Source organism: Erinaceus europaeus, chromosome 2 (genome assembly GCF_950295315.1).
Source record: "Erinaceus europaeus chromosome 2, mEriEur2.1, whole genome shotgun sequence".
Taxonomy (NCBI): Eukaryota; Metazoa; Chordata; class Mammalia; order Eulipotyphla; family Erinaceidae; genus Erinaceus; species Erinaceus europaeus.
In genome coordinates, this window is record NC_080163.1 from 74,152,576 (window position 1) to 74,224,664 (window position 72,089).

Here is a 72,089-nt window from a genome sequence, read left to right on the forward strand (position 1 = left end):
ACTGCAACCCTAACAAATGGACTTTTCAAAGTTAACCCAATTACTAAATAATGTGATGATAACATTAAATATCCATTGTCTTTTGGAACCCTAAGACAGCAGGAACCTCACATCTCCACTATAGAGCCTCTATTTCCCCCAGTCCTGGAACCTTTGGATAGGGCCCTCTTTCCCGTATGCCTCTCCCAATCCATATCAAATAATATTGCATCTGCCGATCACAACCTAACCAACGCAACGATAGCCACCTCAACATGCTTCACTTCAGACTGTGTCCAGAGACTTCATGTGTGGAATGACAACCCTTCAGCTTCATTACTCGGGTGAGACCTTTCCTTTCATAGTATATTCTAATTCCATCTCAGGTGGTTCACTTTTTTTTTTTTTTAACCAGCTCTGGCTTATGGTGGTGTGGGGGATTGAACCTGGGACTTTGGAGCCTCAGGCATGAGAGTCTGTTTGCATAACCATTATGCTATCTACCCTCCGCATTATTTATTTATTTTTAATAGTAACCTTTAAAATTTTATTTTACTTAATTGGTAATCCCTCTTTGATAGAACAGAGAGAAATTGAAGGGGCTGGGCAGTGGCCCACCTGGTTGAGCACACATGTTACAATGTGCCAGGACCCAGGTTCGAGCCCCCAGTCCTCACCTTCAAGGGGACATCTTTGAAAGTGGTAAGGCAGTGTTGTAGGTGTCTTTCTCCCTCCCTTTCTTTTTTTTCACTTTCTAACAAAGTCCCAAAACCTAGATATACACCAGTTTCTGTGAGAGCATATGTTCACATGTATCCGTAAACTACTGCAAAATATATACCTGAAAGCAGAAGTGCACTAGTTTGCAGTGAGTACCCCCCTCCCACACTTCCTCTCCACTATTCCAACCTTTGGGTCCATGATTGCTCAACAATTTGTTTGGCTTTGTATGTTAACTCTCTTTTCAGTCACCAGGTTCCAGATGTCATCAGGATGCCGACCAGGCTTTTCTAGACTGAAGACCCCACCAATGTGTCCTGGAGTTCCGCTTCCCCAGAGACTCACCCTACTAGGGAAAGAGAGAGGCAGACTGGGAGTATGGACCAACCAGTCAACGCCCATGTTCAGCGGGGAAGCAATTACAGAAGCCAGACCTTCTACCTTCTGCAACCCACAATGACCCTGGGTCCATGCTCCCAGAGGGATAGAGAGTGGAAAGCTATCAGGGGAGGGGATGGGATATGGAGATTGGGTGGTGGGAATTGTGTGGAATTGTACTCCTCCTACCCTATGGTTTTGTTAATTAATCCTTTCTTAAATAAAAAAGAAAAAAAAATGCCACTGACTTTTGTACATTGATTTCGTAGCCCGACACCTTGCTATATTGCCTAATAACTTCCAGTAGTTTTTTGCTGGATTCATTAGGTTTTTATTTCTTTTTTTTATTTCTTTCTTGGGAATTAATGTTTACATTCAACAGTAAATAAAATAGTTTGAACATGGATAACATTTCTCAGTTTTCCACATAACAATACAACTTCCACTAGGTCCTCTGGCATCCTTTTTGTACTTGTACTATCCCCCCACACACACACCCTAGAGTATTTTACTTTGGTACAACATGCCAATTCCAGTATAATTTCTGCTTGTCATTTCTATGTATACTATCATGTCATCTACAAATAGTGAGAGCTTGACTTCTTCCCTTCCTATCTGTATTCCTTTGATTTCTTTGTCTTGCCTGATTGCTATGGCAAGTACTTCCAATACTACATTGAAGAGTAATGGTGATAATAGACAGCCCTTTCTCATCCCCAATCTGAGGGGGAATGCTTTCAGCTTCTGTCCATTGAGTATGCTGTTGGCTGTAGGTTTGCTATATATGGACTCCACTATCTTGAGGAATTTCCCATCTATTCTTATTTTTGTAGTGTTTTGAGCATGAATGGGTATTGGATTTTGTCAAAGGCTTTCTCTGCATCTGTTGAGATAATCATGAGGTTTTTGGTTTTGCTTTTATTGATGTGGTGAATGACACTGATTGACATACACATGTTGAACAAGCCTTGCATTCCTGGGATAAACCCCACTTGGTCGTGATGAACAATCTTTTTGATATACTCTGTATCCGGTTGACCAGGATCTTGTTAATATTTTGGCATCTATGTTCATCAAAGATACTGGTCTGTAGTTTTCCTTTTTTGTTGCATCTCTGCCTGCTTCTGGTATCAGGGTGATGTTGGCTTCATAGAAGGTGGAAAGGAGTATTCCTGTTTCTTCGATACTGTGGGAGAGCTTTAGAAGTTTAGCTATTAGCTGTTTCTTGAAGGTTTTGTAGAATTCGTTTGTGAAGCCATCTGGTCCAGGACTTTCGTTGTTGGTAAGATTCTTAATAACTGTTTCATTTTGTTTGTCTGTAATTGGTGCATTTAGGTTTTGTAGTTCTTCTAGGTTCAGTTTTGGAAGGGTATGTTTCCAGAAAATCATGCGAGACTTCTATGAAGAACTACACACCACCATGTAGAGAATCTGAAAGAAATGGAAGAATTTCTGGAAACATATGCCTACTAGCTATCTACAAAATGGAGAAAAACCCCCCAACTCTTCATCAGTACTATTCCATCCTTTAGGTCCATGATTGTTCAACAGTTTGTTTGGATTTGTATGTTAACTCTCTATTCAGCCACCAGGTTCCAGATGCTACCATGATGCCAATTGGACTTTCCTGGACAGCCAACCCCCACCAATGTGTCCTGGAGCTCCGCTTCCCCAGAGCGCTTCCCCACTAGGGAAAGGGAGAGACAGGCTGGGATCATGGATACACCTGTCAATATCCATGTTCAGTGGGGAAGTAATTACAGAAGCCAGAGCTTCTGCCTTCTGCATCCCACAGTGACCTTCGGTCCATACTCCCAGAGGGTTAAAGAATAGGAAAGCTATCAAGGGAGGTTATGGGATACGGAGATCTGGTGGTGTGAACTGTGCGAAGTTATACCCCTCTTATCCTATGGTTTTGTCAGTGTTTCCTTTTTATAAAAAAAAATTTAATAAACAAATAAATTAAATTAAAAATAGTGATTTATGAGATTATAAATTAATAGGATTATAATATCACACCTTTCTCACTACCAAAGGTCTGTGTTCCCCCCAGCCCCCACTTCCCTAGATAACCATATAGCTTTCCATAGTCTTGGATATGGGTTGACTTTTTGTTTATTTTCAAATTCAATTCTCTAAATCCCACATATGAGTGAAAACATCCTGTAGTTGTTCTTTATCATCTTACTTACTTCACTAAGAATAATTTTCTCCAACTACATACATTTTATCCCAAAGGACACAATATCATCTTTTTATTGCTGAGTAGTACTCCACTAAGTATATGCCACATAACTTTTTTATCTAGCCATCTGTTTAAAGATATTTTGGTTGCTCCCATATTTGGCAATTGTGAAAAACATGGGAGTACATATATCTCCTTGAATTATTGTTATTATATATTTTTTGATAAATGTTGGATCATAAGGTATTTCCATTTATAATTGATTAAGGATTCACCATACTCTTCTCCATAGTGGTTGCACTAGTTTGCATTCTCACCAGCAGTAAAATTTCCTTTCTTTCCACATCCATTCCAACACTTATCCTCTCCTGTTTTCTTGATGAAGGTCATTATCACTGGTGTGAACTATTATATTTTGTGGTTTTAATGTGCATTTCTCTGGTGCATTTCCAAATATGTCTGTAGGCCATGTGTAACTCCTCTTTAGAAAGTTGTCTATTTACATCTTCAGCCCACATTTTTACTGGGTTGTTCTTTTTCTTTTTGTTGACCTGTATGAGTTCTTTATAGATATTTGATATCAACTACTTGTCTGAAATATGGTGTGCAAATATGTTTTCCCAGTTGCTAAGTTTTCTGTTGTTTACTTGAGCTATTTGGTGCTTCTCTTGATTTTTAATTATATTATTTCTAAAACTGTATGATTCCAACCTGAAACCAAGCCTAAGAGTTTGCTGTTGGGCTGCAACTGTGTTCATAGAAGCAGGGCTCAATTTACTGGTTAGCCACCAGCAGCTGCCACGTTACCTTTAAGTTTTGGTGACAGACTGAACTTCTTTTGGTCACAAATGTTCCCTGCTTTTTCAGTGTGTCCTTGCCTATAATTCAGTAGACTAACACCCCTAAGGTTATAGATTACAAGATCATAAGTTCCATTCTCTCACAGCCAACATTGTGTGTTGCCTTGACTATTGCTGTGTGTATTGGGAAAATACACTGTGTTCTGCTGGAACTCTAAATTCTTTGTGTCTGGTGTCAGTCTCACACCCATTTCGCAGACCAACCATGCTCAGCACCCATCTGAGCCTGTGATATTTCTGCAGACATCTCAGATACAGTTGGTGAATTTTGTTAAGTTCAACAGTGGTAGATATTTGCTGTTTGGGGGGAGAGTGTGATCTGGTCACTGTTACTCCATGGCCATGTCATCTAGGAAATCCCTTTCCCCTCAATTTCTCTCTGTTCTATCAAAAAAAAAAATACTGGTAGCAGTAAATTCATCGTGTAGGCACTGAGCCCCATTAATAACCCTGGTGGCAATATAAAATAATAATAATAAATACTGACATAAAGTACTTGGACAGTCAGAAAATATTCAAGTGTATTACTGCTGTAGTGTATAGTCATGTGTTGTTTAAGCAATGTTTCAGTTAATGATAAGCTACACATAGGACAGCAGTGCTAGCAGGCTTCCTCACATAATTTAAAGGTGTAGCTGTATACGTGGTGGGCTATGGCATTTCGGTTTCTGTCAGTTTACTCTGTGACACTTGTATGAGGGCAAGTTGCCAATGATACATTTCTCAGCACTTACCCCTGTAATTAAGAGATGCATGACTATATACCACTGATTCCCACAACTTTTTATAGGAATAGAATGTTCTATGTATATGCTATCTACGACAAAACCAATAGTTACATATAACTATTACAAATCTGAAAAGTGGCTGGTACAATACAACTGAGGAAAATGATTTTTAATAGTTAATTTCAATAGCTACATGTAAAAGCTACTATACTAGACTCCGCAGACTCTAGTGGGCATCTGTTGTTTGGGCCTCCTTAGCATCTCTGTCACATTTTTCTAGTGATAGAATTTGATGATTAATTCACTTACCACATGATTATCAGAACCTCATTTTATGTAATGCCAGTGATGAAACTCTGAGCCCCACACATGCAAAATATGAGTTATACTACTGAGTCATCTCCCTGACCCCAGTGATAGTTAATACATGTATCAATATAATTGGATGAAGGGGTAGCCAAATTACTCCTGGGTTTGTCTGTAAGAGTGTTTCTAGGAAAGACAAACATTTAAATTGGTGAAATGAGTAAAACAGATGACTGTCTGCATTGCGGGTGGGCATTGGTGAATCCACTCAGATCAGATCCCAGATCAAATTTTAAAATACCAAATAACATAAATTTTGCCTCTCTCTCAACAACTCCCCTCACCCATTTTCTCTCTCTGCTCAAGCTGATACATCTGTCTTTTCCTGCCCTAATATAGCATCACTCCTAGTTCTCAGATTTTCAAACTCAGGCCAGGACTAATATCTGATTCCTTCAAACAGTCTGAATAACATTACCAGCTTCCCCAGTTCTTCAGTTTGCAGATGAAAGTTCCTGGGAATTCTTAGCCTCCATAGAGATTATGAGCCAATTTCAATAACATATCCTAATCTCTTTGTGCATATATCTACCTACACCTGTTTCTACAACTAGATATCCTGTTTGGCTCCATTTCTTTAGAAAACCCTGATTTATTTGGGTTTCCTTTGGAAGAATTGCCTGCCTCTCTTTCTTTGTGTGCAGTATTCATGGGACTATCAATCACTGTGCCTTGCTCTAGCCCACTGCACATTGACCAAGTGAAGTCAGATCAACTGTCAGATCTTTGAATTTTGATGGGTATTTTTAAAGGATGAAAGTGAATGAAGCTGAACTGACTGAATCCAGTAGTGCTTTGCCTCTAAAATTCCTACTCATTTCTACCACATAGTTCTCTTGGAATTCTCTGGTTCCTGACCCTTTTAAAGGCCAGTTCTCCGTCTAGTACTTATCTATGACTCACCCTCTATAGTGCTTACTAAGCTAACACCTATTGCTTTCAATTAAAAAAAAAAAAACCTGGCCAATTGGTAAAATAACACAGCTTCAAATAACATCAATTCCTAAATAAAGTTCTAGTGATTTCAAAGGACACAAAGATCTTCCAAGATTCTCAGAGAGTGAAAAATAACTATATTCATTCTACTATGAACAAATAGAAATTGATGGTGTTTATTTTGTCGTTTGACCTAAAATAACACCTTTAAATTGAAAATGTTTAGTAAAACAAGAGGGGAGAACTCATGCTCAGGCAACTCTGGAAATTCCAGCTGAGGAGGAAGCTCTGATGTCAGGCTCAGGCAAAAACTAATAAAGACATGGGGCCTTTGGAATATACCTAAAAGAGACCTACTAGCTATTTCCAGAACAGAGACACCAAATCTTCATCTGCAATATTCCAGCCTTTAGGGTCATGATTGTTCAACAATTTGTATGGCTTTCTATGTTAACTCCTCTTTAAGCCACCAGGTTCCAGATGCTAACATGATGCCAACTGGACTTCCCTGGGCAGACAACTCCACCAATATGTCCTGGAGCTCCTCTTCCTAAAAGCCCTGCCCCACTATGGAAAGAGACAGGCAGGCTGGGAGTATGGACAGACCTGCCATCACCCATGTTCAGTGGGGAAGCAATTACAGAAGCCAGACCTTCCACCTTCTGTACCCCATAATGGCCCTAGGTCCATACTCCCAGAGGGATAAAAAGTAGGAAAGCTATCAGGGGATGGGATGGGATACGGAGCTCTTGTGGTGGGAATTGTACCCCTCTTGTCCTATGGTCTTGTCAGTGTTTCCATTTTATAAATAAATACATATAAATAAAATTTAAAGTGTTCCTTTTATGAAGAATGGTGTCAAGTTCCCAAGATAGGAGGTATTCATAAATGTTCCCCTATGGTCACATAATCTTTAATCATTTCCCTGTCAAGTCCACTGATTTCTGCCTCTTTAGACAAACTCTGTTGTCTAAAGATATTACCTCATCTAGCCTTCCAATACTCCATTCATTTTTCCTAATGTATCATTTATTCTCTCATAAGTGGCTTACACCCACCCATCTTCTGTCCCTATCAAACAATATTTATATTTGAGTGTGTGTGTGTGTGTGTGTGTGTGTGTGTGTGTGTGTGTGTGTTGTGTCAGAAATCAAACCCAGAGCCTCCTCTATATGACACATTTGCTCATCACTGAGCCTACATCCTTAGCCTAGCCTAACTTTTGAAGTCACCACTTCGAATTTAGCATTTTTCTTAGATTCTGCTTGTTTTTCCATAGTTATCTGTGCATTAGATTATCAATCAAGAGCTCAGGATGGTAAAGGGATAGTCATTATTCTTCCCCACGCAGGCAATGTTCCTCCCTGGAGATTCTCTTCCTTTGTCTAGAAAGAGCACAGGCAACTTTTATTTTTGTTTTTATTTTTGTTTTTTTCTACCCAAGGCTATTTCAATATTTATAACATCATTCAAGGGCCATACACAATTATCAATTTAAAAATTTGCACTTAATTTTGTTTAAAAAAAAACACTCCTAGATTAACTGAATTTTGAGTCCTGTCTATGGTTGCCTTAGCAGGAGCAGACCAAATAAATATAGCACACCAGCTAGACATTCGCCACCTTTTGACTGACCCCTTGGATACCATTGGATTCCTCATTCATTTACTCAACTTCTTAGTGAGATCTTTCTTACTCAAACTATTTAAAATTAGAACATTATCACACCCCTACTACATTCCTTTTCTGCTGTATCTTTCTGCATAGCACTCTTGATCACCAAGTGAAAGAACACACATGTTTATTAACAACTCCCTGCCATTAGAAGATAAACTTCAACACAATGGAATACTACTCAGCTATTAAAAATAATGAACCCTGGATGTGAGGGTGATCTGGCTGCAACATCTGTCAACCCATTGATAGCCAGGGTTGATTTGGCTGATCTGGCTGGCTAGGCGGGTGTTCCCTTCCTCCCTCACCACTCCATGTGCATCCCTCCCAAAGCTGCGTGCTTGGTCAAAGAGGACGGCCTTCCCCGAATAGAGATGACAGGTCTTCGGTTGAGGGTATATGAGTAGCTGTGCTCCCCTGCTAGAACCTCCAAACAAGCTCTCAAGAATAATGAACCCAGGTTCTCCAACTCATCTTGGATGGAGCTAGAAGGAATTATGTTGAGATAAGTCAGAAAGAGAATGGTGAGCATGGGATGATCCCACATATGTTAACAGAGTGGCCATCACATCCCACTACAGCCTTCCAACCATCTCCTCCTCCACATTTTCATCTCTTTTCTTTCTCTTATCTCCTTTCCTTCTCCTCTCACTTGAACCTTTGCTCTAGAAAAGTGGGATAAGAGAGATAGAGAGACTATGTCCACCTTGCTATGGATATAGAGGATTCTGACCCCTAAATCAGTCACTAACTTAGTCATAATTTGGTGCCTATGATTGAATACACATCATCTTAGCAAAGAGAACAACCAAATTATTAAAAGCACATCTGAGCAGAGTTTGCCAGAAATGACATAATCACAGTATGAGGTCATGCCCAGTACCTAGATCTGCAGCTTCTCATATGTATCCTGACTTACTAAAAGATACAGTATTTGTTGGCAATTTCAGTTTTGGTAAATTGTCCCACTCCATTCTATACACAATGCCTGGACTCAGCACACTGCTTCCCTATATGAGAGATAAAGGAAAGAATTCTCTTTATTCCCACCCCTGATAATTGCATGATGGCATGTGTTACTCTAATTAAAAGCAAAGTTTCCAATACTCAAGAGTTTCTGAAACTCAGAAGAACACAGACTTACACACTTGGATATAGAAATTAACACACCCACATTTCATTTTCCCTACTATAAAAACAAAGCTTGGTTTATGTAACAATGTCACAGAGCATTTATAATGTACAGTAGAAGTAATATCTGCATGGCATATGCTTCTTAAATTTACGTTAAAGATAATAAACCTGTAAGTCAAACTTCATAATTGCTATGCTTTATTTCTGAAGTATAAAAGAGAAACAAATTTTCTTGCATAGATTTTCTACTAATGAAGGGTTTGGGGAGTGGTGCTATTGTTAGAGCATAAACAGTTACTATGTGTAAGGAATCTGGTTCAGCCCCCTCATCCCCACCTGCACTGGGAGGAGCTTCATAAGTAATGGAGTAGTGCTGAAAGTATCTCCTTTTACATCTCTCTTTCTTTCTTTATCTCACCTTTTATTTAAAATAATTGTATGGAATTGTACCCCTCTTATCCTATGGTTTTGTCAGTGTTTCGTTTTTATAAATAAAATAAAAAGAACTATAAAAAAAAGAATGTTATCTAATGTAAAATTTTTAAAAATGACATCAAATGGGAATTCTGTACATGCTTTGTTTTTTTAGTACCACAAACTTCCATTTGGAACAGGATTTGTGTGGTTCTCTGAACATTCTCAAAGCTTTTCTACGATGACAAGATAATCTCAAAACGACTTTCTTGCCTAAAAAGCACATTGAATGGTAAATATTTTTCACTAGTGAGTTTGACCATATTGTCTCAACTTGGGGGGGGGGGGAAGCTACTAGCAGAGAAATGAATTATCACACTAGCCAGGATAACTTATGCTGCACTAGCGTAACAAAATCCAAAATATCAGTCACTTGTCATAGCAAAGGTTTATTTCTCACAGTTCTGATATAGGGTAAGTAACTCTCCAGGGAAGCTGTCCTAGCCTCTTTCAAGAAAGACTTGTCAAGTCCTTGAAGCCAAGTAGGACCATGTGATCCAAAATTCTTATAATTCTCCTCCGAAATTTTTCATTACTTAAATGAGTCTGATCAGCATACCAGCTGCTATAGTGCTATTGTTTTATATTATTTATGAGTGGTGGGGATAGGTAGTATAATGATTATGCAAAGAGACTCTTGCCTGAGGCTCTGAGGTCCCAGGTTCAATCTATCATACCATCATAAGCCAGAGCTCATCAATGCTTTGGTAAAAGAGAGAGAAAGAGTCCAAATGTCACTCTGACACTTTGATACCAGGAATCAAACTCAAGGACACATTTATAAATGTTATTGTTTTATCAAAATTTATAGCAGTCATTAGTCAATAAGCACCAGAAACTCTCAGCCAGCAATATGTCATTCTTAGCTAAAGGGAGCAGAAAGGCCATGAACAGCTATTAGGCACCCAAGGCTCTCAGTAGTGTTATTGTAAGGATGATGCAATCCTTCTCCCGCAAAGAGAGAGAGAGAGTAAAGAAAGAGGAGCAAGAGGAAACAAAGGAGAACCAGGATTTTGTCAGAACTCTAGAAGTCAAAGCATCAGATACGAAAGGGGGATAGTCACAGCAGAGGCAAATAATTGAGAGGTGGCTCACAACCTGAGCAGTCATTAAGAGTGTCTTTATTTACAATGAAAAACAAAAAACAAACAAACAAAAAGATCAGACAGAAAAGATTTTTATTTTTTGCCCAAGGCCAGAAGCAACTCCAGCTTCTGGATCCTGATTAAGCATTCACAATATGATACCCATGCTTGTCCTGTGAGTCATAAAGTAATAAAAGGAAGACCTCAACTGGTCAAGAACATAACTGCAGAGAGCCAAAAGCTATCTGTGTCAAACACCATAATTAACTTCACAGGTTAATTTTAATCACTATCAGTTAATGGGAAGGATTCTTTAAGAATACAAATGTTCTTTGTTTTTGTTTTTGTTTTTTCCTCCTCTAGGGTTATTGCTGGGCTCGGTGCCTGCACCATGAATCCACAGCTCCTGGAGGCCATTTTTCCCCCCTTTTGTTGCCCTTGTTGTATCTTCGTTGTGGTTATTATTATTGCCCTTGTTGACGCAATTCGTTGTTGGATAGGACAGAGAGAAATGGAGAGAGGAGGGGAAGACAGAGAAGGGGAGAGAAAGATAGACACCTGCAGACCTGCTTCACCGCCTGTGAAGCGACTCCCCTGCAGGTGGGGAGCCCGGGGCTCGAACCGGGGTCCTTACGCCGGTCCCTGCGCTTTGCGCCACATGCGCTTAACCCACTGCGCCACCGCCCGATCCCCAAGAATACAAATGTTCTTATATTAACCGAAGGTATTCTTTGTAGTTCAAATACCAGTGAATAAAAAATATAGTATATTCATTGCCATTCTGAACTTGTGGTCACTGCAATATCAATATGAGTACTATTTCTTACATTTGAAGAGTGGTTTTTCTATCTTTTCAAAATTCTTACAATCACCATATTTGATTTTCATGAGAATATACTACACTGGGACATTATGTTCCACTTCAGGATCGTTATCCCAGAGAAGGATAATCTTGTATGGCCCACCAATCTCCAACCCTTGTACAGTGAGTGACACAAAGTAAGCCTTCAAAGACTATATACAGAAAGTACAAATAAAGAAATAAATCAATAAGTGAGAGCTATTCCTCTCTGAAGATCAAAGAATGTGTCACTTATTTAGGATCATTATGCTTCTTGGTTGTAGTGGATGCAGGTATGGTGTCTCCTAGCTTTGCATTCTTTCCATCAAGGAAATCACAGTGTAAAAATAGTGTTTTTTTGTATATAACTTCAAATAAGAAAAGCTGATTCAAACTGCATACAGCAGAGAAAAATTCATTGCCTATTGTTAAGATATCATTCTATGGTTTTAGTCCTATTTTCCATTGTCTCACAGTATAAGGGTTAATAACCTGCCACCTTTATTTTTCTGGTCATGCTACATAGCCAATGATTTATTTCTTTCACACTGCCTTCATTCATAGTATTTATTCCCCTTAGACATTCTCTATTCATTATTTCTACCTATCCAAATAACATGTGATCTCAACAGTCAGTACTCAACTTCCATCTTCATTCTGCATGTTTCCTTTGACACTTTATTCCTTATGGGTCCATGAACTATCATAGTTTATAATACTAAGCTTGACATTTAGTTATATATTATCTTGAACTGTTCCTATTCATTTGAGCAGATGAATCTCATTCCTTCGCAACATTACGCATTATGCGTCCTAGAGTGCGTATTTTAAATTAATGCTTGTTATCTTCCATTTGTCTAGCAAAAGAGAGAACACACAGTAGAACAAATACATACGGAGAATTTCACTTCCAAAATGGCGACGTGAGCCCATGGAGTAGCATTCAGAAAAACAGCGATTGACAAAATACTGATTTAAAAAAAAAAACTGCTAATTGTTTTAAGGGCATATAGCAACATCTGTTGGAGAAAATCTACTTTAAAACTCTGCTAAAGTTCAGTAAGCACAGTGAGAGTTTGAGACACTTAAGCAGCTCCAACCCTCAACACATGTCAGCCAGCTGAGGGTAGCAGAAGCTTAATAATGAATCAGTTCAGGAAAAAATAAAATAAAATAAAATAGAGATTCTTGTCCCCTCAGTTACCAATCAAATTATACAATACCCCACTGTGAGGAGCAGTAATTTCTCATCAACTTTGGTCTCAAGTTGGCAGTGGTTAAATTATTGATCAGCACAGCCAAGGGGGCAGGAGCCTGCGCTTTGTTACACAGTCTCCACTTCCTCTCACAGACTTAGTTGGTCAGTAATTCTGATTCCTCAATAATCTTTACACCAACTCATTCATACAGCAGAGATCATAAAGGAGAATAGAAGCTACTGTCCCAACCAGCAAGCTGCTCATAGGGCAGGTGTAGTGCCAAGGATAGTGAGCCTCTGTCTCTACTCTCAACACTGGAGAAGTGACTCCAAAATTTTCAAGAAACAGAGGCAGGCAACAAGAACAAAAGCTTCTGGGGGCCAAGTGGTTGTGTGCACATACTTCGGTGCACAAGGACCTGGATTCAAGCCCCTGGTCTGCCCCTGCAGGGGAAAAGCTTTGTAAATGATGAAGCAGAGCTGCAGGTGCCTGTCTCTCTTCTTATCTCCCCCTTCCTTCTTGATTTCCGACTCCCTTTATCCAATAAATAAAAAAAGGTAACTAAAAATATTTTTAAAATTTTTATTTATAAAAAGGAAACACTGACAGAAACCATTCCCACCACCAGAACTCCATATCCCATCTCCTCCCCTGATAGCTTTCCTATTCTTTATCCCTCTGGCAGTATGGACCCAGGGTCATTATGGGGTACAGAAGGTGGAAGGTCTGGTTTCTGTAATTGCTTCCCGGCTGAACATGGGTGTTGACAGGTCAATCCATACTCCCAGCCTGTCTCTCTCTTTCCCTAGTGAGGCAGGGTTCTGGGGAAACGGGGCTCCAGGACTCATTGGTGAGGTCCTCTGCCGAGGGAAGTCTGGTTGGTGTCATGTTAGCATCTGGAACCTGGTGGCTGAAAAAAGAGTTAATATATAAAGCCAAACAAATTGTTGACTAATCATGAACCTAAAAAAACCTCCACAGCCTTTTCCAAGTAACCAACTATATTTAAAGCAAAATATGAAGAGGTTTGGGACTTAGTACCTAAATGACAAATCTATCACTCAGCTCCAGGCAATTAATTTTTCCTTTTTTCTTTAAATTTTCTTTGTTTGTTTATTTTTATTGTTATTATTACTAGTTTATAAGACAGAGTGAAATTGAGAGGGGAGGGAGAAATAAGGAGGGAAAGATAGAAGCCTGAAGCACTCTTTCTTCACTCCTAGAGCATCTCCTCTAAAGGCAAGGACCAGACACTTGAACCTAGGTCCTTGTGTTTAGTAATGTGTGCTCTTACTCAGGTGCACCACCATTCAGTCCCAGATTTTTTAATTTTTATTTGTTAATTAGAGAGAATTTTACGGCTGCTAGAGAAAAAGCAATCTCTTGTAAGGGAAATCTCATAAAATGATCAGCTGATTTCTCTACAGAAACTCTGAACACTAGAAATAGCTATCAGCATACATTCAATGCTATGAATGGAAAAGATCTCCCACCCAAGATTTTTATAAATCTAGTAGAATAAAGTATTGTTTGAAGAAAAGGCAGGAGATTTTCAGACAAGCAGCCTCTGAAGGAAAAATTCTCACTAAACCCTACCTATAAGTACTAACTAATGTGAAATGAAAATACAACATGACCTCACCTACAGGGGAAAAGAATCATGGAAAATAATCAAAGTCCACTGTATACTATGGTTTGGGACTGCAGAACTGAAATTCAACAAGGGTTGGGAAAGAGAAAGCTGCAGATGGGAAGATGGTAGAACAGATTTTGATGGAGGGATATTGGTGCTTTGGCAGGATTAGGATGGGCAATACATTCTGAGGTTACACATTGTACTTCTAAAACATGCGTTGGCATGTAAACCAAGGTTACATAAAAACTAAAAATTATTAAAATTTAAATATGTACTGAACAACTATTTAGAACTTTTAAAAAAAATTTTTTTGTGTCAGTTTAGATTGCTGTTAGTAAGAAAACAAAGTTGTAAAAAAAATTGGAAAGTGGATTTGAAATGCCAAAGTACAAAAAAGTTATTTCATTCATAGGCAGTCAAGAGCATAGAAATTAGTCAAGCAAAATTTGCAAGAGTATTAATCAGGCATTTGAAATTACACCAAGCCAGTAATACTGAGGATGTGTTGAAGTAAACAAAAAAATGTGTGATTATGGACAATTGTAGTAAGAAAACCTAAAGAAAATGAAAATGTTTTGGATAAGATTATAACAGTAGGACTGGTGAAGAAGAGAAAGATATTTTTAAAAGAGTAGAAACATTCAAGGGGAAACATTTTTAATCAGAGGAGGACAAGAAAGAAAATGCCTGTTGGTAGGGAAGTAAACTGGTGCATCCCCTATAGAAAACAGTACAGAGAATCCTTAAACAAATAAAAATGAAAATATGATAGAGCAGTAATACTCTTAGGCATATATCCAAAAGACATAAAAATGCTAATTCAAAGGGATATGTGCACCCCTGTGCTCCTAGCTGCACTGTTTACAATAACTAAATCATGGAAGTAATTTAAATGCCCAATGGCAGATAACAAAATAAAGAAGTTATAAGATAGGATGTAAGTGCGATCTGGCTGCGACATCTGTCAACCCATTGATCATCAGGGTTGATTGGGCTGATCTGGCTGGTTAGGTGGGTGTCCCATTCCTTCCTCAATGCCCCATGGGTGTCCCTCCCAAGGGTGGATGCTAGGTTGGCCTTCCCCAAATAGAGACAGACTGGTCTTCAGTCAAGGGTATTCAAGTAGCTGTGCTCCCTTGCTAGAACCCTCCAAATAAGCTCTCAAGAAGTTGTAGGATATATAAATTCACTGGACTACAACTCTTAAATTAAGAGAAAAAATGATATTATAGCCTTTAAAACTAAGTGATTGGAATATGAGGTGGATATGCTAAGGAAAATAAGTAAAGAAATAAAAGGCAACTACAACATGGTTTCACTCAAATGTGGAGAGTAGATAACAAAATCAAATAAACTTGAAAACCAAGACAAAAATTAAGCTAATAACCAAATATCTTGGACAGTATGAGAACTATGTTGCTTGAGAGCTAGGACTACAAAAATTTGGTTCTCGCTTTGTTGATTTACACACACACATACACACACACACACACACACACACACACACAATACCCTTGAAAATGTTCAGTTTTGAAAATCATATTAAATGATGTCCACCAGCAGAGAGAGGCAGAGAGAGAGAAATATGAGGTCAGAGCACTAAAGCTTCCATCATCATAATGGTGGTTGAACTCAAACTTGGGTCAACCACTTGGCAAAGCAGCACACAATACAAGTGGGCTGTTTCACACTATCCATATGTGAACTGCTCAGCTCTGCCTTATGATGATGATAGGCATTAAACCTGACACCTCAGATCTTCAAGCATTAAAGTCTTTTTAACTATCATGCTGTCTCCCTGGACCTTGGAAACCACTATTTTATCATTAATAAAACTTTTTAAAATATATTTTACTTATTTACTTTCCCTTTTGTTGCCCTTGTTTTTTTTTTCCTATGGTATTGTTGTTGTTATTGTGTTTTGTTCTTTAAAAATATTTATCTCATTTCAGATCACACTTCTGATAAACCAGAAAAAGCAGTGAAATATCACCTGAAAATTCAATAAATTTTCAAAAAAAAAAATTCAACCACCAGAAACTTTCCAGAAACTCACTAAGCCACAGGTGTTTACAGACACGTATGGTCTGTGGGTGGAAAAGGGGTGAGGAAAAAATTCTGCTAGCTCAAAAAAAATTCTGCTATGCATGGCTTCAAACTGGAAACGCAGCAGTTAAGCACATTACCTGGGGCAGGAGACTATTAAGAATAGCACCCTGGTTCCTCATCAGAGCTTATCTCTCCAAGACCACTGGCTATAATTCTAATTATTGGCAGAATATAGCTAGAAGAAAATAGGGGAGAAAATTTGGGGTGCACACCCAATTTGTCTCTTCCTGTTCTGTAACCAAAATATTTTCCTTTCTAAGTCATTGTTTTCTCTCTTAATTTTCATTTATCTTATCTTCTTTTTCTTATCTTACCTCTGTTATCTTAATCACAAGTGAGTGATTAAGTGAAAAATCTACATATAGTTAAAAAGCCCTCAAGGCCTGATGGGACTTTAAATCACAGCAAATTCCCCACAGTATAACACAGAAGAACAAACAGCCTGCTTCACCTCAAAGATAAAAGTGAAAAAAATAAAAAACTCTTAAAATTTAAAACTGGAAACTCTGTTTGTTTGTTTGTTTTTTAAATTTAATAATGATCAACAAGACCACAGGATAAGAGTTCTTCTTCTAGCATTTGCCCTTCTTCTGTAGCCAGTCAACAGCGTCAGGTTGAGCCTGATGTAAAGTTTCGAGACCTCCTTTGAATCTGGAGAGGTGGCAGTCGTTGACTATGTGGGTCATAGTCTGTCTGTAGCCGCAGGGGCAGTTCCGGTCATCTCTGGCTCCCCAGCGATGGAACATAGCGGCGCACTGGCCATGGCCTGTTCGATAGCGATTGAGGAGGGCCCAATCATAACGTGCTAGGTCAAAGCCGGGTTGACGCTTGCAGGGGCCTGTGATGAGGTGTTTGTTCTTTACCTCAGCTGACTGCCAACTCTGTTTCCAAGAGTCTGGAACAGAGAAGTTCAGTGTAGGCATAGGGGACCAGATTGGGTGACGAGGCATCAAGCGTTGGACAGGGTGGGAGAAGATATCCCCGTATATTGGCAGGTCCGGTCGAGCGTAGATGTGGGAAATGAACTTAGATGATGCCACATCCCGACGAATATCTGGCGGGGCGATGTTGCTAAGAACTGGCAGCCATGGAACCGGGGTGGAACAGATGGTTCCAGAAATTATCCTCATGGAGGAATATAATTTGGAATCGACCAAGTGGACATGGGGGCTACGGAACTATACTGGGGCACAGTATTCTGCAGTGGAATAGCATAATGCCAGAGATGATGATCTTAGTGTGCAAGCGCTCGTGCCCCATGAGGAGCTGGCCAGTCTTGCAATGATGTTATTCCTCGCGCCCACCTTTGCTGCAGTTTTTATGAGATGTTTGTGAAATGACAGAGTGCGATCGAGAGTAACGCCAAGATAGACTGGCTGGGCTTCATGCCGGATTCTCGTACCGCCAAGCTGCACATTAAGCTCACGCGAGGCCGAGGCATGGTGTAGATGGAAAACAGATGATACCGTTTTTGCAGTGCTAGGGATTAGTTGCCATTTTTTACAGTAATCAGATATCAGAGACATGTCTTTCGTGAGTGTTTCCTCGAGGATGTCAAACTTGGATGCCTGAGTTGCACAGCAGATGTCATCGGCGTAGATGAACTTCCTTGAAGAAGTTTCTGGGAGGTCATTGATGTAAATATTAAATAGCGTAGGAGCCAGAACAGAGCCCTGGGGGAGGCCACTTGAGACAGGTCTCCATCTGCTAGACCTGTCACCCAGATGCACCCGGAATCTTCTGTTTTGGAGAAGAAACGATATAATGTTGGCCACCCATGGAGGCAGGCATCTTGAGATCTTAACTAGGAGACCACAGTGCCAAACCGTGTCATAGGCTGCTGTGAGATCAATAAAGACAGCACCCGTCTTTAAATTCTTCTGGAATCCATTTTCAATGTAAGTTGAGAGGGCCAGGGCTTGTTCGCAGGTAGATCTTCCTGGGCGGAAACCAGCTTGGGCAGGTGATAGGAATTTCTCTGTAAGATGAGAAATACGTGACAGAAGCAGCCTCTCAAGGAGTTTGTAACACACGGAGAGGAGAGAAATTGGTCTATAGCTGGCGGCCAGTGTTGGGTCTTTCTTTGGTTTCAAAACTGCTATAATCTTCGCACGACGCCAAACTTTGGGCATAGACTCAGATTCCAAGATGTGGGACAGGAATGAAGCAAGCCACTTCTTTGCCTCAGGACCCAGGTTAAGAATGAGTTCTGGGGTGATGTTATCATAGCCAGCAGCTGTTCCTGGTTTAACCCTCTTCAAAGCGTCTTCCAGTTCAGACAGTGTAAAGGGAGAGTTTTGGAGATGGACAAGATAACCGGAAGTGGGATGACCACTCATGGGAAATTTCTCTTTTCCAGACTGGGTCGATCTTAGCACGTCCAACTTGAGTTAGCTGACTGGCCACTGAGTTTGGAGATACGGGAGGATGGAAGACGGGAGGGGGTTGGCTACCGGCACCTAGTCTATGAAGAAGTTTCCAGGCCTTCCTACTTGAGTGGGTGAAGTTCAGACTTTCCATGAGTTGTTGCCAGCGGGCTTGGCGTGCTGCATCCAGGGAGGCAATGAGATAGTCAGCCACATCTGGGTCGCCCAACTCATCATACTGCTTTAGTAGTTGCTCGCATTCAGCATCAAGACAAGGCGTATAGTTAGCACGTCTCCCACGAGGAATGGCTTGGGAAGCTGCTTTGAAGATGGCTTGGCGGAAGCGCCTGTAGGAATCTTCAGAGGGGATAGAGTTAATTGGAATTGCAGGAAGAGATTTGTTGGTAAGATCACTGAACAGACGCCAGTTTGCTTTCCGAAAGTTCCATCTTAGTTTCTCCGAGCACAGAATCAGTGGGAGCTGGAGACCAATGTGGATGATAGCTGGGCGGTGATGACTGTGCGGGAAGATCTTGAGAACTTGTCTCATAGTGGGAAAGGCTTGGCCGTTGACTGTGCTAATCCAGCACAGGTCGGGTGACGAGTCTTTATTCCATCTAGCACTGTGAAAAGAGCCTGGCTGTTTGGGATCGTATAATAGGGAGAGGCCATTCGCTGAAGCCCAGTCGGCTAAGATAGAGCCGTCAGCATGAGTGGAGGAATATCCCCAGTCTTGGTGATGACTATTAAAGTCTCCAACGTAAACAGCTGGGTGATTCGGGCAAGGCAGGACCTCATTATCCCATGAGGCACTGGGAGGCTTATATACGTTGATGAGCTGAATAGTTCCAATAGTAATGGAGTCGTAGAAGGTCGAAGAGGCCGTGTGGTAAACATCCACAAGACACGATTTGGCGTAGATGGCTCGGCTGTGTTTAGGATGGAGATAATAGCATATTAAATCGAATCCACTGATGGTGAATCGAGCAGCTTCATCGACTGCTATATGTGTTTCTTGTAGGCAGATAACATCTGCCTGATGTTGTATCACCAGTTGACCAATAAGAACGCGTTTGGCAAAGGACAGCCCCTCAACATTAACTTGGAGGACTCAAAGAGCAGGACCAGCAGCTTGAAAGCTGTCAGGAGCTGCTTGTTGCTGGCTTTGGAAGTGACTGGGATCCATGTGGATTCAGTTGGCTAGGAAGGATCGTCAGTTTCCCCAATTAATGGGTACTCACGGGATGCACCACGGGAAGGTCGATCCAATGCAACCCGGGATAAGAGTGATGCAGTTCCAAACAATTCCCACCACCAGAGTTCTGTATCCCATCCCCTCCATTGGAAGATTTCCTATTCTTTATCCCTCTAAGAGTATGAACCCAGGATCATTATGGGGTGAAGAATGTGGAAGGTCTGGCTTCTGTAATTGCTTCTCCGCAGAACATGGACATTGGCAGGTCAATCCATACTCCCAGCCTGTCTCTTTCCCTAGTGGGGAAGAGCCCTAGAGAGTTGGGGTTCCAGGGTACATTGGTAAGGTTATCTGCCCAGGGAAATCAATAGTATCCGCAACTTGGTGGCTAAAAAAGCATTAAGATATAAATCAGAACAAATTGTTTAATAATCAGGAATCAAAAGGTAAGAATATAGCAGATGAGATTTGGGTTCTCCATTTTGGAAAAAGCTAGGAAGTCTATTTTAGGTATATTCCAAGGGCCCATAACTTTAGTAATTTTTGCCTGAGCCCAACAGCTAATATGCAGGTGGGCTAAAGGTATTGTCTGTGGAGATAGTATCAGAGTTGGAAATAGGACTAGAAAGCTGGACCTGAGCAAATAATAGTTCCCAAATATGTGAAAAGTATATAAATATTGATAACTGTAAACCCCTTCTGTTGTATGCTTTACATTGGGTTCTAGTTCTCCCCCGTCAAGAGAATTGGATCAGTCCTGTTAATTTTGCGGGCCCGCTTGGCCCCGCCCCTAGGAAACCCGCCAGAGTTCCAGAGTGACAGAGTTCAGAGGTTTCCTGAGTTCGAGAGTTCGAGAGAGTGCTTGCGCTGCCGCAAAGAGACAGCAGAGTTCTGTTTGGTGATTAGTTTGTCTTAGTTTATGAATCGTTGTTCCTGAATAAAGAAATACAGCTTCCCTGCCCAGCTGTTGTCTCCGCGTCTCTGTTACCCGCCGTGAAGCTAGCCCGGCCAGCTAGAGCCGTCCGAATTTTAACAACATCATCAATTTGATCTGGGGCCCATCTTCAGCCCAGAATCCTACAGGGTTTGAGCTCACATTCTGTAGTCATAGCTAGGAACATTCTAGGTTGCACTCACTTCAGGATCAGTTTTTCTTGAGTGGCAGAGTATGTTGACCCAACTTCCCTTTGGAGAATGGGGTGGTTCCTACCATTGTTGATCCTTATTGAAGGCAAGTTCCTATAGAGGCCCACAAGAGGATCCACTATGTTGTTCCTGATGGAAGTGACCAGTGGCAGTGGAGAGAGGGATTTGTTAGAGGTCTAGACCCACCATGTCTATGTGGGAACCCCAGGATTCCCTGACTAGGGTCCCAGATGATGGGGTGGCCTGGTAGTGACCAAAAGAGACATCATTAAAGTATAGTGATTGATCTCTTGTTCTTACCCAGCTTTTGTAGTCCTTAACCTTGTCTGACAAGGTTAGCCTTGGGGTGAAGCAGGCAGCTTCACTCCAGAGATAAAAGTGAAGCAAAAACAAACAAACAAATGTTAAAATTTGCAACTGAGAACTCTTAAGTAATTCCCTAATAAATCCAAGCCATACATCAGGCAAAAGACCAAAATATACAGAGCTCACCAAACTCAGCCACAAAAAAAATGATCCAGTCCAAAAATAGAGATAGGATATGAACAGAATATTCACCAAAAAAGAGATCCAAAAGGCCGACAGACACATGAAAATGCTCCAAGTTATTGATTGTCAGAGAAATGTAAACAAAAACAACAATGAGATACCACTTCACTCCTGTGAGAATGCCATATATCAGGAAGGATAGTAACAGCAAATGTTGAAGAGATTGTGGGAGTAAAATAACCCTCATGCACTACTGGTGGGAATGTAAATTGGAGAACTCTCACAAGGCTAGAAGTGGACCTAGCCTAGGACCTAGCAATCCTTCTCCTAAAATTGTATCCTAAGGAACCAAACACATCCACCCAAAAAGATCTGTGCATATCTATGTCCATAGCAGCACAATTTGTAATATCCAAACAACAAATGACTGAGATAGTTGTGGTATATATACACAGTAGAACACTACTCAGCAATTAAGAATAATGAATTCACCTTCTTCACTTCATCTTGAATGGAGCTTAAAGGAATATTAGGAGAGATAAGCCAGAAAGAAAAGGATGAATGTGGGATGATCTCACTCACAGACAGAAACTAAGAAATAAGAACAAAATGGGGAAACACTTAGACTGGGTTTGGTGTATTACACCCAAGTAAAGTACTCAGGGGGTTGAAGTGGGGAACAGTCCTTAGATGGTGGGAATGGTGGGTGTGAAAACTGTATTCTCATTAACTTATAATTTTATAAATCACTATTAATTTAATAAGTCAGGGAAAATAAATTAAATATTTCAAGTTCTATAACTGCCTACTGCCTACATTTTAATCAAAGCATATATTTCTTTAGTCTAAATGTTTAATGTATCAAATTTGTAAATTGATTGAATTCAGTCCTTGGTTATAATAATTACATATGAGCCTTGAATCAGGTGGATGGGGTAAACAGTTAATTTTATTCATATTTTTTCAAAAATGGGAGTTATTCTAGGCCCTAGTCCAGCTTTCTAGCCATTTTCTCTAATCTGACACCAGCTTCTCAGACAATATTTTTGTCCAACTCCATGTTAGAGATCAAACTCAGGCAAAAAACTACAATAGTCGCAGACCTCTAGGAACATGCCTAGAATGGACTTCCTAGTTTCTTTCCACCCTAAGTTCCCTTTCTTATTTGCTCTGTTCCTACTTTTTTGTTTCCCACTTTATATCTCACTGCCTTTCAGTCACTAAGTTACAGATGCTATCATGATTGACATTGGCCCATGTGTAGTGAAGAAGCAATTATAGAAGCCAAAACTACCACTTTCTGCACCTAATAATAATTTTGATCTATACTCCCAATGGGGAAGAAATCATAGGGGGAAGATGACCAGAACTGAACTCCAACTCCATCACAAATAAGAGAGAGAGGAGGAAAAAGGAAGGGACATTTGGATGTACTAATAAGTGTATGTCTGATTTGGAAAAGAAGATAAGATGAAACCTTAAGAAAAACTGGCAAATATATGCAAACATAGATAGATGGTTACAGAAATAATAGTTAACCCATATATGCAACCTTACAAGAACTGCTGTAGCTTACAATGGAAGGATTGGGGATTCAGAACTCGGGTAGTGGGAATGGTGCAGAGTTGTACCCCTGCTTGTAATTTTATAGATCAATATTAACTTATGAAAAATATATATATATATATTGTTCCATAGCCCCACAGGGGTCAATGTTATGGGGAGATGACCAAAGGACTCTTAATTACAATTCCATAGGACCCAGAAAAAGAAGAGGAAAAAAGCAACCTTGACATTAATAAAAGTAGATTTATAGGAGTCCAGGTGGTAGTGCAATGGGTTAAGTGCACATGACATGAAGTACAGGACCTGAATAAGGATCCTGGCTAGAGGCCCTGGCTCCCCACTTGCAGGGGGTAGGGTGGTTTCACAAGCAGGTCTGCAGGTATCTTTCCCCCTGTCTATCTTCCCCTGCTCTCTCAATTTCTCTCTGTCCTATACAACAACAATAATAGAAATAACAACAATAACAAGGGCAACAAAATGGAAAAATAATGTCCTCCAGGAGCAGTGGATTCGTAGTGCAGTTACCAAGCCCCAGTGATAGCCCTGGAGGGAAAGAAGAAGAAGGAGGAGGAGGAGGAGGAGGAGGAGGAGGAGGAGGAGGAGGAGGAGGAGGAGGAGGAGAGGAAGAAGAAGAAGAAGAAGAAGAAGAAGAAGAAGGAGAAGGAGAAGGAGAAGGAGAAGGAGAAGGAGAAGAAGAAGATGGAGGAGAAGCAGGAGGAGAAGGAGGAGGAGAAGGAGAAGAAGGAGGAGGAGAGGGAGGAGAAGTAGAAGGAGGAGAAGGAGGAGAAGGAGAAGGAGGAGAGGGGAGGGAGAAGAAGAAGGAGAAGGAGAAAGAAGAAGAAGAAGAAGAAGAAGAAGAAGAAGAAGAAGAAGAAGAAGAAGAAGAGGAGGAGGAGGAGGAGGAGGAGGAGGAGGAGGAGGAGGAGGAGGAAGAGGAGGAGGAGGAGGAGGAGAAGGAGGAGAAGGAAGAGGAAGAGGAGGAGGAGGAGGGAGAATTATCTACAATTTTTTTTAAATTATCTCTTTGGGGGTCAGGTGGTAGCCAATGGGCTAAGCACACACACCAATTGCAAGGACTGCTGTAAGGATCCCGGTTTGAGCCCCCAGCTCCTCACCAGCAGGGGGTTTGCTTCACAAGTGGTGAAGCAGGTCTGCAGGTGTCTTTTTCTCCCCCTCTCTGTCTTCCCTCCCTCTCAGTTTCTCTCTATCCTATCCAACAACAGCTTTAACAAAAAAATAACAACAACAAGGACAACAAAATGGGAAAAATGGCCTCCAGAAGCAGTGGATACGTAGTGCAGGCACCCAGTCCCAGAAATAACCTTGCAATAACCTTCAAGGCAAAAAAAGAAAAAAAGATATCTTTATTCACATTGGAATCTTTTAAGAAGAACATAGAAAACAGGGATCTTAAAAATATAGTGAGAGATATGACAACTATGAATTTCACTCATTTCTTAGGATTTAGAAATAAAATACTTAGTGAGCTAAAAGTGGTCAATGAAGATAATGCAATTTGAATTGGTCAATTAGAAGTGCAGGCAGCATGTTTCACCTTCAAAAGAAGAAAAGAGTCTCAATAGCCCTGCCAATGCCTGAGTGTGTCACAATTATCTAATTATTAAGTCCATTATTTCTGTACTTGATTAGATAGCCAGGCAGTGTCTGTGGAAGAGAATATTAGTCTCAAAAATCCAAATCCAAAACTTCCTGAAGTTACAGTTTTCATGTTCAAGTAAAGAAAAAAACATGATGTTGAGGAAAGCTTTATATTTCAAGTTGCCAAACACACTTATAAAAATGTTTTAGTTGGAAACAAATGTCAGAGTTTATCTGGCACTGGTATAGTGGTAAGCATAAGCGGCCTTCCAAAAGTCAGAGATTTTGCAGTAGTCCTTAATTCAAGTATTCTTCATTCATTAACCACCAAAACTGTTGTACATTTTAAATTCTGTTTACCCAACTTTTTCTCAGACCCAAAAGGAGTCAAAAGTATTAAAAAAAAAAAAAAGTAACACTAAATATTATTCAAACTGAAAGAAATAATGACATAATAGGAGGAAGTTATTCCAGATCTACTAAAAAAAAATCCTTTAATAAAACCTGATACTTCTTAGAACTATAGTGTTCTCTGATTCTCCTTTTCTTTTTTTGGTTATCTGAAGGGGTTTCCGGGCCAAGTTTTTCAGATCAAGAGAAATAAAGGGAAAGAGGGAAATATAGCACAAATATCAAAGCTTCCCCCAGTGCAGTGGAGGCCAGGTTTGAACCTGGATTGGAAGGATGGCAAAGTATGCCCCCTTCCAGTTGACCTTTCTTGCCAACCCTAGTGCTCCCAATCTTATGACAGATCAGTGTTTACTTTTTTTTTTTAAAGAATTTAAAAAAAATTTTCCCCTTTTGTTGCCCTTCTTGTTTATCATTGCTGTTATTATTGTTGTTGTTGTTGCTGTCATTGTTGTTGGATAGGATAGAGAGAAATTGAGAGAGGAGGGGAAGACAGAGAGGGAGAGAGAAAGACAGACACTTGCAGACCTGCTTCACTGCCTGTGAAGTGACCCCCCCTGCAGGTGGGGAGCCGGGGGCTCAAACCGGGATCCTTATACCCATCTGTGTGCTTTCCACCATGTGTGCTTAACCTGCTGCGCCACCACCCAGCTCCCCAGTGTTTCCTTTTCATAAATAAATTTTTTTTAAAAAAAAAAAGTACCAGATTTTGAAAGACTGGCTTCAGAAGTAGTTTGTGACCTTTCCATGTAAGCCACAGAATATAACTCCCAGTTGTACTATCAGAACTAATCACACCTAAGACCCATAGCATACAGTAATGGAAATATTAATTTCAAAATTAATTCTGTTGATTTTAAAAATAAATCTAAGTATTCAACTTTTGGAGTTATAATCTTCTCATCATAAGATAAAGTAATGACTCTTAGTAGTGTAAACTATGTTCAAACTATGGTGCTTCCATAAATGAAGGTTTACTTTTGGGTTGTCAGAAAAGTCAAGATAGTTTTTTACTGCTTTTTAAATGCAAAAATGAGAAATGACTCTTCCAACAACCCAATATATTAAATTTTATGGGTAGATATGTATGCCTCACATCCTACAACATTTTAGGATACTAGCTACTTTGCTGTTTAGATAAAATGACTTGAATTTGTTTTTTATTAGTGATTTAATAATGGTTAACAAGATTATAAGATAACAGGGGTACAATTACATACAGTTCCCTCCTGTAGAGTTCTGTGTTCCATCCCCTCCACTAGAAACATCCCTATTTATCCCTCTGGGAGTTTGGACCAAAATTCTTTATGGCATGCAGAAGGTGGAAGAGCTGGCTTCTATAATTGCTCCTTCACTGGAAAAATAAAATATGACTCCTGGTCTTATTTAGGAGGAATTTCAGTGACTAAAACCATTGAAAAATAGAGCTAGAAAGAATCTTGGAGATCATATTGTAAGAACCCCTTACTTAACCAAGGAAACCCACAAAAATAAAATAAATTTAAAACTACATTTGTGTGTTGAAATCCACACAATTTGGTCAGCTGCTGGGATATTGTGCAGATGCAGTCACATCTGCCATGTTGTCCCCTCAGGCTACTGCTAGTTCCCCGCGAGAGTTGGGACATTCTCAGAGTGCCTGTTTTGCCATGTTGTGCCCTCAGGGCATTGTCTATTTCCCCACGATATTTGGAGTGCTTTGGTCACTCCTCCCCCTTCCCATTCTCACAAGAGTTATTATCCTATCCTGGAGTGCTATGGTTACTCCTCCCCCTTCCCATTCTCGTGAAAGCTGCTCCTATAAAAGCCCTTCTTCTTCCACACCTCGTTCTCTTGCCAGCGCTTCACTTCGGTGTTCAAACGCAGGAAAGGTTACTGCATGAGGCGGCCATTTTCGCTACCTCCACGTAGCCCAACCTGCTTCTCTAGCACCCAACTCTGAGGTGCCAGTGCAAATAAAGATTTGTGTTCCCTCTTCACTCCGGACCTCCTCTCTCTCTTCTCCGTTGCACACAACAGTCAGCCTTCATTATAAAGAACTTACTCTCATTTTTGATGTTATACAATTATGTTTATATGACCTCTGAGTTTCACAGAGATCTCCCTAGGACACTTTCATGCATTGACTTGGAACATGAACCTAAAAATCCTGCATTAGTACTTAAGTAATAATAGTAGACTACTAAAAGTAATAGTAGTACAAAAGCAGCATAAAGTATCAAAATAGACAGGCATGCATTAAAATTGCTATGTCCTGAGTTCTTTTATTGCATTAACTGATTCAATCATCACAATTCTTTACTGTAGATATCATTACTATTCCCACTTATTGTTGAGGTCATTTGCCAAGATGGCTCAAAGACAGTAACTCTCAGAGCTTACATTCAAACCTATTCAGATCTTACAAAACCAACACTGTAAGACCTACAACAGCTACTATACCAAATATTAGTTGACAAAAGTATCATTAGGCTTCTGGTGAGCATACAGAAAATGTGCAGTATAACCTGGAATAAAAAATGTAACAGAAGGGGCCAGGAGGTGGAGCACCTGGTTAAGCGCACACATTACAATACACAAGGACCTGGGTTCAAGCCCCTGGTCCCCACCTGCAAGGGGAAAGCTTCACAAGTGGTGAAGCAGGGCTGCAGGTGTCTCTCTGTCACTCTCTCCTTCTCTGTCCCCCCCTCCGTACTCAATTTCTCTATGTCGCTATCTAGTAAACAAACTAAATAAAATAAAAATTTTAAATATGTAAATATATATATATATATATATATATATATATATATATACAGAAGACAAGGTAGAAGCAGCTGTGCAACAAATTCTTTGTTAAAAACTGTGACATCTTTTTTTTTTTACTAATTAACATGTTGTTAGACTAGCTGAATAAATGTAGATTTCAGTGTTTATTTTAATGTTGCAGAATGAGTTCAAATTCTACACTAGTTCTCTACAAGTAATGGTTCACTCATTCTATAAATTTTTATTGACTGCATTCCATCCATTAGTCAGTGCTTGTCGTGCTTGAAATACAACAGTGAAAAAAGATCAACATGATCCTTGTTTACATAAGTACATTTCAGCAGGAAGTTAATTATTTCTCTTTGCAGTCGAATCCTGTTGCCTCTTTCTCTTCAATCTATAGACTCTACAAAAGACCACTCTTCCTCCCTTAACCTTTCACCACCCACAAAAACTATTTCCCTTGATATCTCTTTCTTCTAGCTTCTTCCCACTTCCACTTCCAAACACTCTCCTGAAGTTCTTCTCTCAATGTCCCTTTGATTAATAGAATAAATCAAGCAAAGGAAATTATGGAAGGCTGACAAAAAGCCCCAATGTCCAGGCTCTAATCCCAGAAAGCAAGGGAAAAGAATATGCTAGAGGCATTTTGCAAGCATCTGTTTTCTAGAATAACATTTTCTAATCTCCTGTGCAACTAGACATGATCATGAAACCAAATTCTATGTAATTTACTGAAGAAAAATATGAATGCAAGAGGAATGTGAAATTTTTAGGCCAAAGTCCTTAAAAAGAGGTATATCTTTATGTTAGATAAATGTGTTTGTTTTAAATACACAGACCTTGTTGAAGGAATCTAGAATACACTATTTTGTCTTAAGGATAATTTTGAACTTTACCCAGGTCCACAAAGATTAAAGAAATAGTGGCATTGGGATAAGAAAACATCTAACAAAACAATTGTCACAAAACTTTAGTATCTCCCCCCTATTTTCTTAAAGTCCCATTTATCTTTCCTAAACATCTTCTATTTTACTCATAAGTATCATTTCTTTTCCCCTAGTAGCAATGTTATGTTAATTCTCTATTTATTTATTTATTGGATAGAGACAGAGAAATCAAAAGGGGAGAGGGAGATAGAAAGGGAGAGAAAGAGAGAGACCTTCATTACTGTTCCACTCCTTCCTGTAGGTGGGAACTGAAGGCCTGAACTCAGGTCTTTGCATATTGCAATGTGTGTACTTAACCAGGTGTACCACCACCCACCACCAAATTCTTTTTTTTTAACACTACTTCCACCACCAAAAGACTGTGTCCCATCCCCACCTCCACCCTCCTCCCCCCTGCCAAATTCTAAACACATGTTTGAGTGACATGTTCTATGAGCTTCCATTTTGTGCATGTGAAAAATAATTTTCTTCTAATCTGTCTTTTGCCAGTTAATCCATAAGCCCTCACTAAATCTGATGCCAGAGAAAGATTTCTTTTTCCTCCTTGACACTATCAAAAAAATTTTTTTTAATATTTATTTTCCCTTTTGTTGCCCTTGTTTTTTTATTGTTATTGTAGTTATTATTGTTGTTATTGATGTCGTCATTGTTGGATAGGACAGAGAGAAATCAAGAGAGGAGGGGGAAACAGAGAGGGGGAGAGAAAGACAGACGCCTATAGACTTGCTTCACCACTTATGAAGGGACTCCCCTGCAGGTGGGCAGCCAAGGGTTCAAACTGGGATCTTTAAGCTGATCCTTGCACTTTGTGCCACGTACGTTTAACCCGCTGCGCTACTGCCAGACTCCAACACTATCAAAATTTTTAACATAGTTTGCTATTGAATTTATCATACTTGTGCATTAAATTTCACCAGGTATATTTTCCACATCTATGAGATGATCACAAGTAGTTCATATTAATTAAAAATAATTAACATATTTTGCTACTTGGATCATTTATTTAATATATATTTATCTTTGTATTCACAGAACAAATTTATTCTCCTCTACATCCATTTAATTGAATTACAACTGGAAATATGACTGAAGTACAGATAGTAGAGTACTGAGCTCTTAGGCTAGATCAGTCTTGATTTGTAGCATTTGCCAATTTCCATACTTATTTATACTATGTCTAGTTTCATAGTATCAGTGTGATTCCATAACTACAGAATCAGAAGAGAATTTCCCAGTATCCTCTCTAGAGATCAAATTCTCCAGACTAATTTTGCAGTCTGTACCAGGATTATAGTAATCATACATATTCCACATTCTCTTTTCCTCTTTTCATTCACTTGGAACCCAGGGTGAACTATTTTTACTATGTAAATGATAATGATGGTCTATTAAAAGGGTGGTCCCAGGTCACTAGCATCATCATCTGGGATTTTTTTAAGGAAAATTCTCAGCCTCTGCTTAAAAATATACTAAATGAGGAAGTTAGAAGATGGGACTCAATATATCCCATCAGGGAAAGGCTAAGGTTATGGATTGACCTGCCAACGTCCATGTTCAGTGGAGAAACAATTACAGAAGCCAGGCCTTGCACCTTCTGCACCCCATAAACAATTTTGGTCCTTTCTCTCAGAGGGATAAAGAATAAGGAACTCTCCAATGGTGGGAATGGCATATGGAACTCTGCTGACGGGAACTGTATGCAATTGTACCCCTGTTACCTTATAATCTTTTCAATCATTATTAAATCATTAAGAATAAAAATAAAAAAGAAGAAGAAGGTGGAATTCAGCAGCCCGGACTGTTAAAAGCTATCTGACTGACTCTGATATGCACTGAAGTTTTTAAACCACTTTCATGAAATATAATGATGTAATACAACTGGAGGAACTCAGGCTTTTTGGACAAACACATGGAACAGTTAAATACAACTTATAACATTAACATGAAAAAGATGTCTACTTGGGTTTTTGTTTGTTTTGTTTTTGTTTGTATTATTTTCTAGCAGCTTAGATCTGTAGTTATGTAGCTTTGACAGTTTTATGAGTGCTAAATTTAATAACAGTTTATATAGGATTGAATTTTCTTATATTTCATTTAGGGGTTTTGTAATTACATTTACAGTTGTAATTACAGTAGATGTATATTTTCCTTTTTTCTGCCTTAGAGCATTTCCCTTTCTTCTTTTTCTTTTTAGATAGAGACAGATAAGGAGGGGGGAGAGAGAGAGAGAGATTAGAGAAGAGACCAGAACACTGGAACATCCTTCAGTGTACTGTGTGGGGACCAAATTCAAACCTGGGTCATACACGGCAAAGCAGCATACCAACCAAATGAGCTGTTTCATTGGTGCATGGAGTGTATTCATATGAAGTTTATACTTTGTAAAATGATTTTATTTGTATATTTTCTTGCTTGCTCTTTCAATATGCCATTCTCTATGCAGAGTCTCTTGTGATCATCCCTACCTCTATGTTTTACAGGTGTGATTTTTTTTTCATGTCATCCTGATCACCCCTTGCTCTCCCTTACCACTGATGGTCATAAATCCTTCCCTTTCCCAGGTTGAAAGCTGCTTTTTTTCCAGAGCTCACACTGGGTGTTGGCTCCAAGTCGCCATCTTGGCTCCCCCAACGTCATCATTTTTAAAAGCTGAATAGCATTCCACTGTGTAAATATACCATGACTTTTTTTTAAAAAAAGTTCTATTTATAAAATAGAAATACTGACAATACTATAGAATAAGAAGGGTACACTTCCATACAATTTCCACCTCCAGAACTCTGTATCCAATGATAGCTTTCTTATTCTTTATCCCTCTGAGAGTATGGACCCAGCCAGGATCATTATGGGATGCAGAAGGTGGAATGTATGGCTTGTGTAATTGCTTCCCCTATGAACATAGGCATTGGTGGGTTGATCCATACTCCCAGCCTGTCTCTCTTTCTCTAGTAGGGTAGGGATCTGGGGAGGCAAAGCTACATATTGGTGGGGTTGTCTGCCCAGGGAAGCCATGTTGGCATCCGGGTATCATCTGAAACTTGGTGGCTGAAAAAGAGTTTCTTAACCACTTATCTGTTATTGCACACTTGAAGAATTCTCAGAATGCTAATAATGGACTTTTCCTATGGCCTGGAAATTCCTGTCCTGCGTATATATCCTAAGGAAACAACCAAACCCATCCAAAGAGTTGATATACACGTATGTTCATAGCAGCACAATTTGTAAGAGCCCAAACATTTTGTTGTTTTTAACCTAGGTCAATTCTCAGGCTCAAGCCTCTTATTGAAGGAGAGTTTGGGGATATGTTAAGAAGGACTTTGTTATACCAGTCTACATCCAGTCAGTAGTAATTCTCTACATCTTTCTTTAAATGGATCTTTTGAAAATTAATAGGATAGCTTGGATTGGGAATTCCATTTCCCCACTCCTGGAATTGTTGAGAATTGTTGGTCACAGAATCTGATTTTCATTGGTACTTGGAAACTCAATATGGAACCATGATCTCCAGTGAGTGATAAATGAAGTTATTGTTTAGGTACAGCTCACTGTGAGTCCACCTAGTTCATATATGGGCCTACCTGGATGTTATCTCCTGACTGATCAATTTTTAGTTAGAAGGGACAGTTTTGGCAAGTTCAATTTCTGTACTTCATGTAGTGCTTTTTTAAATATTTATTGTATTTATTTATTCCCTTTTGTTGCCCTTGTTGTTTTATTGTTGTAGTTATTATTGTTGTTGTCGTTGTTGGATAGGACAGAGAGAAATGGAGAGAGGAGGGGAAGACAGAGAGGAGGAGAGAAAGACAGACACCTGCAGACCTGCTTCACCGCCTGTGAAGTGACTCCCCTGCAGGTGGGGAGCCAGGGTTCGAACCGGGATCCTTATGCCGGTCCTTGTGCTTTGCGCCACCTGCGCTTAACCCGCTGCGCTACAGCCCGACTCCCCAATTTCTGTACTTATGAGATATGAGATCTTATTGAGAGGAAGCCAATAGGATGTCTTTGAATCTGGATCCACCCCAAATCCCTTATGACTTTTCTAGATGTAAATAAAAATAAATATCATATTCTGTGGGGGTAGATTAATGCCGTTATTTACTGTCAAGTTCTTAAAGAGTGCAGGGATAGTATTGCCTGTTTAATCTCCGCTTAATTCACTAGTCTGGTCCCTACTGACTAGGTGGTTCACACTGAATGGCAGTCATAAGTAGTAATTTCAGTTGGAACTACTCTGTTAGATGCAGTATTTTTTGTTGAAGCAGATTAACAGAGCCTCTGGAATGTGTTATGCTACCATTTATTGAGCAAGTGCATTATTTTGTATCTCTGTGAGAAAAGGGGCTGAGAATTTTTTATTTCCTTGGAATAGTATATATTTAGGATCTCTCCTTAGGACACTGTTAACTCTTTCAACTTCAGTCGTGTTATATCAACTGTCAGACTAGATTTCATTTTTCCCCATTTTTTATTAGATTTTATTTTTATTAGAATTAATAATGATTTAAAAATTATGAGATTATAGGGTATAGTTACACACTGAAACCACCACTAAAGTTCTGTGAACACACCTCACCTCCCTCAAATGATAAAATAGTTTTCACAAAGTCTTAGAGACAGTTTTGGTATTTTTTCTAGAAAGTTTCAATTTTCTATATTCCACATATTAGAAAAACCATCTGAGAGTTGTTTTTCAACTCCTTACATCACTAAGCATAGTCACTTTGTTCATTTTGTTCTGAAGGATGTTGGAGAATGGGACCCATTGTCCCAGAAAGTCCAGGCCATTGTTTCCATGAAGTCCAAGCAGGTTGACCCCCAGCTCTCCCTTCAGGTCGAGAGAAGGGCAGGTTCCCCTCACCTCCTGAACTAATGATGGATGGCTTCTCCAGAATGGGGGATACTTTTTTGCACATGCCACTCCTATCCCCTTAAAACAAAGGCCATGAATTACTGTACATTGTGTTTGGCCTGATTTGAAAGCCACCACATATATTTTTGCTCAATTGCAACCTCCTCCTCCACCTTCCTCTGAGGTGCCTGTAATTTACCCTGAGGTGCCTGTGATTTATCTCTGGGAAAATATGAATTATGAAGCTTGTGATCAAACTTTGTATGGTAATTCTTCATTTGTGATCAGTTTATAGGTCAATATGTGGCTATGCATTGTGTTGCTCTGTGCTTGGGTTAATGATTACCTTGACCTTCTACCTGAGCAATGGGTGTATATACTTGCTTTCTCTCTCAATAAACAAATTGCCCTCTGAGGCTTTTCCCAGAGCTGACTGTCCTGTCTCTCAGATCATGTCACCCTAGACACGCTGAACTGCTCCAGGAACCCCAGGGCTGCTTTTGACCTCTGTCTCCCAGTGGTCGGGGAGACAGGCAGACTCAGAGCGAGCCTGCAGAAGGATACAACATCATCTTTTTAATTGTGGAGTAGTAAGTAGTATATTGAATATGTGTCCCATAACTTCTTTATCCAGTCATTTGCTGATGATCATTTAGGTTGTTTCTACTCCTTGGCAACTGTGAACAAATCAGATAAGAACATAGTAGTTGCATATTGTCAGACTAGATTTCTAATTCCACTAAGCAGTTATTTATAGCCAGGTGGTAGAGTTCTGTGTGATAGACTATACTATGCTGCTATACCCTGTGAAATTGTATATACAGTTTCCAGGCCAAATTTATAACATTCTCTACAATGATTTTTCATATTTCTACTCCAACTTCCAAGACAGTTTTGGAAGCTGTCAAATTTTATAGGACATGGCAATGTTTCTGCCTATGTGGATCCCTGTATGAGCACATGGAATAGAATTCTTTCTTAGCATCAAGTGGAATTTATGTGAATAAGAATTAAGATTCTGTGGGGTCAGGCATTAGCAAACCAAGTCAAGTGTACATAGTACTAAGTTCAAGGACCTACACAATGATCCTGGTTTGAGCCCCAGGCTCACCAACTGTGGGGAAGTTTCTTCACAAGAGGTGAAGCAGGTCTGCAGGTATCTGTCTATCTCTCTTCCTCTTTATCTCCCTCTTCCATCTCAATTTCTCTCTGTCCTATCCAATAAAATGAAAAATGGCCACTAGAAGCAGTGAATTTGGAGTACTGGCACTGAGCCAACTCCATAAATAACCCTGGAGGCAAAAATGAATTAATAAATTAATTGAAGGTTCTATTGTGAAATTTTGGAATTTATGTGTTAGAAAAATCTAGTGTTGGTTTTGAGGTATGTTGTCTTTTTGACATTTCACTAAGGGAATAATGATGGACAAGGCAATTATTGTTGCAAGAGCACATTTTTTTCTCCCTGTGAAAGTGTCAGCACACCACTCACACCACCAACTCAAGTATTCCTGCACCACCATACATTAAGTCTCCAACATCTTTTCAACCCCCATGACCTCCCCCTTCTTCCTCCATCCCTAATGGGCTTGCATTGTGGGAGAGAGACCAGGAACTCATGGTGGCATGGTAATACAATTCTTTATTCATGCAGGAGTCCCAGAGTCAGGTGTGAGCACAGTGGGTTAAGACACCTGGCGCCAAACTGCAATGGCCGGCGTCCACCTCCCTGTCTACATGTCTGCCCTCCTCCAGGTTGGGACACAGAAAGAGAGGAAGAGAAAGAAACCAGAAACAGAAGTAGCTTTGTAGGATAGAACTGGAAGTGGCAAGTCAGAAATGGAAATGGCTAGGAAAGGGGTTGCAGAAAGGAAAAAGTCATGCTGGGAAGGTGGAAACTTCCTTAGCAACTGTTGTGATGATTTTAGTCAGTGGGATTAATGTTACCCTGCAGGCATGGTGGGTCTTGAGGTAGAAAGAAGATAGATCAGGCAAAACAATGATTATGTAAATAGGCCATACTCTCAGCAATGCAGGATGGGGGGCTGGCTTAATGCCTAACATATCCCCCTTTCTGTTTATCTAATGGCCATAGTATCAGGAATTCGGGGTGCTCTGTGAGACAGGGAGTCTGATAGGAACAGGCACACCCTTGGGGTTACTACTGTCCCTCCTTGCTCAATCTTTCAGTAGAGAGAGAGACTAACAGGATAGACACCCCCCTCAGATTAAAGCCCTGAAAAGCTCAACCTCATCCTCACTATTTCCTGACATCTCCCTCTTTCTTAATGGCCATAAATGAGTCAATGTCTATAAAAGACTCCATTTATATCAGGTGAATAGCAGTGTAGGGGTGAATAGAAACCTTTTGGGCAGAAACCTGAATGATACAGTGCAAGTGTTTTCAAAAGAACTGGAATAAGACAGGGAGTGATAAGTAAGAGTAGCAAGGGACAGCATGACACTGAAGAGAGGCCTGGTAGGCAGAGAGAGGCTGCCTGAGGGGCAGAGAGTGTGGGGCCTAATGGCAAAGGGGTGTCTCCTGATGACAAAGGGCAGGGCCTAACAGCGAGGGGGAGTTTCCTGCTTCTGAGGGGCAGGGCCTGGCAGCAAGGGGACGTTTCCTGCCTCTGAGGGAAGGGTGTACAGGTGAGAGGGTGTTTCCTGCCTCCAAGGGGCAGGGCCTGGCAGCGAGGGGACGTGTGGCCTGCCAGGTGAAGGGATGTGTGGCCTGCCAGGCGAAGGGGCTATTCGGTGCTGTAGAGTCCCAAGACAGCTGGATGTAAAGTCCATGGACTGCTGCAGTCAGACCTTGAGAAGCCTAGCAGTGTAAAGGGAGTGTCCAAGAGGTATGCCAGGAAGTCCGATAAAAGCATCAGTCCAATGCCAATGACCAGGGGAAGAAATGCCACATGTCTATCTTGATGGGGTAGGACAGCCACTAAAATTTTGCTTTTCTATAGAGAGTGAGCTGAAACCACCAAAAGGTGACAGGTGAAGCAGAAGCAGGAAGGGCAGACAGTGATGGGAGAGAGAAAGGCAGTAAGAAAGTTCTGTCCTTGGAGTCTGCAAATCAGGTTCTCCAGATAGTGTCAGGTTACATCATGGGTTTTGGGGAGGGGCACTGTAGTTGTGTCATCTTGTGGGCGAAGTCAGAGGGCAGGGGTCCAAATGGATTTCCGGGGATTCCTGAGAAAGAAACACATACAAATCTGCTTCCCATGGTTAGCAGGGTGTCTGGTCAGAATTTTTCTAGATATTAAAGGGGGTTTAATGTAGTTAGTGCCTTAGCCAACTGAATATTGGGGGAATGTATCCCCCTTTTTTTCTTTATTTAATTGGGCGTAGGTGTTCCTTCTCAACAACAGTTTGTCTTTGGGGTTTGTAAGGGATGTCTGTAGTATGGGTGATGTTATAAAGGGAAAAAAGCCTTTAATTTGTTGGCTGGCAAAAACAGTCCTATAGTGGCAAAACGAGATACACCAGTTAAGTGTAGAAAAGTATGTGAATGCAGTTGTTAGTTTACATAAGTTATATATGGCAGGACTTTTATATAGTTTAATATCTTACCATATGAGCAGATGCTTCTTCATGTGAAGGCTTGACATAGCTATAAACATCTATTTGTGAAGAAAAAACTTGCAACAAATTAGAAGTTTACTATAATTGATAACTCAATGACTATAATTGGTTTAAGTACCTTTATAATTTTGGAATGTCTTTCAGTATGATTTTAAGGTTGTTTAAATGGTTTAAGCTCAATAAAATGTGGAAAGGTAAAGGTAAGAACCATTGTTAGAAGCCTCAAGCATGAGAATCGCTAGCATAACCATTGTGTGATCTATCACTCACCCAGGCTGGTTCTACTTCTTTAGTTGAGAAGGTATATGAGAGCTTTACATATCAATAGCATCTTTTCTACCTTGTGTTACACCCATTTAAGATGGAGACACACCCCAGGTGTGCAGTACCTATTTTGAAAGACTCTGTTTGAATTTTAAAGAAAATAAATTTAAAGACTAGCTCATTTAGTATCATGTAGGAATCTCTGTGCAGCAGCATCTTCAGACCAAATTTAGTTAAAATATATTGATTTTTAACTGATTTTTACCTTAGACTTTAAACAAACTCAGGTTACTTAGATAGTTAACACATGTTAATGACAATGTTTCTTAGAACATTTACAATATCAGATTTATGCCAGATTTGTTGTGTATTAATTTCCACAAGATTAGTTCACAGGATATTTTTGGGGGCTCTCCAAAAGTGTTCTGTATAGAGAATTTGTATTTTAATTTCAGAGATGATGAATTGTCATGTTAATATTTAGACTTTTACCTTAAATTCTCAGTTACTTTAGCAAGTTAATTTTACCTTTGTGAGAATCGTGTTGAAAACTCCCTCACTTAACTCTGCCTAGTAAGAATGTAGCTTCAAAGTTACAGCTTTAACCTTAAAGTAATGTTTACCAAACTTGAAACACACGCATAAACATGTAGTCTTTAACACACAAGAGGAGAAAAACTTTTGTCATGAAGACATATCATTTCAAACACAAATTTAGATCTGTACTGTCTTAATTGGACCATTTCCACTCACACAGTTTAAGACTAAACGTTTCACATACATACCAAGATTTTAAAAAATCAAGAGAATTTTTTTTCTTTAGGATTGTCTCTGGACATCTGCAGAAATCATGGCTGGCATTTTTATATAAATTCAATTAAGTTTCAGAGTGCTCTGAACAAAATGGGTGGTACAAAAAAATTCAGTCATTCACATCACTCTCTTACAAAACACAACTGAAAGCAGAGGAGGTAGACAGAAAGCTTAAGATATTCAGAGAGGGGAGTCAGGCTGTAGCACAGCGGGTTAAGTGCAGGTGGCGCAAAGCACAAGGACCGGCATAAGGATCCCAGTTCGAGCCCCGGCTCCCCACCTGCAGGGGAGTCGCTTCACAGGCAGTGAAGCAGGTCTGCAGGTGTCTATCTTTCTCTCCTCCTCTCTGTCTTCCCCTCCTCTCTCCATTTCTCTCTGTCCAATCCAACAATGACAACAACAATAATAACTACAACAATAAAACAACAAGGGAAACAAAGGGAATAAATAAATAAAATAAATATTAAAATAAATAAATTAGTTAAATATTCAGAGAGAATGAGGGAGAAAGAGAGAAGTGGTAGAGAGGTTTTGTTTTGGGGCTCTGTAAACCAGATTTTTCAGATCCTGCTATATCGTATTATGAGTCCCAGAGGACATCCTACTCCAAAAAGGGCCTCAATATCCCAGTTAGGCTGGTTCTGACTGGTCCTGCAGGATTGCTGCAGGCACCCATTCCCAAAAATGGCTTCCCATAGAAGGAAGAATCAAGTCAGGAGGGTAGAACTAACCATGTGTCTCCAGTCTTGGGGAGTGCCAAGAGTCTGGATAAGGCTCTGCAAGTTAGAGTCACCCTTCTCCACAGGAGATATGGGAGGGGGGGTCCCATGCATCTCCTAAGTGCTATGATCACTGTCAAGAGGAACCAATGTGTGGCCCAGAGCAAAATGTCCCAGAGATAGAAAACCTGTTTAGCGAAAAAACAGTAGAGGATTTAGGAATCCTCTTGTTCAGGAGTGAGGTTGCCCATGACAGAGGGGTCTCAAGAAAATAAGAAGAGGGAAAAAACGAACCAGAGTGCCTTTGTAAAACACGAGGCTGCAGAGAGACAAACGTCTGTATACTTATCTGGGGGCTTAGGTGGGGAGGCCCCACATTGGGTGCCAAAATTTTAGGATCTTCTAGGTTGGGAGGCGGAAGAGAGGAAGAGAGAGAAAGCAGAAACAGATGTGACTTTTATAGGATAAAACCGGAAGTGCCAAGTCCGAAACGGAAATGGCTAGGAAAAGGGGGTGGAGAAAGGAAAAAGGCACGCTGGGAACTTCCTTACCAACTGTTGCGATGGCTTTAATTGGTGGGATTAATGTTACCCTGCAGGCAGAGCAGGTCTCAAGGTAGAAAGAAGATAGAACAAGGAATGGGTGGGGAATCTTCAAGCAAAACAATGATTATGTAAATAGACCATAGTGTCAGCAATGGAGGATGGAGCAGGGGGGCTGCTCGACACATTCCATTCCTTATTTTTATTGTAGCAGACCATAAATATGTAGACTATAAATAAATAATAAATAAATAAATAAAAATACTTCTCGGTAGAGAAGTATTGGCTAACTACTGCCAGTTTAGGGCAATCCCCCATTGGGAGGGAAAAAAATCACAGAAATGACCCCATAAAACTGAACCAAGTTGATCACAGGCTGGTTGTAATACTAGCAATTACAATATCATGATAGAACAGTTGGCAATCACTCTGATTTTGTCACAGACTGTGAAATACACACATGCATATATATCTTCTAATCATTAATATTATACCTGAATGTTGTTTCAGATTTTATCATCCCCAGTTATATAACAGCAACCCATACTATAATCCTGGTCTACAGAACTTCTGAATTTCTCTGAAATTCTAGTGACTTTTTCCTCCAGCACATTCACTAATGCTTGAGAAAGCTGAGAACTCCTTTGACTTATCCAAAGAATTCTGATATTGAGAATTCTGGCTTTAAGGGGGTATACCCAACATCACATTTCTGAAATTTTCTTTTTATTCTTTGGACCAGAGCACTGATCAGCTCTGTCTTTTGGTAGTATGAAGCATTAAACCTGGAGCCTCCAATGCCTCAAGCACTAAAGTGTTGCATAAATTGCTATGCCAATTTCCAGCCTCTATAAATATTTTGACCCTTTCCCTCCACCATGTGCCTATTAAATTTAACATTTTACTAATCATTGAACAAAATAATCAGTCTTCCATTGCTCATAATTTCAATATAAACTTAGAAAGCTGAAGAGAAAAATAAATGTGAATGCTTTAAGTGATAAATTGATAGAATAGATAAATGCAATTAAAACAAATTTCCCAAGAGAATTTAGCTTCTATTTCAAATTAAAGTGTATGCCTCTGTAACTATAATTTGAGAATGATGAAATCTTCAAGTTCTCAGAGAGCAAGAATATAACTGTCTTGGGAAATTTACCAGATGGGTCTTTTTTATTGAGAAATTATGTCATTACTTATTGATGTCATACTAATAACTTCAGAAATTCATCTGCATATAAAGAACTCCCTTCCAATAATCAGAGATATTCTACACAAATAATATTAGAAATTTGCTAAGGGCGAGGTGGTGGCATACCTGGTTAAACACACAGACTATAAAATGCACAAAGACCTAGGTTTAAGCCACAGGTTCCCATCTCCAGGGGGAAAGCTTCATGAGTGGTGTTTCTATTTCTTTCTCTATTTCCCCCTCCTTTCTCAATTTCTCTTTGTCTTTATCCAGTAATAACTAACTAAATAAATAAATAAATATTTTTTAAAAAAGAAATTTGGGGACTGGATGGTGGCATGACTGGTTGACTACACATGTTACAATGTCCAAGGACCCAGGTTTGAGCCTCTATTCCCTACCTGCAAGGGTAAAGCTCTACAAGTGGTGAAGCAGTGCGGCAGTTGTCTCTCTGCCTCTCTCCTTCTCTATTTCCCCCTTAACTCTCAATTCTGGCAATCTATATCCAATAAATAAATAAACATTAAATTTTTAAAAATAAAAAAAATGTATTGTAGAAACTAAAAAAAATGGAATTGTACTCTACAGAAATAGATGAAACACATGTTTACTTTAATTCTTGATCAAGACTGGAATGCTTTACTTCCTTGTTTTTATGAGAACTGCTGCTGAGGCAGAAACTGATTTACTTTCATGGTTTGTCTGCTCCATTGTGGTATTTCCCAGTGAATTTCATTTTTAATCTTCATGGACGGGTAGTCTAGAATATTAGCAGAGTAGTTCTACAACTCTAACACAAAATATTCAAAGTTATAAATGTTTTATTCCTTTTTAACTAAATATAAAAATAGACTCTCAATGAAATATACTATTGGAAGCATGGGGTAGATAGCATAATGATTATACAAAGAGACTTTCATGCCTGAGGCTCTAAAGTCCCAGGTTCCCCCACATCACCATAAGCTAGAGCTGAGCAGTGCTCTAGTGGGGGGGGGGGGGGAGAGAGAGAGAGAGAGAGGAAAAGAAAATGAAAGATACTGTTGGGTTGTCAGAAAAGTCATGTTTTTTTTTTATGTTTTCCTATGAAAAAAAATGTGCCATGATTTTTCCAATAATCCAATATTTAGACTTGTAAATAAAGTTTAAAATCCAGTGATTACTAACCTTTACTTGAAACTTTAGTAGCAGATGAGTTAGAGGAACTTCATTTCAAAGAAATAATGTGATGAGGTTTGAAATTTTTCAGGTACTTATATCTATTTGTTATAGCAAACTTTCTGGGAAATAGTCCATTTGCTGACCTGACCTCTTTTCTCTAAGCAAGTAAATGATATGTCTAGATTAAAGTGTTTTCTCCTCCCAAACTGCAGGATCATCTCTGATGGTGTCCAAATAGCTTTCAGTTTAAAAAAATTTGACAAGAATGTAAGATCTGTTTTGCTGACGAGTCATCAAGGCTGGAATCCAACTGCATAATGTGAACAGAAAGGTACTCTTGTTTGATCTCATATAATGGGTTCTGAAATAATTTTGGCTTGATTTTTGTAGGGAATGTTAGGGCAACACACCAGGCTCGAGAAAAGCACTGGTCACTTGCATTCAGAATTTTGATATGAGTTAAAATTAGAAACCAATGTGAGACGGAGGGAATTTGTAAAAGCAAAATACAGGGAGTTGGGCGGTAGCCCAGCAGGTTAAGTGCAAGTGGCGTGAAGCGCAAAGACTAGTGAAGGATCCCGGTTCGAGCCCCCGGCTCCCTACCTGCAGGCATGTACCTTCACAGGCAGTGGATCAGGTCTGCAGACGTCTATCTTTCTCTCCCCCTCTCTGTCTTCCCCTTCTCTCTCCATTTCTCTCTGTCCTATCCAACAACAATGATGACATCAATAATAACTACAAAAACAATTTTAAAAACAGCAAGGGCATCAAAAGGGAAAATAAATAAATATTTTAAAAACTTTTTAAAAAAGTAAAATAAAGCAAATATTTTTTTCTTAATTTTTATTAGTGATTTAATAATGACTAACAAAATTGTAAGATAACAGGGGTATAATTCCATAGAGTTCCCACCACCATAGTACCATGTCCATAGTTCCTCTCCACTGGAAGCTTCCCTATTTTTTATCCCTCTGGGAGTGAATCAGAATTCTTTATGGGGTACAGAATGTGGAAGGTCTGGCTTCTTTAATTGTCTCCCTGTTTGACATGGATATTGACAGGTAGATTCATACCCCTAGCCTGTTTCTATCTTTCCTTAGAACGGTATGCAGACTAAAAGTATTGTCTAGGAAGATAGTGTCAAAGTTGAGAATAGGGCAACAAATATATTCTTAAAATTTGCCACAATATTTGTGTGTGGAGTATTACAAAGCTGTAAAAATAACAAAATTTTCTCTTTTACTACAAGCTGAATAGAACCTGAAGGATAATGTTAAGTGAAATAAGCAGAAAGAAGAAGACAAATATCAGACTACCTTATTCACACATGGGACTTAAGAAATAAAGAAAAGGAAAACATGGTAAAACTTTAATTATCAGAGATCTACTGAAGCAGATCCAAGGACTCTAAAAGAAGGAGGTGATGGGGGCTGAAAAGAGGGTTGAGAATCAAGTGTCCTGTAATGACACAAGAGAAGAAGTGGAGGGAGAGGTGTGCTGATGCATGGCAGAAATGTGAGACTGTATACTTGTGACAATGTTCTTGTAAATCAGCATTTCCTCCAGTAAAGTGATTTAAAAAGAAATTTAATCCTATGGTTTTGTTAGTGTTTCCTTTTTATAAATAAAAAATTAAAAATAAATAAATAGAAATAAACTTAAAAATAATGACAATACTGAACTCAGTGGAGCTATGAATCTCAAAGAGGCAAAGAAGAAACTTTCAAAGGATTGTCTATTTCCGAAGTTAATTCTTTCTCTCTTTAAGTTCCAAGAAAACATTTTTATTTCTGGCAAGACTCCACTGAATTCTATTTGGAATTATGTTGCACTATTCAGATTTTTAGGGGTTTCTACAAGTATTTCTTCAGTAGCACTATGATAAAATACCTATTCCTACGGCTTAGTGCTAGTGCACATGGTAGAGTACAAGTACAAACATTGCAGAGTTCAAGCCTCCGGTCCCCACCTGCAAGTGGAAGCTTCAGAAGTGGTGAAACAGTGTTGGAGATTTCTCTCTGTCTCTCTCCATTTCTATCACCCCTTTACATATCAATTTTCGTATTTCTATCCAAAAATAAATAAATATACTTTAAGAAGTTTTAAAAATATACCTTTTCCTTTAATGTAATACTTATCAGAGAACTGGGAACTTAGCACCCAGCCAGCACTAAAAGGGTACTATAGAAGTATCTTAGCTCTCTAATGCCACTCTTGTTAAACATATAATTTGGGGTCTTTATACTTCTAAGGAAAAAATATCATCACTGTGTACTTTCTCTTTCTTGTGCTAAGGCCTCTAAATGGGTCTTTGGAGAAGACTTCATGAGTAACCGTGGTCTCCAGTTCCATGCACATCCTGATGACATTCAGATTTATCTTTTCCCTCCCTTAAGACATTAGTGGGGAAAATGACAAATGAACAGTCTTTGCCAAATGAAAAGTCCTTAGAGTTCTCAGGAAATAAATGTGGTGTTTCCAAAATAAGAACTACCTCTGATGGAAGAAGACAAACTGTTGCTTCCCTCCTTTTGTCCTCATTCTCATTCTACTCTTATCTTTGCTCTTTCAATCATTTTATAAATATGATTCATTTTGTAAATATAATTTTATAAATATGATTCATTTTATAAATTTGATTCATTTTGATATTTATAAATAAAATCTGTAAAAGGGAGACAGTAAAGAATAGATTTAATGTCACCAAAGGGAGTAAGTTATATACCACAAAAAAGAGGCTGGTTCTCAGGCCTAGGACAACTGACTGAATAATTAAAAGGAGGAAAGAAAAAAATAAAAAATAATTGAAGATATTGGGGATGATTGTAACTGCAGACAATATCAGAAAACCCATACGAAATTGAAACAGTCATGATTTGCTCTCATAACATCTGATTACTAGTATAGGGACAGCAGTTCATTATTTTTAGGGCTTGGGTCTCATATCTTCTAGAACTTTCACTCCATTTCACATCTAGGACTTTTCACTCCAAGGTGACTATTGCAAATCCAAGTATGTCTATATTCAAAAGAGGAAGAGAAGTCAGTATCAAGAGATTTGCAAACGTTCCCAGAAAGTTCTCATGGCCCAAAAGTGTGCTCATGGTTGATCCTTGTACACAAGGAGACTAGAAAAGTAAGGATTTCACTTTCCTGGCTTCTGCAGTGAAAGATGAAAAAGAGAATGATTTATCCATTGGTTGATTTGTAAATACCTGTTTTGGCAAACAATCTGCCACCACAACTTTAATGTTTTCCTCAATAGTTCAAAGACAAAGACAAAATTATAATTTATCCTTGAGGATACTTGTGAGAGTAAGAGAGGAAACTATTGATAATTATGCCAAAATAGGAGCTAACTGGGACTATACTTGGAAAATTGGCCATGTAGTCATAAACAAAATATTCTGAGAAGTTATTCCATGATTCTTCAGCAGTTCAAACAGAAAACTGAAAATCACTTCTCTAGTGAGTGCCACCTCTTGGACTGGACCATGGATATCCATCTCTGTTTATATGCCTGATTTGGAAGAAGGCTAGACCACTTTTTTAAAAAGAATGTTTGTGAGGCACATAATATTCAAAGTCCTTTCCTTCTCTTGCTTCTGTGGAAGTAAAAATTATTTTCTATATAATTTTGTTTTGTTTTGTCTTAACACATATCACCCTGCCTCTCCCCTGTCATTCTGCCTGTGAGGAGGAAAAAAGAGATGGTTTTGTTCCGTAAGGCAAACACTCTTGAAAATTATATGATTTTGTCTATCAAGGAAGGATGGTGTTCCACCACCTCACTGATATAAGGTTGAGTTCCTCCATAAGGACACCAAGTTGGCAAATACTATAAATATAGATTTATTATAACTTTTGAATTTCTGTCTGTAGTAAATACTTTTATTAATTCATAAAGACAAGAAAATAATCTGGAAGTAAATTTTAGCACTGTGTAAGTGGCATAGGGTTATTTCTAATATTAGAGTAAGAAATCATTGCTGATGCCAAAATACGTCATTGGAATATATGATTCAATTACTTTGAATTCTATTTATTTCTATGTCTGATATGCCTAACTTCATTGAGATTTGTTATTTCCTGTGAACTTGCAGTTTCCCAACAACAACAAAAAATGCAATGTTATTTTTAGTCTTAGTTTTAATGTGTATTTTCCTGGTTTTATAAAGGATAAAATAAAATGTTTCAGAATTAAAAGAATAAAAATGCTCTATAATCACAAGCTCTATAATCACCACCAAATTTGCAAATTTTCAAAGAAAATCATTGTTATCATGAATATGTTCTTTGTATTGCTAAGTCACACAAAAAACAACATAATTTTTTCACCGGAGTGTATTAGTATAATGTATAGCATTCTTTTTTTTTGTTTATATTTCTAATGGCTTAAGAAATACTTCAGAATTGATAGTTACTGAATTAGGGTAATTCTTTCAGATAGGAAATTTTACATGGCTATGCTGAAAAACATACTAGTACAACATACTATGGAGCAAAGTATACAAATAGACTATAGTATTCATAGATCATTATTATGATGTAAGATTGCCTCAAGATATGCTTTAATTTTGGAGAAAGGGTAGAAAAAACTTTGCATGAATGCCATGCTCTATAAGTTGAAGAAGTTTTTAAAATAAAGTTAATTGACTGTTTTACTCAGGTAGATGTCACTTCAAGGATTTTTTCCTTTTTAAAAACAAAAATAAAATGACCATTTCTGCAGGTTAGATTCAATCACATGTATTAAAAAATAATTTATTATTTTAAGTAGAATATTAGCATTCTCTATATATTTGATACTTTCTCTTTAATGATAATATAGTTGTGCTGACCTTTTTAAATATTTTATGTATGTATTTATTTATGAGAGTGTGATAAGAAGAGAGAGGAAGAACCAAACATCATTCTGGTACATGTGCTGCCAGGGATTGAACTCAGGACCCCATGCTTAAGAGTCCAGTACTTTATCCACTATACCACCTCCCAGACCACTACTGACCTTTTCTCATAATGTGTTATTTTAAAGTCTTTTTTGTAAACACTGAATTTAGTGAGCATGTGTAAATGAATGAACTTGAGTTAATTTTCCTTTCTGTACAAATATAAACTGGGTCTTAAATTCAATTTTAGGCTCTATGACTGCTTAGAATTTAGAATTTTCACTTTAGCTGCAATGTGATTATTTACTTATCTAGTCTAATCATTTGATTTTTTTTCAACAAAACATCTATAACACAAAAATCACTTTCTCTTATTCTGCTGCTCTTTTCTTCCCATGTCCCAAAACATAAATGCATGAATCTAAAATATATGTATTTGAAGCTAATTCTGTTATTCTCACTGGTAGACAATTTTTCCCTAAATTTAAGATAGCACATTCCCTTGATATGATAATGACTTGAAATCACAAACTGGGGGCCAGGTGGTGGTACACCTGATTGAAACACACACTACAAAAAGCAAAAACACACACTACATGTATATCCGGGTTCATTTACGCCCTAGATCCTCATCAGCTAGGGAAAAGCTTCACTATGGGTGAAGCTGCACTGCAGGTGCTCCTTTCTCTTCCCCTCTCTATCTCCTGCTTTCCTTTCAATTTCTTTCTGTTTCCTCCCAAAATAAACTAAATTAAATTAAACTAAACTAAGTAAATTGGAATAAATTAGAAATTCCATACAAGATGGATAGGGGATAGCTCATCCAGACACCATATGGGAGAAGCATGAGGCCTCACTAGCCATGGAGTGCTCTGGTGTCTCTCCTTTCTCTCTTCTTCTCCTTCTCCTTCTCCTTCTCCTTCTCCTCCTTCTTCTTCTTCTTCTCCTTCTTCTCCCTCTCCCTCTCCTCCCTCTCCCTCTCCCTCTCCTCCCTCTCCCTGTCCCTCTCCCTCTCCCTCTCCCTCTCCCTCTCCCTCTCCCTCTCCCTCTCCTTCTCCTTCTCCTTCTCCTTCTCCTTCTCCTTCTCCTTCTCCTTCTCCTTCTCCTTCTCCTTCTCCTTCTTCTTCTTCTTCTTCTTCTTCTTCTTCTTCTTCTATTCTCCACTCTCTGTCCAAAAAAGGGAATACAGTGTATTTCTTTAGGTTCTACATTATTGGACAGTATAGCTCTGGTAAAAATTTTCAAAGTTTTCAAAAGCACCTCTTAAAAAAAGAATACAGCAGATGAGTTTTTGGGATCTCCATTTTGGAAAAAGCTAGTAGGTCTATTTTACATATATTCCAGGGGCACATGACTTCACTAATTTTTTTTCTTTTTTAATTTATTTTTTATTTAAGAAAGGATAAATTAACAAAACCATAGGACAAGAGGGGTAAAACTCCACACAATTCCCACCACCCAATCTCCATATCCCATCCCCTCCTCTGATAGCTTTCCACTCTCTATCCCTCTGGGAGCATGGACCCAGGGTCATTGTGGGTTGCAGAAGGTAGAAGGTCTGGCTTCTGTAATTGCTTCCCCGCTGAACATGGGCGTTGACTGGTCGGTCCATACTCCCAGTCTGCCTCTCTCTTTCCCTAGTAGGGTGGGTCTCTGGGGAAATGGAGCTCCAGGACACATTAGTGGGGTCTTCAGTCCAGGGAAGCCTGGCTGGCATCCTGACGGCATCTGGAACCTGGTGACTGAAAAGAGAGTTAACATACAAAGCCAAACAAATTGTTGAAGAATCATGGAAGCAAAGGTTGGAATAGTGGAGATGAAGTGTTAGGGTGGTACTCACTGCAAACTCTAGTGTACTTCTGCTTTCAGGTATATATTTTGCACTAGTTTATTAGTTTACTACTTCAGGTATATTCCAAGAGGTCTATGACTTTACTAATTTTGACTGAGTCCAACAGATAACAGATAGCAGGTAGGCTAATGGTATTGTCTGTGGAGATGGTGTCAGAGTTGGAAATAAGACTAGAAAGCTGGATCAAGGCAGAGAGTAGCTCCCAAATATGGGAAAAATATATAAATACTGTTTACTTTAAACCCTATCGATATAATCTAGAGCCCATGTCTGTTCATAGTCAGCACAAGATCCTGTGTAACCTCTGTATCCCTGTAGGTCTGAGCTCACATACCATGGCCATGGCTAGGAACATTCTTGGCTGCCCTTATTTCAGGAAGTGCACTGAATTTTTTTATAAACTTGTCAAATTTTGATGTAGCATTATAGGAGAACTTCTACAACTATCTAAAATGTTTATTGACACTTTCCACATTCAAACTATGTTAGACAAATCTTCATTTGTTCTAATCAAAGAAAATATAGCAACATATTAAATATATATTTAGCAGAGTTACTTATCTCCTATTAAGTCAAATGACTTGCAAAAAATTAAAGAATAACTGCTCTAGTCAATAATTTTTGGCTATGGAAAATATTCCTTATGTAACAATGTCATTAATTTTTTTAAATAATAGTATATTTATATTAACAAAGCTTAATATTTGCAAATAAATAAAATTAATTTAAATTGCTGATTTTAGCCTCATACAGTATAGATATAACCATGAAAGCAAAAGTCCTTTAGAATATTTAATAATGCTTATGAGTAAGGAATTTCTAATATGAATAAAAGTAAGACAGATACTCTGGCAAGGTGTCCATAAAGGAAAATGTGAGCAATTTTATGGCATAATTCAGAAAGCAAAAGATAAAGACTAGAATAAATTTACCATATGTTTACATTGCTAATCTAGATTGGTTTCCTCTCACCTCAGGCAACCATATCAAGGAAAGGTCATGCCAACTAAGATTACCAATTGTTTCAGGTCCCAGGGTGGAGCACAGGGTTAAACACACATAGTGCAAAACAAGAACCTGTGCAAGGATAGTGGTTAGAGCCTCCAGCTTCCCACCTGCAGGGGGCTCTTTTCACAAGCAGTGAAGTAGGTCTGCAGGTGTCTTATCTTCCCCTGTCTGTCTTCCTCCCTCTCAAGTTCTCTCTGTCCTATCCAATAATGGAAAAAAGATGACCTTCTGGAGCAGTGGATTGATAAGGCAGGCAGAGCCCCAGCGATAACCCTAGAGGCAAAACAAAACAGTGTTTCAATACACCTTCTTTCTTTTAGAGAACTTTTAATTTGCACCATTTTGTTTAGCTTTTTTATCTAGGAGCTTAATGCTTTACAGTGCAGTCACTGTCACATGAATATAATTTCATTATGCACCCAACCCCCACAGTTCTTTTTCACCTCGTTCTACCCCCGCCCCTTTCCTCTGAGTTCCTTGCCCAGTTCATGTTTCACTTCGTGTGTGTGTGTGTGTGTGTGTGTGTGTGTGTGTGTGTGTGTGTGTGTGTGTGTGTGTTTTACCATGCCCAGTTCATTTTCACTTCGTTTCTTCCTCCCTGTCCCTAATTGTTAGGTCCTGCACCGTTCCTTTTCTCTTAGCTACTTACAAAACTGGGAACTCTACTTTGGGATACTAAAGAGCAGGTTCATGGGTTCAATGTTAACTCAATATAGGCAAAGTAAAATATGTTAGTTAATAAGGTAGTTAGTTGTCCATTTTCAGAGGAGGGGAAAGCTTCTTTAGTCTTACTGTAGTGTTTCCCAAGAGCTTGAGTAGCACCAATGACTGGCAGCACAGCAGAAGAAACTACAGTCAAAGCAAAACTTTTCAAACATTCATCTGACAGCTCATGTGCTAGTGGTTGAGGAAGGAAGATTAGAGAGCTTGACCTTTCAGAGAGTCGCCTTCCCTACTATTTACTTCGTTCTTGAAACATGAAATTGCTTCGATTTGATGCTAAGGCTTACCAAGCAAGAGTAGAAAAATAAGTCTTCTGAGGACTTAAAAATGATACCAAAAGCTTTCCAGTTATATCTTAGAGTCACATATTAACCCCATCACGATGATGAATTCCTCTCTGAATTCTCTCATATTTTCTTCTCTCCCTGCAGCACAAATGACTTATATTACATGTAGGTCTATTTTGAAGCATTGTCCAAGTGAATGGCATCTCTCTCTGATGAGCATCCGCACCACAGCAGTGCTTGGCATATATTGCACACAATCAATCTCTCTCTCTCTCTCTCTCTCTGCTGAAATAATTCAATGTATCAACCATTCTGATTTACCCTAAATTTTAATTTTACAAAAGAACCATTAAAGCTGCACCTCAGATATAATAACATAGAAGGTCACCGGGCCAGGTAGTGGCACACTTGGTTCAGCTTTCACATTACAATGAGCAAGGACCTGGGTTGGAGTTCCTGGGTTCCCCACCTGCAGAGGGAAAGCTTTGCAAGTGGTGAAACAGTACTGCTGGTGTCTCTTTTTCTCTCTCCTTCTCTATCTTCCCCTTCCTTCTCAATTCCTGTCTACATATATCCAATAAATAAATAAAGATAATAAATTTTTTTAAATTATATAGAAGGTCAATAGTACTAGTGAAAGTTTTTTTGTTTGGGTATATAATGTAGATCTCAAAATGAAGTAAATCATCAATTTTTACTAAAAAAAAAATTTCCTAGCCAAGTTATTATTCATGGGTGAAAAATATTGAGAAGATGAAAGATAAGCTTCCCACATTCTTGTTTTAAAATAAAGATCAACAAGATAGCTGGATAATGCACCTCCCTTGTCATGTGCACAACCCAAGTTGAAGCCTGGCCCCCACATACCTGGAAAAAGCTCCAGTGCCATGTTATCTTTTCTTCTGTGTTGTTTCTGTCTCTACCTAGAAAAAAAAGTCATCTCAGAGTGGTGAAGGCCCAGAGACAAGCAGACAATAAATATATATATCATTCCAACATCCATGAAACTCCCCCAGTGCCATATAAGAAGATTGCTTACTGTTTTCTTTCTTGGGGCTGAAAGACTACTCACCTGGTTGAATCCACACCTTCCATGTGTGGCTGGCTCCCTGGGTTGGAGCCCTGACACCATATGGGAACACCATGGATGGCACTGGGGGAGTTTCATGGATGTTGGAATGATATATATATATATATATATATATATATATATATATATATATATATATATGCAATTGCAACAGTCTTCCAAATATATTTGATAACTATTATTTATTTATTTTAACTCACTTTATTTACTGTCTGCTTGTCTCTGGGCCTTCACCACTCTGAGATGACTTCTTTTTTCCAGGTAGAGACAGAAACAACACAGAAGAAAAGATAACATGGCACTGGAGCTTTTTCCAGGTATGTGGGGGCCAGGCTTCAACTTGGGTTGTGCACATGACAAAGGAGGTGCATTATTTTATATATTGTATCTAAAATGTATGCAGAAGCATGACTAAAGCAAGCTTCATAAAATAACATCTTATGTTATAAAAATAAATATATATTTGTTTTGAGGAAACAAAAGCAGTATGATCATGCCTTGAGTAAAAAGGTCTCAAGCTACAATCATTTGTTTACTAACAAAAATTATCAAAGTATCCTTTTGAAAAGTGTATCCTGGTTGGGGAGACAGCATAATGATTATGTCAAAAGATTCTCAAGCTTGAAGCTCTGAGATCCCAGGTTCAATCCACCAGTGTCATCATAAGCCAAAGCTGAGCAGTTATCTAGTCAGTCTCTCTATCTCTCTCTCCCTCTTTCTCTCTCTCTCCCTTACTATCCTCTCTTTAATTAATAAATAGTAAAATAAATAAAATATTTTTAAAGTTAATCAGCATAGCAAATATTATTATATAGAAATTTTACCACATGAAAATATAAATTGTATGTATAATATCAAAAATACTGGAGAAAACATAACAGAGCCCATATGCAAAAAATAAAAAAGAATAGGCAAGAGATCTAAAGATAAGTCTAAAAAAATGACATGTAAACAGTGAATAGGCATATGAAGAAATGTTTATCATCTACTATTAAGGAAATTAACAGCAACACAATAATGAGATATTACTTTTAGACTGTTAGAATGGTCCTTTATTCAAAGTATAAGAAACATGTGGCAATGGGAACCACTGTTGGTAGGAATGTAAACTGGTGCAATTGTTATGGGAAGTAGTATGAAGATTCCTAAATAATAATAATAAAATTTGAATAAGATTTAGTTTTCCTATTTCTGAGTATTTTTTTAAAGTCTAATTCAATGAGATAGCTGCACCTCTATGTTTAGAGTAGTATTGTTTATGATAATCAAGACCTGGAAGTAAAGTAACTGCTCACTGACAGAATAAAAAACAAGATTTGGTATATAGACACAGTGGAATATCACTCAGTTATTAAAAAAAGGATGAAATCCTGGCATTTGCAATACAGTGGGTGAAACTAGAATGTATCATGCTTACTGAAATAAGTGAAATAGAGAAAGGCAAACACTATGATTTCATTTATCTCTAGTCTACAGAAAAACCAAACCAGAAAATGTACTCAATAAAGGAAAAATAAGCTTTTACACGATAAGTCCAAATTAGCTGTCACCAAAAGAAAGATTTAAGTAGGGGAGGCGTGCTGATTTGGGGAATGAGTGAATCAGGCAAAAGTGGTCATCCTATGGTGAATGAAAGAAATGAACTTCTAGTGGCAAACAAAATGTAGTATATGCAGATGTTGATTTATGATGATGTGCACCTCAAACATAAGTCATAATATAAGTTCAACAAAAAAATCATGTAGACAGTTGATAATCGTTTTCACCGATTTTTTTTAAAATAAGAAATTGTAGGGATGGCGTAGATAATCTAATGCTTATGCAAAGAGACTGTCATGCCTGGGGCTCCAAAATCCCACATTCAATCCCCTGGACCACCATAAGCCAAAGCTGATCAGTGCTCTGGTAAAAAGAAGAAGGAGGAGGAGGAGGAGGAGGAGGAAGAGGAGGAAGAGAAGAAGAAGAGGAAGAAGAAGAAGGATGGAAGGAAGGAAGGAAGGAAGGAAGGAAGGAAGGAAGGAAGGAAGGAAGGAAGGAAGGAAAGAAGGAAGGAAGGAAGGAAGGAAAAAAGAAGGAAGGAAAGGAGAAAAAAGGGGAGTCGGGTGGTAGTACAGTGGGGGTAAGAGCACAGGGCACAAAGTGCAAGGACTGGCTTAAGGATCCTGGTTAGAGCCCCAGGCTCCCTGCCTACAGGAGAGTCGCTTCACAAGCGGTGAAGCAGGTCTGCAGGTGTCTATCTTTCTCTCACCCTCTCTGTCTCCCCCTCCTCTCCATTTCTCTGTCCTATCCAACAATGATGACATCAAAAATAACAATAAAAAAACAACAAAGGGCAAGAAAAGGGAAAATAAATAAATAAATGAAAAAAAGAAAAGAAATTGTTTGTCATACATGTTAAAAACAAGTGGGATACTAAAAATCAGGATATACATGGAATGTGTATGGTTATTATTTAATGAACTTTCTGTTTTGTTTCGTTTTATCTTTACCTGAGATTCACCACTCCTGGCTGACTTTTTCAGATAGAGAGACAGAGAGACAGAGAGACACTACAGTGCCATAGTACTCCTATGTGGTATACCAGAGGCAGAGGCATATAACAAAGTTGGCGATTTCCCAGGTAAGCTATCTTGTTAGCCCCCTAGATGTTCTTATTTTAAGATTTGCATGAAAGAGAGAGGGAGACCAGAGTATTGCTCACCTCTGACATATGCAGTGCTTGGATCAAATCTCATTTTGAGGCCTCTGACATGTGAGTCTTGTGCTCCAGTGCTGAGTTATCGCTCTTTACCCCAGTTTATGTAGACATTTTACAGTATAAGAGTATAGTTTAATTTTAAGCATTTCTGTATGGCTCATATTATCTACCTATATTGCTTTTAAGTTTTAAAAAATGTAAATGTACCTATATTGCTTTTAAGTTTTAAAAAATGTAAATGTTTTTATGCTAGGGGCCTTAAGACTACATGCTTTCACCACTCACAAGAGAACCCACATTTTTTCACTTTTAGTTTCAGATAGAGACTGGGTGTGGGGAGAGATAAGGAAAGACTCTTGAGTAGTACTCCACCTAATTCATGAAGCTTCCCCTGATACTCCTCTGTGATGCCAGAGACTCAAATCTGGCTCCTCACACATGGGAAAGTATGTGCTCTAAAGGGCTAGTTATCCCCTACTCACTAAATATGTAAATACATTTTAGCTGATGTAAAACTAAAATTATGAATTCAGTTTCCAAATGGCTGCATCCTGTGACTGAGTCATGTGAAATTCATTACCTCAATATGACAGCTCATTTTTCATCCAGCTCACTTGTGGATAAACCTTCATGATTTCCTCCATCATGTTCCACACAATTTAGTACTTGATTATATGCTCCTTTATGTCCTGCTTGGGGCTCTTAATATTAAACCATAGAGTTAGTATTACTAAGTTTGATAAACATTAATGAAGCACCAGTTTTGTTACAGACTCTCCATTATCTTACCTGTAGTTTTGTTTTTAATCATCACAACTTTAAACTACTGTTTGTATCTGTCAGTCAAGATTAATAATGTGAATGGCATACTCAAACTCATAGCAAAACTGAAATTAAATCTGAGGTCTTCAATTTTGAGTCCTATCAAGACATAGTTGTCCCACTAAATAACTTCCTCATTCAGAGAGAGTAAGCGGTACATCTTTTTCTTTTTAATTTCTTTTCTTTTATTTATTTTCCCTTTCCTTGCCCTTGTTGATGTTTATGGTTGTTGTACTTATTATTGTTGTTGTTACTGATGTCGTCATTGTTAGATAGAGAAATGGAGAGAGGAGGGGAAGGCAGAAGGGTGAGAGAAAGATAGACACCTGCATAACTGCTTCACTGCTTGTGAAGGGACTCCCCTGCAGGTGGGGAGCCCGGCGGCTCAAACCAGGATCCTTAGGCCAGTGCTTACACTTTGTGCCACATGTGCTTAACCCACTGCACTACTGCCTGACTCTCTTTTTAATTCCTTTATTAGAGGATTAATGGTTTACAGTTGACAGTAAAATACAATAGTTTATACATACATAATATTTCCTAGTTTTCCACATAACACTTCAACCCCCACTAAGCTGAACTGTTACTCTTCTTGTGTTCCAGGACCTGAACCTTCTTCCACCCCCATAGTCTTTTACTTTGGCGCAATACTCCAACTTCAGTTCAAGTTCTGCTCAGTGTTTTCCCTTCTAATCTTGTTTCTTAATTTCTGTCTGAGTGAGATCATCCCATATCCATCCTTCTGTTTCTGACTGATTTCACTTCAAATGATTTCAAGTTTCATCCAAGAAGGGGTGAAGAAGGTGAATTCACCATTTTAATAGCTGAATAGTATTCCGTTGTGTATACCACAATTTACTCAGCCATTCTTCTGTTGTTAGAAGGTAGTACATCTTTTACACTTTATCCTCAACCAATTGACAAGAACACTCACCGTATACCTGAAGGTAAATTTTCTAATGGGGATTATCATATGAAAGTAGGTTCATACACCCAACACATAGACAAATGTCCAGGACAAACTTCTGAATGTGTGATAGCAAAAAAGCACAAATCCAGAATTTGATAATTCCATGTTCAGTGTCATACACATATTGGATGAGTGTATGGTAGATGCCAGTATAAATGTGATAGAGCAAGTGAAAGTTAACACCACAGCATTATACAATGTAGGTGTGAGGCTGGGTTTCCTAGAAAACTTACAAGCAGGGGATACATAAGAAGAGGTGTATCAAGTTGCCAGCATGCCAGGGAGAGGTATGTGAAGGTTAGGATTTATCATGAGTTGTGTTCCAGTAGTGCTTCCTGATCAGCCTTAAGCTCTACCACTTCATATAGGACAAGCAAAAAAGCAACCCTGCAAATGGAGAACTAATCTGAGCTCACCTCAGCTGCTTCTAGAAGTTCAAAGTTGCTATGTTCCTAAGACCTAGAAGTGTGAACAAGAGATAAGAATATGCACTAAAATCCCTGTCAAAAATCTCTATCGAAGTCTATCAAGGGAATATATAGAACAAATGCTACAAAAGTTTATTTGGAGCCAGAAAATATGCCAAATATGTAAGGTGGTACATCTTTCAAACTTTATCCTCAACCAATTGACAATAACATTCACCATATATCTGAAGGCTAATTTCCTAATGGGGGTTGTCATACAAAAGTAGGTTCATATACCCAAACTATAGACTAATGTCCAGGACAAGAATTTCCAAAGGGAAAGAGAAAAAGAAGAAGGAGGAGGAAGAGGAGGAAGAGGAGGAGAAGGAGAAGAAAAACTGGAGGCATTACAAGTCCTGACTTCAAATTAAATAACTATAAATGTAATAACTTACAGGGTAATTGACATCAAAAATGTGTGGTACTGGAACAAAATTAGAAGCATAGACCAAGGGAGTCGAAATAAAAACCTAGAAATGAGCCCTCACAACTACAGATAAATAATGTTTGTGCCATTTTTTTTAGTTAAGTGGACTCAAAACATTAAATGGAGAAAGCAGTCTTCCATAAATAGTGATGAGATAATTGGGTTGAAAAATCCAGAATAATAAAGCAGGACCACCACATATCCCCATGCACAAAAGGCAACTGAAAATTGACCAAAGATTTAGACATTAAACCAGAAACTGTCAAATACATTGAAGAAAATATTGACAGAATACCCCACAATGTTTGCTTTGCAAAAATCTTCAACAAATACTATACAGGCAAGGAGAATAAAAACAAAATAAACTGGGGGTTCCTGGAAGATGGCGGACTGAGAAGCTGCTAGTGGCTTGAGCTCTGACCACATCTTCTGGAAACGGTAGGATTTTCTGCCTTTAGTAGGCCAGTCAATAAGGGGTCCTAGTGGTGACACCAAGGTGGTGACTATAACTTAATTTGGGTGAAAAAATGGAGTAGAAAAAAAAGGGAAAAAATTTTTTTCTTTTAAAATTATTAAGCACACGTCCTCCCACTTCCCCCCCAGAATCAGTCCCTGGGGACCAGCTCCTAACAGGCTCCCCTGCTGAACTTCTTTCTTTACCAAGATTCCTGTCCCACCAGGGAGTATCATTCATTCTAAGTTTATACCCTTCTGAAACCTCTGGCCTTTTTTCTTTCTAAGTAGCCAACCCCCCCACCTCACCCCACATAGCTAATTAAATAATTAAAAATAAATAAATAAATAAACTCTTTCCTTTCACCACTCTTTTATGACTGTTCTTTTTCTTATCTTTTTCTTTTTCTCTCTCTCTTTCTTTTCTTTTCTTTTTCTCATTCTTGTCATCCTTTCTTCCTTAATCCTACAGCTTCCAAAGCCACAGGCCCCATCCCCCACACCACCAAATAGTGTGCTTTTTTGAATTCACTGATACACATTTGGGAATTATTTTGGGGTAGAATTCGACTCAGTATAGACTCTCACTGAGAGTATCTCTGCTCAACTTCCCTTCCTCCTTTAGCTACCCCTAGAATATACAGTGGATAGTAGATTTGCATAACTGTCTATTTCAGCTATCCTTGTCTAGTCCTGACTTTTTTTTTGTTTGTTTTTTTTTCTCTTTCTTAACAATCAGCTGCCTCTGACCACGAGGTTTGAGGTAATCTGGGACAGGGTTTTTTTTTTTTTACCCTGTTCTATTTTATTATTAATATTATATAAAGGCATATATCTTCCCCACCTTTAGGTTGATCAGAAATAACTCTTAGGGTATCTTTCATTGCTAGTGTAGTGGGCATCTTATCTATTGTGGGAGGAACTTGTCTCATTACTCCTACCTCCTCTACAGACTCTCCCCTCCCTCCTCCTCCTAGCTAATTAAAAAAAATTAAATTAAATTAAATTAAAAATAAAGTAATCAAAAAATCTTTCCTTTCAATGCTCTTTAATTACAGCTCTTTTTCTTATCTTTTCTCTTTTATCTCTTGTCTCTTTTTTCTTTTTTTTCTTTTTTTTTAATTATTTTGTCATACACTTCTTCCTTCTTCTTTGCCTGTCTGAATTTGTGAATTATTTTGGGGAAGAAATCTGACTCATAGTGGACTCTCTATGTGTGTATCTCTGCTCTACTTCCATTTCCCCTCTTGTTACCCCTAGAATATACAGTGGATAGTAGATTTGCATAAATGTCTATTCTTGCTATCACTTCTTTCTTTTCTCTTTATTCTTCACTGGGATTTGGTTACTATTTTTTCACGGACTGGAGAAATTGTTTGGATAACTGGTAGTGATTAAACTACTCCAATACTTGCTTCAGTTGTTACTGTAATTCCTGAGGTTGGTGAGTGCAATTGTCATAAAGGTATTTAGTACAGTGTTGCTTGTACTCAAGACACAACAGCTAAGGAACAATAGAGCATAAAAAAAGAAACACATAAATCAAAAAAATGGGTAGATCAAAAACAAATAAAACTGCTTCTCCAATGAATGAAGACAAGAGCCCAGAAGAAACTACAAATCAGCCAGAAATTACCATAGATAAGAAAAGTATGCAATCAATAATAAACTTATTAATCACAGAAATGAAAACAACATTGGAGGAAAGGAATGGAAGTATTAGGGAAACAACAGTTGAGACTCCCAAGGAAAATACTGATTATCTTGAGGCAATTAGAAAACTGAAAGCTGAAATAGTGGTAATGAAGAAAGAAGCTGAGGCAACGGACAGTATACTAACAGAAGGAGAAAACAGAATTGACAGACGATGAGTTAGAGAAAACGAAGAAAGAGGTGAAAGAGCTCAAAAAGAGATTGAGACACACTGAAAACAACAACAGAGACATATGGGATGATCTCAAAAGAAGTAACATTCACGTAATTGGCCTGCCAGAGGAAGAAAGAGAGGAAGGGGAAGCAAACATTCTAGAGGAAATAATGGAAGAAAATTTCCCAGACCTGAATAACAGAAAGGATATCAAGATTCAAGAGGCCCAGAGAGTAGCAAACAGAATCAACCCAGACCTGAAGACACCAAGACACATCATAGTCACAGTGAGAAGAAGTAAGGATAAAGAAAGGATCCTAAAGGCTGCAAGAGAGAAAGAAAAAGTCACATACAAGGGAAAACCCATAAGATTATCTGCAGACTTCTCCACTCAAACTCTAAAAGCCAGAAGAGAATTGCAAGATATCTATCAAGCCCTGAATGAAAAAGGTTTCAACCAAGGATAATATATCCTGCTAGACTTTCATTCAAACTAGATGGAGGGATCAAAACCTTCTTAGACAAACAACAGTTAAAGGAGGCAACCATCACCAAACTGGCCCTGAAAGAGGTTCTAAAAGACCTCTTATAAACAAGAACATCACTATAATACTTGCAATATATCAGAGCAAACAAAAAAATTGTTTTGAACAATGGCACTACAATACATTAAATCCATAATATCAATAAATGTCAATGGCTTAAACTCACCCATCAAAAGGCACAGAGCTGGGGGATGGATCAGAAAACATAACCCAACCATATGCTGCTTGCAAGAATCCCATCTGTCACAACAAGATAAACACAGACTTAAAGTGAAAGGACGGAAAACTATCATAAAGGCTAATGGACCACAAAAAAGGGCAGGGACAGCCATTCTCATCTCAGACACGATAGATTTTAAATCATATAAAGTAATAAAAGATAGTCAAGGGCATTACATAATGATTAGAGGATCAATCAGCCAAGAAGACTTAACAGTCATTAACATCTATGCACCCAATGAGGGACCATCTAAATATGTCAAGCACTTACTGAAAGAATTTCAAAAATACATGAATAGTAATACAATAATAGTGGGAGACTTCAATACCCCACTCTCACACTTAGACAGATCAACAAAGCAGAGAACTAACAAAGACACAAGAGAATTGAATGAAGAGATTGACAGACTAGACCTCTTGGACATTTTCAGAGTCCTTCACCCAAAAAAACTGGAGTACACAAATCCACATAACAGATCCACATAACACATACTTCTTTTCAAATCCACATAACACATACTCAAGGATAGACCACATGTTAGGCCACAAAGACAGCATCAATAAATTCAAGAACATTGAAATCATCCCAAGTATCTTCTCAGACCACAGTGGAGTAAAACTAACATTTAACAACAGCCAGAAAATTACTAAAAGTCACAGAATTTGGAAACTAAACAACATACTCCTTAAGAACCACAGGGTCAGAGATTCACTCAAACAGGAAATTCAAATGTTCCTGGAAACAAATGAAAATGAAGACACAACCTATCAAAATATTTGGGACACAGCTAAAGCAGTACTGAGAGGGAAACTTATAGCCATACAATCACATATTAAACACCAAGAAGAAGCTCAAATGAATGACCTTACTGCACACCTCAAGGACTTAGAGGAAGAGGAACAAAGGAACCCTAAAGCATCCAGAAGGACAGAAATCACTTAAGTTAGAGCAGAAATAAACAACATCGAAAATAAAAGAACCATACAAAAGATGAATGAAGCCAAATGTTGGTTCTTTGAAAGATTAAACAAAATTGACAAATCCCTAGCCAGACTCACCAAACAAAAAAGAGAGAAGACTCAGATTAATAGAATTGTAAACGATGGAGGAGATATCACAACTGACACCACAGATATCCAGAGAATCCTGCGAAACTTCTATAAAGAACTATACGCCACCAAGCTAGAGAATCTGGAAGAAATGGAACAATTCCTAGAAGCATATGCCCTTCCAAAACTGAACAAGAAGAACTACAAAATCTAAATGCACCAATCACAGACAAAGAAATTGAAACCGTTGTTAAGAACCTCCCCAACAACAAAAGTCCTGGACCAGATGGCTTCACAAATGAATTCTACAAAACTTTCAGGAAACAGTTAGTACCCATACTTCTGAAGCTTTTCCATAAGATTGAAGAAACATGAATACTCCCTTCCACCTTCTATGAAGCCAACATCACCCTGATACCAAAAGCTGATAGGGACAGAACTAAAAAGGAAAACTATAGACCAATATCTCTGATGAACATAGATGCCAAAATATTAAACAAGATCTTGGCCAACCGGATACAGCAACATATCAAAAAGATTGTTCATCACGAGCAAGTGGGATTCATCCCAGGAATGCAAGGCTGGTTCAACATCCGTAAGTCAATCAATGTCATTCACTACATCAATAAAAGCAAAGCCAAAAACCACATGATTATTTCAATAGATGCAGAGAAAGCCTTTGACAAAACCAACACCCATTCGTGCTCAAAACTCTACAAAAAATGGGAATAAATGGGAAATTCCTCAAGATAGTGGAGTCTATATATAGCAAACCTACAGCCAACATCATACTCAATGGACAGAAGCTGAAAGCATTCCCCCTCAGATCAGGGACTAGACAGGGCTGTCCACTGTCACCGTTACTCTTCAACATAGTATTGGAAGTTCTTGCCATAGCAATCAGGTAAGAGAAAGGAATCAAAGGAATACAGATTGGAAGGGAATAAGTCAAGCTCTCACTATTTGCAGATGATATGATAGTATACATAGAAAAACCTAAAGATCCAGCAGAAAACTACTGGAAGTTATTAGGCAATATAGCAAGGTATCAGGCTACAAAATCAATGTAAAAAAATCAGTGACATTTCTTTATGCAAACACTATTCTGAAGAAGAAGACATCCAGAAATCACTCCCATTTACTGTTTCAGAAAAATCAATCAAATACATAGGAATAAAGCTGACCAAAGAAGTGAAAGACTTGTATGCTGAAAACTATGAGTCGCTACTCAAGGAGATAGAAACTCATACCAAGAAATGGAAAGATATCCCATGCTCATGGATTGGAAGAATAAATATCATCAAAATGAATATTCTCCCCAGAGCCATATACAAATTTAATGCAATACCCATCAAAGTTCCACCAAGCTTCTTTAAGAGAATAGAACAAACACTACAATCATTTATCTGGAACCTGAAAACACCTAGAATTGCCAAAACCATCTTGAGGAAAAGAAACAGAAATGGAGGCATCACACTCCCAGACCTTAAACTATATTATAAAGCCATCATCATCAAAACAGCATGGTACTGGAACAAAAATAGGCACACAGATCAGTGGAACAGAATTGAAAGCCCAGAAATAAATCCCCACACCTATGGACATCTGATCTTTGATAAGGGGGCCCAAAGGATTAAATGGAAAAAGGAGGCTCTCTTCAATAAATGGTGCTGGGGAAACTGGATTGTAACATGCAGTAAATGTAATTGAACCACTTTATCTCACCAGAAACAAAAATCAACTCCAAATGGATCAAAGACCTAGATGTCAGACCAGAAACAATCAAATACTTAGAGGAAAACATTGGTAAAACACTTTCCCACCTACACCTCAAGGACATCTTTGATGAATCAAACCCAATTGCAAGGAAGACTAAAGCAGAAACAAACCAATGGGACTACATCAAATTGAAAAGCTTCTGCACATCCAAAGAAACTATTAAAAAAACAAAGAGACCCCTCACAGAATGGGAGAAGATCTTCACATGCCATACATCAGACAAGAAACTAATCACCAAAATATATAAAGAGCTCAGCAAACTTAGCACCAAAAAAGCAAATGACCCCATCCAAAAATGGGCAGAGGATATGAACAAAACATTCACTACAGAGGAGATCCAAAAAGCTAATAAACATGAAAAACTGCTCTAGGTCACTGATTGTCAGAGAAATGCAAATTAAGACAACACTAAGATGCCACCTCACTCCTGTAAGAATGGCATACATCAAAAAGGACAGCAGCAACAAATGATAGAAAGGATGTGGGGACAGAGGAACCCTTTTACATTGCTGGTGGGAATGTAAATTGGTACAGCCTCTGTGGAGAGCAGTCTGGAAAACTCTCAGAAGGCTAGACATGGACCTTCCATATGATCCAGTAATTCCTCTCCTGGGGTTATACCCCAAGGACTCCATAACACCCAACCAAAAAGAGGTGTGTACTCCTATGTTCATAGCAGCACAATTCGTAATAGCTAAAACCTGGAAGCAACCCAGGTGCCCAACAACAGATGAGTGGCTGAGAAAGCTGTGGTATATATACACAATGGAATACTATGCAGCTATCAAGAACAATGAACTCACCTTCTCTGACCCATCTTGGACAGAGCTAGAAGGAATTATGTTAAGTGAGCTAAGTCAGAAAGATAAAGATGAGTATGGGATGATCCCACTCATCAACAGAAGTTGAGTAAGAAGATCTGAAAGGGAAACTAAAATCAGGACCTGACCAAATTATAAGTAGGGCACCAACGTAAAATCCCTGTGGTGAGGGGTAAACATGCAGCTTCCTGGGAACAGTGGGGGGTGGGAGTGGGTGGGAGGGATGGGTCACAGTCTTTTGGTGGTGGGAATGTGTTGGTATGCATGAGACCCCTTCTGTTTCATTTGGTTTAAATCCCCCCTGCTTAACACTATTCTATTTACATAACCACTTCATTCTATTTACATAACCGCTGTTAACAAGCACCTCCCTCCAGGGCATTGGTTCAATCCCCACTGTTTCATGATATGTTTTTGCTCCACCCCCCCTCCTTGTCACACCCTGATCCCTTCTTTATCACACCCTGATTTTCACCAGTCACTTTTCTCTCCACCCTCTCTATGTCACATCCTGTTTCCACCCTACTTGGGAAGTATATATAAAGACAGCATTGTGAGTTTTAGAGTACTGTACCTTGAGTTTAGCTTAGCTCGTCTTAGATTGTGCTGCGTCCTGCATGAATAAAGAGATACTGCCTACAGCTCAACCATGAGTCCCTGGTCATCTGTTACCCGCCCGTGAAGCCAGCCCGGCGAAAACAACATAGCCCGTCGAAAACAACAGGAATGGTGTTTATGTACACTCCTAGTAAAATGTAGTCATATAAATCACTAGTTAATTAATATGAGAGGGGGGAAATTAATTGTATGTCTCGAAGTTTTTCAAAGCACAAACTGAATCTGTTTAATATATAGGCTGTGTAATTGATATGCAGACTCTCTCAAAAGCCTAGACCAACTAGATAAGAAGCAACCAATAGCACAGCTATATACAAGATACTGGGTACTGTACAGCAAACCCTAACAAAAGGACTTTTCAAAGTTAACCCAATTACCAAATAATGTGATGATAACATTAACTATCCATTGTCTTTTTGAACCCTAAGACAGTAGGAACCTCACATCTCCACTATAGAGCCTCTAATTCCCCCAGTTCTGGAACCCTTGAATAGGGCCCACTTTCCCGTATACCTCTCCCAATCCATATCAAATAATATTGCATCTGCCAATCACAACCTAACCAACACAACGATTGCCACCTCAACATGCTTCACTTCAGACTTTGTCCAGAGACTTCACATGTGGAATGACAACCCTTCAGCTTCATTACTCGGGTGAGACTTTTCCTTTCATAGTATACTCTAATTCCATCTCAGGTGGTTCACTTTCTAACAAAGTCACAAAACCTAGATATACACCAGTATCTGTGAGAGAGAGCATATGTTCACACGTATCCATAAACTACTGCAAAATATATACCTGAAAGCAGAAGTACACTAGAGTTTGCAGTGAGTACCCCCCTAACACTTCCTCTCCACTATTCCAAGCTTTGGGTCCATGATTGCTCAACAATTTGTTTGGCTTCATATGTTAACTCTCTTTTCAGTCACCAGGTTCCAGATGTCATCAGGATGCCGGCCAGGCTTCCCTGGACTGAAAACCCCACCAATGTGTCCTGGAGCTCCGCTTCCCCAGAGACCCACCTTACTAGGGAAAGAGAGAGGCAGACTGGGAATATGGACCGACCAGTCAATGCCCATGTTCAGCGGGGAAGCAATTACAGAAGCCAGACCTTCTACCTTCTGCAACCCACAATGACCCTGGGTCCATGCTCCCAGAGGGATAGAGAATGGGAAAGCTATCAGAGGAGGGGGTGGGATATGGAGATTGGGTGGTGGGAATTGTGTGGAGTTGTAGCCCTCCTACCCTATGGTTTTGTTAATTTGTCCTTTCTTAAATAAAAAAGAAAAATAATGAAAAGAAAAAGAAAAGAATGTGGAAGTTTCTCCAACAATTATGAATAAAATTATCGCTGTTTTAAAAATAAATAAATAAATAAAAAATAAACCAAGAAGACTACATAAAACTGAAATGTTTCTGAACAACAAAAGGAAACATCTTCAAAACAGAAAGTCACCCTACTAAATGGGAGAAGAATTTTATATATCAGGTACAGAGCAAATAACCATAATATATAAAGAACTCAAAAAACTCAGCAATAAGCAAAAAAAAACCCTTTCAAAAATGAGATAAGGATCTGGACATAATTTTCACCAAAGAAAATTTCCAGATGGTGAACAAATGTAAGAAAAATGAGCAAAGTCACTGATTATCAAAGAAATACCATTAAAGACAATGAGATATACCTCACAACAGTGACAAAATCATATATAAGAAAGTAAAACAAGTGCTGGCTAGTGATTATATGGAGAGAAACAAACCCTTCTACCCTACTGCAAATTGGTCCAATTCTTGTAGAAAACAGTCTGGAGATTCCTCTGAACATTAGAAATGAAATTTCAAATAGGAATAGCCACAGTCACTTTAGTAAAGGATGACAATGCAAACAGATACCAAAACTCAGAAATAAGAAATAAACAAAAACCGGAGAATTCTTCAGAGAAGCATGACACTTGTATCATGAAGCCCTCTCCCTACAGAATAGGCTTCTCTGCACACCCACAGCAAAACTGGAACTGAAGAAGATGAAGAAAAACTTAAAATTTTAAAAGATGCACAGTCCTAATTTTTAAAAGTGACCTCAAACTGACTGGAGGGTTCTGGTTTTTCTTTCTTTTTTTTTTTTTAAATTCAACCCTTAGTTTATTTGATAGAACAGACATAAATTGAGAGGGAGGAAGGGACAGAGAGACACCTGCAGTACTGTTTCACCACTCATGAAACTTTCCCCCTTACTGATGAAGACCAGGGGCTTGATTCAGAACCTTGAGCTTGATAATACATGCAATTAACCAGATAAGCCACCACCTGGCCCAAGTTAAGGATTCTAATTATAGGTTTATGTATCTTTTTTGTTCCAGTGCCAAAAATAATGGCCCCATTGGTATTTCCCCAATTCTAGACATTATATAAAGACTATTACATTTTGTGCATATCTGAGTTGCCGTGTTAATAACTGAACTCTACTACATTTCTATGGTGTTCAATTCTTTATATTTCCTTTGCTATCTATTTCCCTCTGTACTGGTTCCAAATATATCCTTCATTTCAAATAAGCAGTGATTTCTATTTCACACTATGAATTATTGAGATTGGAAAATGATGTCATAAAAAACAGTAACACCAAAGACCTTGAACATCAGATCCATCATAAAACTGGAAGCCTTTCTCCTTTCAAAAATGTCTTGTCATCTTTCTTGTAATTGGTATGTCTAATTCATTGTCACATTATTTCCAATTTTTTCACTGCTAAAAATAGAATGATATTCCTAAAGCATCTTCATATTCCTTTTTATTCTGTGCCTTTCTTTTGCACATATGAGACAAAGTTCTTTAAATACTGATTATAATTTTGGAAATACAGGGGCCAGACAGTGGCACATCTGGTTAAGCACACACATTACAGTAGGCAAGGACCCAAGTTCAAGCTCCTGATCCCCACCTTCAGAGAGTTAAGCTTCACAAGTTTGGAGCAAAACTGCAGGTCACTCTCTGTCCCTTTCCCTCCCTATCTCCCTTCCCCTCTAAATTTCTCTCTCTATCCAATAATAAGTAAATAAAAATATTTTAAAAAGAAAAAACGTTAAGTAATAATTTTGGAGATATCAAGAATTTTAGTAAATTTTAGAAGTTGTTCTTCAGTAAGTGACCCTACATTGCTTAAATCTTGTAAGAACTTGGTGACTTGACTGATACTTAGGCCAAATATTTGTTTGTCATGGCAGGAAACTAGAATTTCCTTTTGACTAGAAATGGATTAAAGTTTCCTTTCTAGAAAACACACAATGGCACTCTTCAGTGTCATGTCTGTGCAGGTGTGACTTGGCAGGGCTTGGAAGGCATAATAATAGAAAATGCTGCTATAACTGGACTCTTTTCATCCAGATTGTGCAGGATGATGTTCTAATCTACTTGGGAAATAAAGATTAAACTGTATAGAATATCACTCTAAAAAGTCACTGATACCTAAGAAAAATATTTACCCTGGAAACTCATAAGTTATCCCGATGTTAGTTTTTTTCATAATATATAATTCTTCATATAATATCTAGAATGGGGGAAATACTAGTGGGGCCCTTTTTTATTAGTGATTCAATGATGATTAACAAGATTGTGGGATAAGAGGGGTACAACTCCATACAGTTCCCACCACCAGAGTTTCATAACCCATCCCCTCCACTAGAAGTTTCCCTACTCTTTATCCCTCTAGGAATATGAACCAAAGATCTTTATGGGGTGTGGAAGGTGGGAGGTCTGGCTTCTATAATTGCTTCTCCTCTGGACATGAGAGAAGCAATTATATATATATATATATATATATATATATATATATATATATCATGGACCCTGGTTTATATCTAGGTTCTGTGTCTTTATCAGGAAGTGTGACACTTGAAATGGAATAAAGAAGTCTTATGAGCTAGGAAAGGTCTCTCCAAAGTAGTGAACTTTGAGGGTTGACATCCCAGGCCTGGTATACATATAGAGGTGGCATTGGTTGCATTGCTTTGGTTGAGATCAGCAGATGCAATGTCAAATGGTATGAATCAAGAGAAACATGAGGGAAAAAAAGGAAAGCTCCAGAGGTCCCAGGACTGGGAGAAATATGGGTTTATAGAGAATGAGGAAGGTTCCTCCGTCGTAAGAGTTTTAGAGGGCATAATGGTTATGCAAAAGACTTTCAAGCCTGAGGCTCCAAAATCCAAGATTCAGTCCCCAGCACCACCATAAGCCAGAGCTGAGCAGTGCTCTGGTAGCTCTCTCTGTGTATCTTTCTCTCTGTATCCCTCTTTCATTAAAAATAAATAATTTTTTTTTTAAAAAAAGTTCTAGAAGGGAGTCAGGTGGTAGCACAGCAGGTTAAACGCACATGGCACAAAGCGCAAGGACTGGTATAAGGATCCCGGTTAGAGCCCCAGGCTCCCCACCTGCAGGGGAGTCGCTTCACAAGTGGTGAAGCAGGTCTGCAGGTGTTTATCCTTCTCTCCCCCTCTCTGTCTTCCCCTCCTCTCTCCATTTCTCTCTATCCTATCTTATCCAACAATGATAACATCAATAACTACAACAATAAAAAAACAAAGGCAGCAAAAAGGGAATTAATTAATAGTTTTAGAAGTAATATTTAATTATTGTTATAGCCAAGTTATTTGGGAATTTTATTTACTTTGAAAAATCCCATGGTTAAGATTTACTGTGTTATATGCTACCATGATTTGTATGATTTAATGCTATTTACAAATAGCTATATCTTAGGCAAGGGACCCTTATTTTATTTTCCTCCTGGATTATTGCTTGAGCTTGGTGCCTGCACCACAAATCCTCTGCTCCTGGATGTCATTTTTCCCATTTTTGTTGCCCTTCTTGTTGTTTTTATTGTTATTGTTATTATAGCTGTTGTTGTTGGATAGGACAGAGAGAAATGGAGAGAAGAGGGGAAGACAAAGGGGGAGAGAAAGATAGACACCTGCAGACCTGATTCAATGCTTGTGAGGCAACCTCCCTGCAGGTGGGGAGCCTGGGACTCAACTGGGATCCTTACACCAGTCCTTGCGCTGGTCCTTGCACTTTGCGACATGTGCACTTAACCCTCTGGCTACCACCTGCCCCCCACCTTTATTTTTGGTACTGGAACAAAAAGATATGTAAACCTACCATTAGAAACCTTCATTTATCTTAGGTTGGCACACCTGGTTAATTGCAGGTAGCCATGCCCAAGGACCTGAATTCAAGCCTCTGGTCCCCATCTGCAGGGGGAAATCTTCACAAGTGGTAAAGAATTGCTGCAGGCATCTCTGTCTCTCTCTCTCTCTCTCTCTTCCTCTCTCTAACCCCCCTTCTCCCTCCCACATTCTTAGTTTAGTCACACCTTGGGGCTTATATTCCTTCTGAAATAGAACTAATGTTCTGCTCTGAAAATTCCCCCCAGAAATGTGCTTCTGATGTAAGCAGGTTTGTACATACACACATTTTAAGTTGTACCACCCAAACATTTCCCTTGACAAAGCATCAGCTGTTATTCTTTTTTTTTTTTTAAATTTTTTATTTAAGAAAGGATTAGTGAACAAAGGCATAAGGTAGGAGGGGTACAACTCCACACAATTCCCACCACCCAATCCCCATAACCCACCCTCTCCCATGATAGCCTTCCCATTCTCTAGCCCTCTGGGAGCATGGACCCAGGGTTGTTGAGGGTTGCAGAAGGTAGAGGGTCTGGCTTCTGTAATTGCTTCCCCGCTGAACATGGGCGTTGACTGGTCGGTCCATACTCCCAGTCTGCCTCTCTCTTTCCCTAGTAAGGTGTGTCTCTGGGGAATCTGAGCTCCAGGACACATTGGTGGGGTCTTCAATCCAGGGAAGCCTAGCCAGCATCCTGGTGGCATCTGGAACCTGGTGATTGAAAAGAGAGTTAACATACAAAGCCAAACAATTTGTTGAGCAATCATGGATCCCAAGTTTGGAATAGTGGAGAGGAAGTGTTAGGGAGGTACTCACTGCAAACTCTAGTGTACTTCTGCTTTCAGGTATATATTTTGCAGTAGTTTATGGATACGTGTGAACATAAGCTCTCTCTCACAGAAACTGTTGTATGTCTAGGTTATGGGACTTTGTTAGAAAGTGAACTACCTGAGATGAAATTAGAGTGTACTATTAAAGGAAAGGTCTCACCCGAGTAATGAAGCTGAAGGGTTGTCATTCCACACGTGAAGTCTCTGGATACAGTCTGAGGTGAAGCATGTTGAGATGGCAATCGTTGCTTTGGTTAGGTTGTGATCGGCGGATGCAATATTATTTGGTTTGGATTGGGAGATGCATACGGGAAAGTGGGCCCTATCCAAGGGTGCCAGGACTGAGGGAAGTAGGGGCTCTATAGTGAAGATGTGAGGTTCCTGCTGTCTTAGGGTTCAAAAAGACAATCAATAGTTAATATTATCATCACATTATTTGTTAATTGGGTTAACTTTGAAAAGTCCCTTTGTTATGGTTTGCTGTACAGTACCCAGTATCTTGTATATAGCTGTGCTATTGGAAGCTTCTAATCTACTTGGTCTAGGCTTTTGAGAGAGTCCGCATATCAAATATGTAGCCTATCTATTTAAAAGATTCAAGTTTGTCTTTTGAGAACCTTTGAGACATACAATTGATTTCCCCCTCTCATATTAATTAACTACTGATTTATATGTCTACATTTTGCTAGGAGTGTACATAAACACCATTCCCATCACCAAAGGACCGTGACCCATCCCTCCCGCCCACTCCCACCCCCCACTGGCCCAGGAAGCTACATGTCTACCCCTCACCACTGGGTTTTTACTTTGGTGCCCTACTTACAATTTGATCAGGTCCTGCTTTTAGTTTCCCTTTCAGATCTTCTAAGTCAGCTTCTGTTGATGAGTGGGATCATCCCATACTCATCTTTAACTTTCTGACTTAGTTCACTTAACATAATTCCTTCTAGCTCTGTCCAAGATGGGTCAGAGAAGGTGGGTTCATTGTTCTTGATAGCTGCATAGTATTCCATTGTGTATATATACCACAGCTTTCTCAGCCATTCATCTGTTGTTGGGCACCTGGGTTGCTTCCAGGTTTTAGCTATTATGAATTGTGCTGCTATGAACATAGGAGTACACACCTCTTTTTGGTTGGGTGTTATGGAGTCCTTGGGGTATAACCCCAGGAGAGGAATTATTGGGTCATATGGAAGGTCCATGTCTAGCCTTCTGAGAGTTTTCCAGACTGCTCTCCACAGAGGCTGTACCAATTTACATTCCCACCAGCAATGTAAAAGGGTTCCTCTGTCCCCACATCCTCTCCAGCATTTGTTGCTGCTGTCCTTTTTGATGTATGCCATTCTTGCAGGAGTGAGGTGGTATCTTAGTGTTGTCTTAATTTGCATTTCTCTGACAATCAGTGACCTAGAGCAGTTTTTCATATGTTTGTTAGCCTTTTGGATCTCCTCTGTGGTGAATGTTTTGTTCATTTCCTCTGCCCATTTTTGGATGGGGTCATTTGCTTTTTTGCGGCTAAGTTTGCTGAGCTCTTTATATATTTTGGTGATTAGTTTCTTGTCTGATGTCTGGCATGTGAAGATCTTCTCCCATTCTGTGAGGGGTC